We start from the raw sequence: 71,191 nt of genomic DNA on the forward strand, positions 1-71,191 counted from the left end.
CCGAGACCGATGGTATTCTGCGCTGATGGAATTGGGTGAATTTGGGAGGGTGCCTTGGCAAATATACCTGCAGAAGGCATGTAGATTATCTTCAAAAAGAGGTATTGAATATAGGCTAACATTACTGAGCTGTGAGACGGCCTGGCATTATCAGTGATTCGTGCAACAACTTAGCCGTGTTTGTGAGCAAGATGCTCCAGGTGTTTTCCTCTTGTTTCTCAAAATTCCTGGGCTGGGAAAGTTTCCGTAACCTGTCCCCTCTCTTGCTGTCTTCTTGGGTGTGCTGTCACTTCTCTCTCCCATACCCCCCCCCCAACTTATGACTGATTTTAAAAGGTGCTTTTGAACCCATGGCTTGGCTCGTTTGATATATTTTTCTTTGACCAGGCCCCAGGAGTCAGGAACTTGGACCCACCACAGACCACCCTAACGCTGTTTCCTCGGGGGTTGCATGTTTGCACGCTTATGGAGCTTGTATTTATTTTAACTGCGCATTCGTATGCTTTCTATTGCAGAGGCGACAGAGGACGTGGTCGTGGACGTTTTGGCGCAAGGGTGGCCCAGTTGGGGGGTACGTGCCACGAGAGACTCGTTTGTTTAGATTCTGTCTGTCACAGACCAGATTTTATTAATTTGAAACTTTATTTGTTCACACATACAGGTTCAGACCATTCGTCCCTCACATTCCGTTCGACTTTTACGTGGTAAGTAACAGTACATCCCTCTCTCTCTCTCTCGCCCTGTGTCCTCTCTCGCCCTGTGTCTCTCTCGCCCTGTGTCTCTCTCGCCCTGTGTCTCTCTCGCCCTGTGTCTCTCTCGCCCTGTGTCTCTCTCGCCCTGTGTCTCTCTCGCCCTGTGTCTCTCTCGCCCTGTGTCTCTCTCGCCCTGTGTCTCTCTCGCCCTGTGTCTCTCTCGCCCTGTCTCTCTCTCGCCCTGTCTCTCTCTCGCCCTGTCTCTCTCTCGCCCTGTCTCTCTCTCGCCCTGTCTCTCTCTCGCCCTGTCTCTCTCTCGCCCTGTCTCTCTCTCGCCCTGTCTCTCTCTCTCTCGCCCTGTCTCTCTCTCTCGCCCTGTCTCTCTCCCTCGCCCTGTCTCTCTCCCTCGCCCTGTCTCTCTCCCTCGCCCTGTCTCTCTCCCTCGCCCTGTCTCTCTCCCTCGCCCTGTCTCTCTCCCTCGCCCTGTCTCTCTCCCTCGCCCTGTCTCTCTCCCTCGCCCTGTCTCTCTCCTCGCCCTGTCTCTCTCCCTCGCCCTGTCTCTCTCCCTCGCCTGTCTCTCTCCCTCGCCCTGTCTCTCTCCCTCGCCCTGTCTCTCTCCCTCGCCCTGTCTCTCTCCCTCGCCCTGTCCTCTCTCCCTCGCCCTGTCTCTCTCCCTCGCCCTGTCTCTCTCCCTCGCCCTGTCTCTCTCCCTCGCCCTGTCTCTCTCCCTCGCCCTGTCTCTCTCCCTCGCCCTGTCTCTCTCCCTCGCCCTGTCTCTCTCCCTCGCCCTGTCTCTCTCCCTCGCCCTGTCTCTCTCCCTCGCCCTGTCTCTCTCCCTCGCCCTGTCTCTCTCCCTCGCCCTGTCTCTCTCCCTCGCCCTGTCTCTCTCCCTCGCCCTGTCTCTCTCCCTCGCCCTGTCTCTCTCCCTCGCCCTGTCTCTCTCCCTCGCCCTGTCTCTCTCCCTCGCCCTGTCTCTCGCTCTCGCCCTGTCCCTCTCTCGCCCCGGCCCTCGCCCGCTCTCGCCCCGGCCCTCGCCCGCTCTCGCCCGGCCCTCGCCCGGCTCTCGCCGGCCCTCGCCCGCCCTCGCCCGCTTCTCGCGCCCCGGCCCTCGCCCGCTCTCGCCCCGGCCCTCGCCCGCTCTCGCCCCGGCCCTCGCCCGCTCTCGCCCCGGCCCTCGCCCGCTCTCGCCCCGGCCCTCGCCCGCTCTCGCCCCGGCCCTCGCCCGCTCTCGCCCCGGCCCTCGCCCGCCTCCGCCTCGCCTCGCCCCGGCCCTCGCCCGCTCTCGCCCTCGCCCGCTCTCGCCCCGGCCCTCGCCCGCTCTCGCCCCGGCCCTCGCCCGCTCTCGCCCCGGCCCTCGCCGCTCTCGCCCCGGCCCTCGCCCGCTCTCGCCCCGGCCCTCGCCCGCTCTCGCCCCGGCCCTCGCCCGCTCTCGCCCCGGCCCTCGCCCGCTCTCGCCCCGGCCCTCGCCCGCTCTCGCCCCGGCCCTCGCCCGCTCTCGCCCCGGCCCTCGCCCGCTCTCGCCCCGGCCCTCGCCCGCTCTCGCCCCGGCCCTCGCCCGCTCTCGCCCCGGCCCTCGCCGCTCTCGCCCCGGCCCTCGCCCGCTCTCGCCTCGCTCGCCCCGGCCCGCTCTCGCCCCGGCCCTCGCCCGCTCTCGCCCCGGCCCTCGCCCGCTCTCGCCTCGCCCGCTCTCGCCCCGGCCCTCGCCCGCTCTCGCCTCGCCCGCCCTCGCCCTCGCCCGCTCTCGCCCCGGCCCTCGCCCGCTCTCGCCTCGCTCGCCCCGGCCCTCGCCAGCTCTCGCCCCGGCCCTCGCCCGCTCTCGCCCCGGCCCTCGCCCGCTCTCAGCCCCGGCCCTCGCCCGCTCTCGCCCCGGCCCTCGCTCGCCCGCGCTCTCCGCCTCGCCCGCTCTCGCCCCGGCCCTCGCCCGCTCTCGCCCCGGCCCTCGCCCGCTCTCGCCCCGGCCCTCGCCCGCTCTCGCCCCGGCCCTCGCCCGCTCTCGCCCCGGCCCTCGCCCGCTCTCGCCCCGGCCCTCGCCCGCTCTCGCCCCGGCCCTCGCCCGCTCTCGCCCCGGCCCTCGCCCCGGCCCTCGCCCGCTCTCGGCCCCGGCCCTCGCCGCTCTCGCCCCGGCCCTCGGCCCGCTCTCGCCCCGGCCCTCGCCCGCTCTCGCCTCGCCCGCTCTCGCCCCGGCCCTCGCCCGCTCTCGCCTCGCCCGCTCTCGCCCCGGCCCTCGCCCTCGCCCGCTCTCGCCCCGGCCCTCGCCCGCTCTCGCCTCGCTCGCCCCTCGCCAGCTCTCGCCCCGGCCCCTCGCCAGCTCTCGCCCCGGCCCTCGCCCCGGCCCTCGCCCCGGCCCTCGCCCGCTCTCGCCCCGGCCCTCGCCCGCTCTCCCGCCCCGGCCCTCGCTCGCCGCCGCTCTCACCCCGGCCCTCGCTCGCCCGCTCTCGCCCCGGCCCTCGCTCGCCCCGGCCCTCGCCCGCTCTCGCCCCGGCCCTCGCTCGCCCCGGCCTCGCGCTCGCCCCGGCCCCTCGCCCTCGCCCGCTCTCGCCCCGGCCCTCGCCCGCTCTCGCCCCGGCCCTCGCCCGCTCTCGCCCCGGCCCTCGCCCGCTCTCGCCCCGGCCCTCGCCCGCTCGCGCCCCGGCCCTCGCCGCTCGCGCCCCGGCCCTCGCCCGCTCTCGCCCGGGCCCTCGCCCGCTCTCGCCCGGGCCCTCGCCCGCTCTCGCCCGGCCCTCGCCCGCTCTCGCCCCGGCCCTCGCCCGCTCTCGCCCCGGCCCTCGCCCGCTCTCGCCCCGGCCCTCGCCCGCTCTCGCCCCGGCCCTCGCCCGCTCTCGCCCCGGCCCTCGCCCGCTCTCGCCCCGGCCCTCGCCCGCTCTCGCCCCGGCCCTCGCTCGCCCGCTCTCGCCCCGGCCCTCGCTCGCACCCGCTCTCGCCCCGGCCCTCGCTCGCCCGCTCTCGCCCCGGCCCTCGCTCGCCCCGGCCCTCGCCCGCTCTCGCCCCGGCCCTCGCTCGCCCCCGGCCCTCGCCCGCTCTCGCCCCGGCCCGCTCTCGCCCCGGCCCTCGCCCGCTCTCGCCCCGGCCCTCGCCCGCTCTCGCCCCGGCCCTCGCCCGCTCTCGCCCCGGCCCTCGCCCGCTCTCGCCCCGGCCCTCGCCCGCTCTCGCCCCGGCCCTCGCCCGCCTCTCGCCCCGGCCCTCGCCCGCTCTCGCCCCGGCCCTCGCCCGCTCTCGCCCCGGCCCTCGCCCGCTCTCGCGCCTCGCCCGGCCCGCGCCCGCTCTCGCCCCGGCCCTCGCCCGCTCTCGCCCCGGCCCTCGCCCGCTCTCGCCCCGGCCCTCGCCCGCTCTCGCCCCGGCCCTCGCCCGCTCTCGCCCCGGCCCTCGCCCGCTCTCGCCCCGGCCCTCGCCCGCTCTCGCCCCGGCCCTCGCCCGCTCTCGCCCCGGCCCTCGCCCGCTCTCGCCCCGGCCCTCGCCCGCTCTCGCCCCGGCCCTCGCCCGCCCTCGCCCGCTCTCGCCCCGGCCCTCGCCCGCTCTCGCCCCGGCCCTCGCCCGCTCTCGCCCCGGCCCTCGCCCGCCTCTCGCCCCGGCCCTCGCCCGCTCTCGCCCCCGGCCCTCGCCCGCTCTCGCCCCGGCCCTCGCCCGCTCTCGCCCCGGCCCTCGCCCGCTCTCGCCCCGGCCCTCGCCCGCTCTCGCCCCGGCCCTCGCCCGCTCTCGCCCCGGCCCTCGCCCGCTCTCGCCCCGGCCTCGCCCGCTCTCGCCCCGGCCCTCGCCCGCTCTCGCCCCGGCCCTCGCCCGCTCTCGCCCCGGCCCTCGCCCGCTCTCGCCCCGGCCCTCGCCCGCTCTCGCCCCGGCCCTCGCCCGCTCTCGCCCCCGGCCCTCGCCCGCTCTCGCCCCGGCCCTCGCCCGCTCTCGCCCCGGCCCTCGCCCGCTCTCGCCCCGGCCCTCGCCCGCTCTCGCCCCGGCCCTCGCCCGCTCTCGCCCGGCCCTCGCCCGCTCTCGCCCCGGCCCTCGCCCGCTCTCGCTCTCCGCCCCGGCCCTCGCCCGCTCTCGCCCCGGCCTCGCCCGCTCTCGCCCCGGCCCTCGCCCGCTCTCGCCCCGGCCCTCGCCCGCTCTCGCCCCGGCCCTCGCCCGCTCTCGCCCCGGCCCTCGCCCGCTCTCGCCCCGGCCCTCGCCCGCTCTCGCCCCGGCCCTCGCCCGCTCTCGCCCCGGCCCTCGCCCGCTCTCGCCCCGGCCCTCGCCCGCTCTCGCCCCGGCCCTCGCCCGCTCTCGCCCCGGCCCTCGCCCGCTCTCGCCCCGGCCCTCGCCCGCTCTCGCCCCGGCCCTCGCCCGCTCTCGCCCCGGCCCTCGCCCGGCCCTCGCCCCGGCCCTCGCCCCGGCCCTCGCCCGCTCTCGCCCCGGCCCTCGCCCGCTCTCGCCCCGGCCCTCGCCCGCTCTCGCCCCGGCCCTCGCCCGCTCTCGCCCCGGCCCTCGCCCGCTCTCCGCCCCGGCCCTCGCCCGCTCTCGCCCCGGCCCTCGCCCGCTCTCGCCCCGGCCCTCGCCCGCTCTCGCCCCGGCCCTCGCCCGCTCTCGCCCCGGCCCTCGCCCGCTCTCGCCCCGGCCCTCGCCCGCTCTCGCCCCCGGCCCTCGCCCGCCCTCGCCCGGCCCTCGCCCGCCCTCGCCCGCCCTCGCCCCGGCCCTCGCCCGCCCTCGCCCGCCCTCGCCCCGGCCCTCGCCCGCCCTCGCCCCGGCCCTCGCCCGCCCTCGCCCCGGCTCTCGCCCGGCCCTCGCCCGCTCTCGCCCCGGCCCTCGCCCGCTCTCGCCCCGGCCCTCGCCCGCTCTCGCCCCGGCCCTCGCCCGCTCTCGCCCCGGCCCTCGCCCGCTCTCGCCCCGGCCCTCGCCCGCTCTCGCCCCGGCCCTCGCCCGCTCTCGCCCCGGCCCTCGCCCGCTCTCGCCCCGGCCCTCGCCCGCTCTCGCCCCGGCCCTCGCCCGCTCTCGCCCCGGCCCTCGCCCGCTCTCGCCCCGGCCCTCGCCCGCTCTCGCCCCGGCCCTCGCCCGCTCTCGCCCCGGCCCTCGCCCGCTCTCGCCCCGGCCCTCGCCGGCCCTCGCCCGCTCTCGCCCCGGCCCTCGCCCGCTCTCGCCCCGGCCCTCGCCCGCTCTCGCCCCGGCCCTCGCCCGCTCTCGCCCCGGCCCTCGCCCGCCCTCGCCCCGGCCCTCGCCCGCCCTCGCCCCGGCCCTCGCCCGCCTCGCCCCGGCCCTCGCCCGCCCTCGCCCCGGCCCTCGCCCGCCTCTCGCCCCGGCCCTCGCCCGCTCTCGCCCCGGCCCTCGCCCGCTCTCGCCCCGGCCCTCGCCCGCTCTCGCCCCGGCCCTCGCCCGCTCTCGCCCCGGCCCTCGCCCGCTCTCGCCCCGGCCCTCGCCCGCTCTCGCCCCGGCCCTCGCCCGCTCTCGCCCCGGCCCTCGCCCGCTCTCGCCCCGGCCCTCGCCGCTCTCGCCCCGGCCCTCGCCCGCTCTCGCCCCGGCCCTCGCCCGCTCTCGCCCCGGCCCTCGCCCGCTCTCGCCCCGGCCCTCGCCCGCTCTCGCCCGGCCCTCGCCCGCTCTCGCCCCGGCCCTCGCCCGCTCTCGCCCCGGCCCTCGCCCGCTCTCGCCCCCGGCCCTCGCCCGCTCTCGCCCCGGCCCTCGCCCGCTCTCGCCCCGGCCCTCGCCCGCTCTCGCCCCGGCCCTCGCCCGCTCTCGCCCCGGCCCTCGCCCGCTCTCGCCCCGGCCCTCGCCCGCTCTCGCCCCGGCCCTCGCCCGCCCTCGCCCGCTCTCGCTCTCGCCCCGGCCCTCGCCCGCCCTCGCCCCCGGCCCTCGCCCGCCCTCGCCCGGCCCTCGCCCGCCCTCGCCCGCCCTCGCCCGGCCCTCGCCCGCCCTCGCCCCGGCCCTCGCCCCGGCCCTCGCCCGCCCTCGCCCCGGCCCTCGCCCGCCCTCGCCCCGGCCCTCGCCCGCCCTCGCCCCGGCCCTCGCCCGCCCTCGCCCCGGCCCTCGCCCGCTCTCGCCCCGGCCCTCGCCCGCTCTCGCCCCGGCCCTCGCCGCTCTCGCCCCGGCCCTCGCCCGCTCTCGCCCCGGCCCTCGCCCGCTCTCGCCCCGGCCCTCGCCCGCTCTCGCCCCGGCCCTCGCCCGCTCTCGCCCCGGCCCTCGCCCGCTCTCGCCCCGGCCCTCGCCCGCTCTCGCCCCGGCCCTCGCCCGCTCTCGCCCCGGCCCTCGCCCGCTCTCGCCCCGGCCCTCGCCCGCTCTCGCCCGGCCCTCGCCCGCTCTCGCCCCGGCCCTCGCCCGCTCTCGCCCCGGGCCCTCGCCCGCTCTCGCCCCGGCCCTCGCCCGCTCTCGCCCCGGCCCTCGCCCCGCTCTCGCCCCGGCCCTCGCCCGCTCTCGCCCCGGCCCTCGCCCGCTCTCGCCCCGGCCCTCGCCCGCTCTCGCCCCGGCCCTCGCCCGCTCTCGCCCGGCCCTCGCCCGCTCTCGCCCCGGCCCTCGCTCTCTTTCTCTCTCTCGCCCTCGCCCCGGCCCTCTTTCTCTTTCTCTCTCTCGCCCTCGCCCCGGCCCTCTTTCTCTTTCTCTCTCTCGCCCTCGCCCCGGCCCTCTTTCTCTTTCTCTCTCTCGCCCTCGCCCCGGCCCTCTTTCTCTTTCTCTCTCTCGCCCTCGCCCCGGCCCTCTTTCTCTTTCTCTCTCTCGCCCTCGCCCCGGCCCTCTTTCTCTTTCTCTCTCTCGCCCTCGCCCCGGCCCTCTTTCTCTTTCTCTCTCTCGCCCTCGCCCCGGCCCTCTTTCTCTTTCTCTCTCTCTCGCCCTCGCCCCGGCCCTCTTTCTCTTTCCCTCTCTCGCCCTCGCCCCGGCCCTCTTTCTCTTTCTCTCTCTCGCCCTCGCCCCGGCCCTCTTTCTCTTTCTCTCTCTCGCCCTCGCCCCGGCCCTCTTTCTCTTTCTCTCTCTCGCCCTCGCCCCGGCCCTCTTTCTCTTTCTCTCTCTCGCCCTCGCCCCGGCCCTCTTTCTCTTTCTCTCTCTCGCCCTCGCCCCGGCCCTCTTTCTCTTTCTCTCTCTCGCCCTCGCCCCGGCCCTCTTTCTCTTTCTCTCTCTCGCCCTCGCCCCGGCCCTCTTTCTCTTTCTCTCTCTCGCCCTCGCCCCGGCCCTCTTTCTCTCTCTCTCTCTCTCTCTCTCTCTCTCGCCCTCGCCCCGTCCCTCTTTCTCTCTCTCTCTCGCCCTCGCCCCGTCCCTCTTTCTCTCTCTCTCTCTCTCTCGCCCTCGCCCCGTCCCTCTTTCTCTCTCGCCCTCGCCCCTGTCCCTCTTTCTCTCTCTCTCGCCCTCGCCCCGTCCCTCTTTCTCTCTCTCTCGCCCTCGCCCCGTCCCTCTTTCTCTCTCTCTCTCTCTCTCTCTCTCTCTCGCCCTCGCCCCGTCCCTCTTTCTCTCTCTCTCGCCCTCGCCCCGTCCCTCTTTCTCTCTCTCTCGCCCCGTCCCTCTTTCTCTCTCTCGCCCCGTCCCTCTCTCGCCCTGTCTCTCTTTCTCTCTCGCCCTCGCCCCGTGTCTCTCTCTCGCCCTGTCTCTCTTTCTCTTTCTCTCGCCCTCGCCCTGTCTCTCTCTCTCTCTCTTTCTCGCCCTCGCCCTGTCTCTCTCTCGCCCTCGCCCTGTCTCTCTCTCGCCCTCGCCCTGTCTCTCTCTCTCGCTCTCGCCCTGTCTCTCTCTCTCTCTCTCTCGCCCTCGCCCTGTCTCTCTCTCTCTCTCTCTCTCGCTCGCCCTCGCCCTGTCTCTCTCTCGCCCTCGCCGTATCTCTCTCTCTCTCTCTCGCCCTGTGTCTCTCTCTCTCTCTCTCTCGCCCTCGCCCTGTCTCTCTCTCGCCCTCGCCCTGTCTCTCTCTCTCGCTCTCCGCCCTGTCTCTCTCTCTCTCGCCCTCGCCCCGTCCCTCTTTCTCTCTCTCTCTCGCCCTCGCCCCGTCCCTCTTTCTCTCTCTCTCGCCCTCGCCCCGTCCCTCTTTCTCTCTCTCTCGCCCTCGCCCCGTCCCTCTTTCTCTCTCTCTCGCCCTCGCCCCGTCCCTCTTTCTCTCTCTCTCGCCCTCGCCCCGTCCCTCTTTCTCTCTCTCTCGCCCTCGCCCCGTCCCTCTTTCTCTCTCTCTCGCCCTCGCCCCGTCCCTCTTTCTCTCTCTCGCCCCGTCCCTCTCTCGCCCTGTCTCTCTTTCTCTCTCGCCCTCGCCCCGTGTCTCTCTCTCGCCCTGTCTCTCTTTCTCTCTCTCTCGCCCTCGCCCTGTCTCTCTCTCTCTCTCTTTCTCGCCCTCGCCCTGTCTCTCTCTCTCGCTCGCCCTGTCTCTCTCTCGCCCTCGCCCTGTCTCTCTCTCTCGCTCTCGCCCTGTCTCTCTCTCTCTCTCTCTCTCTCGCCCTCGCCCTGTCTCTCTCTCTCTCTCTCTCTCGCTCGCCCTCGCCCTGTCTCTCTCTCGCCCTCGCCGTATCTCTCTCTCTCTCTCTCTCTCGCCCTGTGTCTCTCTCTCTCTCGCCCTGTGTCTCTCTCTCTCGCCCTCGCCCTGTCTCTCTCTCGCCCTCGCCCTGTCTCTCTCTCGCCCTCGCCCTGTCTCTCTCTCTCGCTCTCGCCCTGTCTCTCTCTCTCTCTCTCTCTGTCTCTCTCTTGCTCTGTCTCAGCTCAAACTAGAAATTTGAAGTTGTTTTACCCAGGAGAAGATTGTATTGATGTGACTTTACTGTGTGCTGCTGCTCTGAAGTGTCGGTCTGCCACTGTTGGGCAATGGCGGCTGTGAAAGTAGCCTTTTTTGCAAGCAGGCACGTGACGTTGAGTTGCCCACGCAGCCTCGGTACTAGGGCTCCGTTCCATAAGCCCGGCGAATTCCGTACTTCCTGTGGCCTCGGCACAGTGTAGTCCTGCTCGGGCAGCACCGAGATTGCAGCTAGGCTGCCCTTCAGACAAGGCAATAAAGTTTAAACCAAGGCAGCTCTTCCATTTGTTCAAAGGGACAACGTAAATGGAAGCTGTTAGAAAAGGTTTAAGGACTTATCTGGTCCTCGCCCCCGTGAATTAACACAAAAGATGGAGATTTTTTTTTTTTTTAATGTTTTTTTTGTTGTTGCGAGTTCTTGTTGACCATTGAGTTTCAAGAACCGTCGATTTAATGGGAAGCCCTTTGAAGCATTTTGATGTTTTGCAGTCTGAGAAATTTACGACGGGGAGTAAGGAAGTGCCGGCAAAATTGTACCTACTCTTATCATGTTAGAGTGCGAAACGGGCGTCAAGGGCACAAAGACAGTAGGGGAGGAACGAACGGGACTGAAAGCTGACCGATCCTCTGCAGCTCGGGCTTCTGTAAGTGCTGGCTGCAGTGGAAGAGGGTGCATTGGTTTTGATCATCTACATATCCCGGCGGCTGTTTCATAAAGGATGTTCTGAGAATGCAGAGGCCAGTTAGCCTGAGCATCAACTAAAATCCCACACGGATGTGGGCAGCACAGTGGCTGGCACTGTTGCTTCACAGCGCCGGGATCCCAGGTTCGATTCCCGGCTTGGGTCACTGTCTGTGCGGAGTCTGCACGTTCTCCCCCGTGTCTGCGTGGGTTTCCTCCGGGTGCTCCGGTTTCCTCCGTGCTCGTTAGGTGAATTGGACATTCTGAATTCTCCCTCCGTGTACCCGAACAGGCGCCGGAGTGTGGCGACTAGGGGCTTTTCACAGTAACTTCATTTGATGTACCGGCACGCGAGGTTACTGTACAAAATTGAGGCTCACCGGACTGGGGCTGATTTATTTGAACGGTTTGAGCTTCGGTTGGCAGACAGAAAGCTGGCAGTGGGAATCGAGCGTTTACAGACTGGCAAGTGGGCACTGCATTCACCGCACGAATCGATGCTGGGGCTCCGACTACTACCCACTGTCTGCATGGCGAGGGGACCAAACGTAACACGTCCAGGTTTGCTGACGAGGCAAAATTTAAGTGAAACGCAAGCTGTGAGGCAGACGCACAGAGGCTGGATAGAATTTACAGTGCAGAAGGAGGCCATTCAGCCCATCGAGTCTGCACCGGCTCTTGGAAAGAGCACCCTACCCAGGGTCAACACCTCCACCCTATCCCCATAACCCAGTAACCCCACCCAACACTAAGGGCAATTTTGGACACGAAGGGCAATTTAGCACGGCCAATCCACCCAACCTGCACATCTTTGGACTGCGGGAGGAAACCGGAAACCCGGAGGAAACCCACGCAGACGCGGGGAGGACGTGCAGACTCCGCACAGACAGTGACCCAAGCCGGGAATCAAACCTGGGACCCTGGAGCTGTGAAGCGTATGAGAAAATGTTGCTGACTCTCAAATCCTCCTGCATCAGGTTCTTGTATCATTCAGTTTGCAGGGGCTCTGTTGACCCCGAGCCAGCCAGCTTCTCTGGGAGTCTGTGCCACCTGCACTGACCTGCAAGTGTGTTCGGGGTCTGGTAATGCTGCACGGTGCAGTTTCTGCATCGACGCGGCGCTCGTGCTAGTCTCGAATCTTAACGCAAACAAAACGCTTAATTGCCTCTCTGCTCCCGAGTCTCTGCTTTTCCAAACGGGTGTGTTGTGTTGTTTCTTTCCCCCCCGCTGCAGTGCGAAATGGCCTTTCCCCGGGTGAAGCCTGTGCCTGATGAAACCACCCTGAGCGAGGCCTTGCTAAAACGGAACCAGGATCTGTCCCCGACCCAACCGGAGCAGGTAAGAGAGAGGGACGTGTACGGGCATGTTGATCGGACACCCCGCTTGGTCTTGCAGCTGCTGTGTCAGTGGTCGGTGTGCGCACCGTCTGTACCGCATCCATGTGCCTAACTGGTGTGCTGGTAGACTATTCACCTGCGTGCAGCATCACAGCTGATGTCATTCCGATTCCACCCTCTCCTGCTTGGGTCTTTTATGACCAGAACCCAGCGGTAATTTCAGGGCGGGGAGTTTGCCTGGCTGATAATATTATAATATGGTCCCATCCAGGGCTCGGGTAAAGTGCAGACAAGTGACACTTTACTAGTGTTCAAGGGTCCGTGCGGTGCCACTGCCTGGAGAACCCCTGCGCAGACCCTCTCGGGGCAAACTTTATCCTCTCCAACTTTGATAAACCCTGCCATGTCATTTATCCAGGCTTCCACACTGGGGGAGCTTCGCATCTTTCCACACTAACAGGATCCTCCGCTGGGCTACCAGGGACGCAAAGGCCAGGATACCGGCCTCTTTCGCCTCCTGCACTCCCAGCTCGTCCGTTACCCCAAATAATACCAGCCCCCAACTTGGCTTGACCTGGACTTTCACCACCTTAGATATAGTTCTCGCAAAACCCCTCCAGAACCCATCCAGTGCCGGGCACGACCAGAACATATGGGCATGGTTCGCCGGGCTTCCCGAGCACCTCCCACATCTGTCCTCCACCCCAAAGAACCTACTCGGCCTCGCCCCCGTCATATGCGCTCTGTGAATAACCTTAAACTGTATCAGGCTAAGCCTGGCACATGAGGAAGAAGAGTTAACCCTACTCAGGGCATCAACCCACAGACCCTCTTCAATCTCCTCCCCCTCTTTCATCTCCTGGTATATCGCCGACACCTTGCCCTCTCCGACCCATACACCCGAAATCACCCTGTCTTGAATCCCCGGGAGCAACGGAAATTCCCTCAGCTGTCGCCTTACAAACGCCCTCACTTGCATGTACCTGAACGCGTTTCCCGGGGGTAGCCCAAACTTCTCCTCCAGCGCCTCTAGGCTCGCAAACGTCTCATCAATGAACAGGTCCCCCCATTCTTCTAATCCCTGCCCGATGCCAGCTCTGAAACCCCCGTCCATCTTTCCTGGACAAACCGATGGTTACCCCTGATCGGGGACCACACCGAGGCTCCCATCGCACCCCTGTGTCGCCTCCACTGGTCCCAGTTCTTAAGTTCTTCATGCGCACCCCCCTCCCTCCAGGCGAAGACTGAGACATCCTCCCCCGTCCCCGTCTGCAACTCCGGCTGGTCTGACACCCCGAATATAGCTTCCAGGGGACCGGGTTCCACGTCCACGCCCCCGAAACGATGCTGAACACACCGTCCTCTAAAACCGTTCCAGCTTCAGGCAGGACCGAAACACATGGATATGGTTCGCAGGGCCCTTCCCACACTGCTCGCAGACATCCTCCACCCTCTCAAAACAACCAGCTCACCCTTGGCTTTGTCAGGTGCGCCCTGTACTCCCTCCGCCTTCAGCTGTATCAGCCCCAGCCTCGCACATAAAGTCGAGGCATTCACCCTCCGCAGTACCGCGCACCGCAATCCACCCTCCAAAGCCGCTCCCAGCTCTTCCTCCCACTTAGTCTTAACCCCCTCCATGGACACCCCAACCCCTCCCAAATCCTCCCATAAATCACTGAGACGGCACTCCCCTCAAACAACGACGGGGCAGGCCGCTCCACTGTGAGTAATGAGAACAGGCAGCAATGTTCCTGCGGGAGGGGGGGGGCGCACATTGCTGCCTGTTCTCTTACTGGTCTGGCCAGGAGGCTTGGCCCTGATAGTCAATTTTGTGCCGGAAATAAACCTGTGGTGCAAAGTTTGTGCTAACCGAGATACTGCTGCTTCTGTTTTCTAGGCCTCCATACTGTCCTTGGTCACCAAGATTAACAACGTGATCGACAATCTGATTGTCGCTCCCGGCACCTTTGAGGTGGTAAGTTGAGCGACGTTGAAATCCTCCGGAGAAGTGGTTGGTGCTGTGTTTTGAGGGCCAGCAACAACTTGTAGTTATGCAGCGCCCTTTTAATGTGACAGAACGGCCCGCGGCTCTTCCCAGGGTCATTCCGGGGGCAGAATGCAATACCGAGCCGCGTAAAGGAGACATTGGGGCAGCTGACCACAAAGCTCGGTCAAGGAGCTGTGTTTGTGGTTGTGTTTTAACGGTGGAAAGATTCGAGAGATGTAAGGAGGTGGGGCGGGGGGATTTAAATTTGTTTAAATCCAATTAAGGGGCAATTTAGCGGCGCCCATCCACCTACCCTGCACACCTTTGGGTCGTGGGGGTGAAACCCACGTAAACACAGGGAGAATGTGCAAACTCCACACGGACAGTGACCCAGAGCCGGGATCGAACCTGGGATCTTGGTGCCGTGAGGCAGCAGTGCTAACCACTGCGCCACTGTGCTGCCCTCTTGTGGGGCAACCTTTTTTTAAAAAGGTAGTGGAAAATTTTAATAAAAATAACATTAACAATGACATCAACATGGTATAATAAACATTTCTCCCCCCCCCCCCCCCATCCCAATCCCAATTTTCACACATCTCAACCATAAACCCCCCCCCCCCCCCCCCCCCCCCCCCCCCCCCCCCGCGCCCCTTGGAATACTGCATCCGCTGACATTTTAATTTTCCCCGAGAAAGTCGACGAACGACTGCCATCCGGGTGAACCCGACCATCGACCCTACTAAGGCGGACTTTATTTTCTCGAGACTGGGAAACCCAGCCATGTCGCTCACCCAGGTCTCTGCACTCGGGGGGGTAGGGGGGGGGCTTCGAGTCCCTCCACATTAACCAGATCCGTCTCCGGGCTACCAGGGAGGCAAAGGCCAGGACGTCGGCCTCTTTCGCTCCCTGAACCCCCGGCTCTTCCGACACTCCAAAGATCGCCACCTCCGGACTCAGCGCCACCGGTGTTTTTAGCACCGTGGACATTGCCCTAGCAAAACCCTCTAAGCTTCGGGCATGCCCAAAACATGTGGACATGATTTGCTGGGCTTCCCGCGCACCTCGCACACCTATCCTCAACCCCGAAAAACCTGCTCATCCTCGCCGCTGTCAGGTGTGCCCGGTGGACTACCTTACATTGTATCAGGCTAAGCCTGGCGCACGATGAGGAGGTATTAACCCTGCTTAGGGCATCCGCCCATAGACCCCGCCTCTATCTCTCCTCCTAGCTCGTCCTCCCACTTGCCCTTAAGCTCCTCCACCGGAGTTTCCTCCGCCTCCGAAAACTCCTGGTAAATATCCAATACCTTCCCTCTCCCACCCAGGTACCGGAGACGACTCCATCCCAATGTTCTTCAAACCTTTTTTCCGGGGACCCATATTTACCAACCGGCCGATCTTCGCGACCCACCATTTTCTTTTACCTTGTTTGCTGCTGACAAAAACGGAGGAAGTGGTTTGGGGTCCCTTTGGCCCTCGTACGCGCTCCTCCAATGGAACCTGTTGGATGAAGATGAAGCCTTCCGGTGTGGGAAAGTATGGAGTCTCCATCTGTCCAAAGTTCTGCATTCTCTCTCTCTCCTCCTCCTCCCGCCCCCCCCCCCCCCCCCCCCCCCCCCCCCCCCCCCCCGAACTTGTAAAAAAAATTAAAATAATATAAATGAAAAAAAATTAAATGAATTTAAAAAACCCGAAATTGTAAAACAAAAAGCTGCGACCGTTTCTGCCGCACTGTGCTTACGTGCCCGATCACGGCGCGCATGCGCAGTGCTGCCGCATTTTGTTTAGGTGTTCGCGGCCGTTTTGAAGGCCGCTTGCAGCCGGTGTTATTAACAGCCGACTGTTGCACGCAGATTTGCGCGATTGGGAGCGCCGTGCCGGGCGGCTCCGCCACTGTCCCGACACCCGCCCGCGGGTCGCGCCCCCGAGTTTGACAATGCCCTGCTATCCTGTATCCCCGTGGTGGCAGCAGCGGAAAGGCCGGCACCTGTTTCCTCAGGAAGTCTCGCACCTGCAAATACCTAAAACCATTCCCTGCCGGCAATTCAAATTTATCCTCCAAGGCTCTCAAGCTGGGGAAGCTCCGTCTATAAATAGATCCCCCATCCTCCTAATTCCTGTCCTTTGCCGTTTCCGGATCCCACCATCCAGCCTACCTGGTACAAACCGATGATTAAATAAATCGGGGTCCAAATCGATGCTCCCTCCACTCTCATATCTCCTTCACTGCCCCCAGATTCTCAGAGCCACCACCACCGGACCTGTGGAGTACCGGGCCGGCGAGAACGGCAGAGGTGCTGTTATCAGTGCTCCCAAACTGGTGTCTTTACATGACGCCGCCTCCATCCGCTCCCACGCCGACCCCTCCCCCACTACCCACTTCCTGATCATGGCTATATTAGCCGCCCAGTAGTAATTGCAGAAGTTTGGCAGCGCCAACCCACCCTCCCCCCGACTGCGCTCCAGCAACACGTTCTTCACTCGCGGGGTTTTACCCGCCCACACAAAGCCCGAAATAACCTTATTCCCCCGCTTGAAAAAGGGCCTTTGGGATGAAGATGGGGAGGCACGGAAAGACAAACAGGAATCTGGGGAGGACCGTCATTTTCACCGTCTGCCTGAACCAGCCCTTTCCAGTTCCTAGAGGCTCTTAACGCCATGGCCAATGGCTCTATGGCCAGAGCAAACAGTAACGGGGAGGGGGGGCACCCTTGCCTCGTCCCTCGGTGTAGTTTAAAGTACCCCGACCTCGGCATGGTTGTACGCACACTCGCTACTGGTGCCTGATAGAGCAACCGCACCCAGTCAATAAAGCCCTCACCAAACCCAAACCTTCCCAGCGCCTCCCACGGGTAATCCCACTCCACCCGATCAAAAGCCTTCTCTCCACCCGATCAAAAGCCTTCTCCCCATCCATCGCTACCTCCGCCTCCCCTCCTTCTGAGGGCATCATAATAACATTGAGCAGCTTTCCAACATTGGCCTGGAGTTGCCTGCCCTTTACAAATCCCGTCTGGTCTTCTATCACCCCCTGGATTTATGGGTCAACCCAGAACGAGAGGTCACAGATATAGGTTGAGAGGCGGTAGATTTAGAACTGAGCTGAGGAGGAACTACTCGCAGAGGGGTGGTGAGTTTGTGGAACTCGCTGCCCCATAGTGCGGTGGAGTCTGGAACATTAAATAGTTTCAAGAAGGAGATCGATACATTTCTGATTTTTAAAGACGGGTTAAAGGGTTATGGGGAACAGGTCGGGAGGTGGATTTGACACCAGGAAGAGAACAGCCATGGAGGAGCTGCCGTGTCGGCCCACCACTTGCCCACGTTTCCTGCTAAATGTGCCCTTGTTGTCTTTATCCTCCCTGAAGCAAATCGAGGAGGTGCGTCAAGTGGGCTCGTACAAGAAGGGAACAATGATGACCGGTCACAATGTCGCCGACCTGGTTGTCATCCTAAAGATCCTACCGACCCGTGAGTATTGTGAGCAAATCGAGGTGGGGGCGGGGAGGGGGGGTCTCATTCGCAGTTATTTTTGCAGCTGTGTTTAAATATGTGTTGAATCTCTGGAAGAAGAGATATGCCGAAGGAGCTCTTCCCCTAGTCGGAACCAATGCCAGAGTGCCAAATTTCAAAGGATTTATATTGCACGAGGAAAGGGGGTGCAGACTGGTTTATTCAAAAAAAGGTCTGATCGTGTTCCCTTTGCCTGCAGAGCTCTCGTGCAGCGTCAAGTCAAAATGTTGGATTTTATTCTGCCCCGCACCCGCGTGCCATTGTCGTACCATCTAACCCAGAAAGCTCACGCACTTCCGTGAAAAACTGGTTTGCTTCCTGACACAATTTCTGGCACCCAGCCCTTGGGATTGGGTGACCCATGTGAGCACCCATTGGCGAGACCAGTTAGAGGAGGAGTTGTTAAGCGAGCCAGTCGGAGGAGAGTGGTGGTGGCATTGGGGGGGGGGGGGGTTGCGCAGGCCTCCGATCGAGGAAGAGGTGGAGAGCCCTCGCGCACTCCCGGTGGGGGAATGGACGCACGGAGGGGTTGGCCATCCCCATTGGTCAAGAGGTGGTGGGTTAGGGCCGGGGAACTGGAAGTTGTTGACCGGACTTGGAGCAGCGGGGGTATAGGTGGGAAGGGACTGGGAAAGAGGAGAGAGGACGGAGTGACGATGGGCAAATATGAGCTCAGTGGGGCATGGACAAGCTGACACGATGGATCTGCTGTGGTTACTCATCTGGGTCCCAATTTTACCCATAGGTGGGTAATGTAGAACATTCCTTGTTCCAGCCCCTTCCCACAACTCTTTATTCGTCTACTGGCGGCTGTTTCGATGCTGCTGCATGTTCCCGTCAGGACCTGGAGAATTTGATCAAGTTTGCTTCCAATTTCCACCCCTCTCTCACCCTCACCTGGTCGACACTTCCCTTCCTTCCTTCCTTGACCTCTCTATCACCATTTGGGGACAGACTGTCTGCTAGTATCCATTACAAGTCCACCGACTTGCACGTCCACCTCGACCTCCCATCTTCACGTCCCACATCCTGTAGCCACTCCGTCCCATTCTCCCAATTCCTTCGCCTCCATCACAACTGTTCCTGTTCTGCCACTTTCTAAAACGGTGCTGCGGACGTGTCTTCCTTAAACGTGGTTTCCCACCCACCGCGGCTGACATGCCTCTCAACCGTGTCCGGCCCATCTCCCGCACCTCTGCTCTTACCCCTTCCCCTACCTCCCAGAACCAGGATGGGGTCCCCCTTGTCCTCCTGTTTCTTCCCTCTAGCCTCTGCATTCTTCATGGATCAAGGATTCAGTGCGGCAACTCCAGCATGATGCCACTGCCAAACACGTCCCGTCCCCCCATCCGTCAGCATTCCACAGGGACCATTCCCTCCGGGATACCCTGCTCCACCCCTCCATCACTCCCAACACCCTCTTCCCATGCAATCGCAGACGGTGTAACACCTGCCCCTTTACTTCCTCCCTGCTCACCATCCAAGAGCCTAAACGCTCGGGTGAGGCAGTGCTTCACGTGCGCCTCCTTCAATCTGGTCCTTTGCATTCGCTGCTCCCAGGGCAGCCTACTCCACATCAGAGAGACTAAACGGTGGGTGACCGCTTTGCAGAACACCTCCGCAAGCAGGGCCCAGACCTTCCTGTCGCTGCCGTTTCAACTCCCCTCACGCCCACATGTCCGTCCTTGGCCTGCTGCAATGTTCCAGTGAAGCCCGGCGCAAGCTGGAGGAGCAGCACCTCATCTTCCGGTCAGGCACGTGACAGCCTTCCGGGCTCAACATAGAGTTCGACAACTTCAGACTGTGAACTCTCTCCTCGCCCCGTTTTTTAAAATTTCAATTGTTGCTTCTATCGATTCATTCCCCCCCCCCCCCCCCACCCTCGCCTTTTCATCCCACTTTCCATCCTGTGTTTCCCTTACCAGATATCCCCCACCCGACTGGGGCCACCTGCTCCTTGTTTCAGGTTGTCCTTTGACAAACCTGCTCACCTTTGTTCTGTCATCAACACATTCTGATCTCAATGTGCCGCGACCCAACATCGCATCTTCACCACGATCACCGCCATTTACATTCTCTTTGTCTATCTGTTCACGACATCTTTGTCAATCCCCTCCTATCGCTGGCCCACAACCCAGCCGTTACTGCTCCAACCGCCCCTCCCAACCCAACAATAAATCGGATTCCAGCTCCCCGTCGCTCACCCAGACCCGGAATGTTGGCTCCGTTCTCTCCCGCGGAGGCTGTTGGACCTGCTGAGATTGTCCAGCGTTTTCTGTTATGTGTTTCCGATCCCAGCCTCCGCGGTGGTTTGCTTTCACTATAAATGTTTCGCCGTGCTTTGTCTGTCCTGGCCGAGGGTCTGAAACAGGTTCCACTTTTCAGAATCTGGGTTGTGCGTGCCGCCGTCCAGCGCGTACTCTCCGCTCCGAATATCGCCCTTGGGTAAAGTGTAATTGTGTTTTCTCTCTCTCCCTTCCCCTCTCCCCTGCTCTCTCAGTGGAAGCAGTTGCAGCTCTGGGTAACAAGGTGGTGGAGACCCTCCGGGCTCAGGAACCCTCTGAAGGTGAGTGCTTGCGATCTTTTTCCCCCCGCCATTTTGGAAGATCTCCTTTGTGTTTGGTTTTCGAGCTCTGATCGGGAGTGAGGGGTTGTGGGGGGGGGGGGGGGGGGGGGGGGGGGGGGGAAGGAGGAGGAAGGGGCATTGAAAGTAACGGTTCTCTGCTTGCTTCCAGTCCTCACCATGATCACCAGTGAGACCGGCTTCGAGGTCAGCTCACCTGATGCCACTGTCAAAATCCTCATCACCACTGTCCCGCCCAATCTGCGCAAGCTGGATCCAGAACTCCATTGTAAGTATTACTTTTTCCCTTCCCTGGACTACTTCAAAGCGGCGGCGCGGTGGTCAGGTGTGTGTGTGTGTGTGTCACAGCCTGCACTTTGTGCTCTGGACCCAGCCTTCCAGAGTGGCAGACCATTGAGCGGCTCGCCGATGTAAATCTCAGATCACTGCGGCCTGGGCGTCGAGTGTAGTCAGCCGACAGCTGCGCGGGGGTTGTATCCGTTGCCGTAGCCGTCCGCTGTTCTTGTGGAGGTTGTATCCGTAGCCGTTCGCTGTTCTTGTGGGGGTTGTATCCGTAGCCGTCCGCTGTTCTTGCGGGGGGTTGTATCCGTCGCCGTCCGCTGTTCTTGCGGGGGTTGTATCCGTAGCCGTTCGCTGTTCTTGCGGGGGTTGTATCCGTAGCCGTTCACTGTTCTTGCGGGGGGTTGTATCCGTCGCCGTCCGCTGTTCTTGCGGGGGTTGTATCCGTAGCCGTTCGCTGTTCTTGCGGGGGTTGTATCCGTCGCCGTCCGCTGTTCTTGTGGGGGTTGTATCCGTAGCCGTCCGCTATTCTTGCGGGGGTTGTATCCGTCGCCGTCCGCTGTTCTTGCGGGGGTTGTATCCGTAGCCGTCCGCTGTTCTTGTGGGGGTTGTATCCGTCGCCGTCCGCTGTTCTTGTGGGGGTTGTATCCGTCGCCGTAGCCGTTCGCTGTTCTTGCGGGGGTTGTATCCGTCGCCGTAGCCATCCGCTGTTCTTGTGGGGGTTGTATCCGTCGCCGTAGCCGTTCGCTGTTCTTGTGGGGGTTGTATCCGTAGCCGTCCGCTGTTCTTGTGGGGGTTGTATCCGTCGCCGTAGCCGTCCGCTGTTCTTGCGGGGGTTGTATCCATCGCCGTAGCCATCCGCTGTTCTTGTGGGGGTTGTATCCGTCGCCGTAGCCATCCGCTGTTCTTGTGGGGGTTGTATCCGTCGCCATAGCCGTTCGCTGTTCTTGTGGGGGTTGTATCCGTAGCCGTAGCCGTCCGCTGTTCTTGTGGGGGTTGTATCCGTCGCCGTAGCCATCCGCTGTTCTTGTGGGGGTTGTATCCGTCGCTGTAGCCGTCCGCTGTTCTTGTGGGGGTTGTATCCGTCGCCGTAGCCGTTCGCTGTTCTTGTGGGGGTTGTATCCGTCGCTGTAGCCGTTCGCTGTTCTTGTGGGGGTTGTATCCGTCGCCATAGCCGTCCGCTGTTCTTGTGGGGGTTGTATCCGTAGCCGTCCGCTGTTCTTGCGGGGGGTTGTATCCGTCGCCGTCCGCTGTTCTTGTGGGGGTTGTATCCGTAGCCGTTCGCTGTTCTTGTGGGGGTTGTATCTGTAGCCGTCCGCTGTTCTTGTGGGGGTTGTATCCGTAGCCGTCCGCTGTTCTTGCGGGGGGTTGTATCCGTAGCCGTCCGCTGTTCTTGTGGGGGTTGTATCCGTCGCCGTAGCCGTCCGCTGTTCTTGTGGGGGTTGTATCCGTCGCCGTCCGCTGTTCTTGTGGGGGTTGTATCCGTCGCCGTAGCCGTCCGCTGTTCTTGCGGGGGGTTGTATCCGTCGCCGTCCGCTGTTCTTGTGGGGGTTGTATCCGTCGCCGTAGCCGTCCGCTGTTCTTGTGGGGGTTGTATCCGTCGCCGTCCGCTGTTCTTGTGGGGGTTGTATCCGTCGCCGTCCGCTGTTCTTGTGGGGGTTGTATCCGTCGCCGTCCGCTGTTCTTGTGGGGGTTGTATCCGTAGCCGTCCGCTGTTCTTGTGTGGGTTGTATCCGTCGCCGTCCGCTGTTCTTGCGGGGGTTGTATCCGTCGTCGTAGCCGTCCGCTGTTCTTGTGGGGGTTGTATCCGTCGTCGTAGCCGTCCGCTGTTCTTGTGGGGGGTTGTATCCGTCGCCGTCCGCTGTTCTTGTGGGGGTTGTATCCGTCGCTGTAGCCGTTCGCTGTTCTTGTGGGGGTTGTATCCGTCGCCATAGCCGTCCGCTGTTCTTGTGGGGGTTGTATCCGTAGCCGTCCGCTGTTCTTGCGGGGGGTTGTATCCGTCGCCGTCCGCTGTTCTTGTGGGGGTTGTATCCGTAGCCGTTCGCTGTTCTTGTGGGGGTTGTATCTGTAGCCGTCCGCTGTTCTTGTGGGGGTTGTATCCGTAGCCGTCCGCTGTTCTTGCGGGGGGTTGTATCCGTAGCCGTCCGCTGTTCTTGTGGGGGTTGTATCCGTCGCCGTAGCCGTCCGCTGTTCTTGTGGGGGTTGTATCCGTCGCCGTCCGCTGTTCTTGTGGGGGTTGTATCCGTCGCCGTAGCCGTCCGCTGTTCTTGCGGGGGGTTGTATCCGTCGCCGTCCGCTGTTCTTGTGGGGGTTGTATCCGTCGCCGTAGCCGTCCGCTGTTCTTGTGGGGGTTGTATCCGTCGCCGTCCGCTGTTCTTGTGGGGGTTGTATCCGTCGCCGTCCGCTGTTCTTGTGGGGGTTGTATCCGTCGCCGTCCGCTGTTCTTGTGGGGGTTGTATCCGTAGCCGTCCGCTGTTCTTGTGTGGGTTGTATCCGTCGCCGTCCGCTGTTCTTGCGGGGGTTGTATCCGTCGTCGTAGCCGTCCGCTGTTCTTGTGGGGGTTGTATCCGTCGTCGTAGCCGTCCGCTGTTCTTGTGGGGGGTTGTATCCATCGCCGTCCGCTGTTCTTGTGGGGGTTGTATCCGTCGCCGTAGCCGTCCGCTGTTCTTGTGGGGGGTTGTATCCGTCGCCGTCCGCTGTTCATGTGGGGGTTGTATCCGTCGCTGTAGCCGTCCGCTGTTCTTGCGGGGGGTTGTATCCGTCGCCGTCCGCTGTTCTTGTGGGGGTTGTATCCGTCGCCGTCCGCTGTTATTGCGGGGGGTTGTATCCGTCGCCGTAGCCGTTCGCTGTTCTTGTGGGGGTTGTATCCGTCGCTGTAGCCGTTCGCTGTTCTTGTGGGGGTTGTATCCGTCGCCATAGCCGTCCGCTGTTCTTGTGGGGGTTGTATCCGTAGCCGTCCGCTGTTCTTGCGGGGGGTTGTATCCGTCGCCGTCCGCTGTTCTTGTGGGGGTTGTATCCGTAGCCGTTCGCTGTTCTTGTGGGGGTTGTATCTGTAGCCGTCCGCTGTTCTTGTGGGGGTTGTATCCGTAGCCGTCCGCTGTTCTTGCGGGGGGTTGTATCCGTAGCCGTCCGCTGTTCTTGTGGGGGTTGTATCCGTCGCCGTAGCCGTCCGCTGTTCTTGTGGGGGTTGTATCCGTCGCCGTCCGCTGTTCTTGTGGGGGTTGTATCCGTCGCCGTAGCCGTTCGCTGTTCTTGCGGGGGGTTGTATCCGTCGCCGTCCGCTGTTCTTGTGGGGGTTGTATCCGTCGCCGTAGCCGTCCGCTGTTCTTGTGGGGGTTGTATCCGTCGCCGTCCGCTGTTCTTGTGGGGGTTGTATCCGTCGCCGTCCGCTGTTCTTGTGGGGGTTGTATCCGTCGCCGTCCGCTGTTCTTGTGGGGGTTGTATCCGTCGCCGTAGCCGTCCGCTGTTCTTGTGTGGGTTGTATCCGTCGCCGTCCGCTGTTCTTGCGGGGGTTGTATCCGTCGTCGTAGCCGTCCGCTGTTCTTGTGGGGGTTGTATCCGTCGTCGTAGCCGTCCGCTGTTCTTGTGGGGGGTTGTATCCGTCGCCGTCCGCTGTTCTTGTGGGGGTTGTATCCGTCGCCGTAGCCGTCCGCTGTTCTTGTGGGGGGTTGTATCCGTCGCCGTCCGCTGTTCATGTGGGGGTTGTATCCGTCGCTGTAGCCGTCCGCTGTTCTTGCGGGGGGTTGTATCCGTCGCCGTCCGCTGTTCTTGCGGGGGTTGTATCCGTCGCTGTAGCCGTCCGCTGTTCTTGCGGGGGGTTGTATCCGTCGCCGTCCGCTGTTCTTGTGGGGGTTGTATCCGTCGCTGTAGCCGTCCGCTGTTCTTGCGGGGGGTTGTATCCGTCGCCGTCCGCTGTTATTGCGGGGGGTTGTATCCGTCGCCGTAGCCGTCCGCTGTTCTTGCGGGGGTTGTATCCGTCGCCGTCCGCTGTTCTTGCGGGGGTTGTATCCGTCGCCGTAGCCGTCCGCTGTTCTTGCGGGGGTTGTATCCGTCGCCGTCCGCTGTTCTTGTGGGGGTTGTATCCGTCGCCGTAGCCGTCCGCTGTTCTTGTGGGGGTTGTATCCGTCGCCGTTCGCTGTTCTTGCGGGGGTTGTATCCGTCGCCGTCCGCTGTTCTTGCGGGGGTTGTATCCGTCGCCGTCCGCTGTTCTTGTGGGGGTTGTATCCGTCGCCGTCCGCTGTTCTTGCGGGGGTTGTATCCGTCGTCGTAGCCGTCCGCTGTTCTTGTGGGGGTTGTATCCGTCGTCTTAGCCGTCCGCTGTTCTTGTGGGGGGTTGTATCCGTCGCCGTCCGCTGTTCATGTGGGGGTTATATCCGTCGCCGTAGCCGTCCGCTGTTCTTGCGGGGGGTTGTATCCGTCCGCTGTTCTTGTGGGGGTTGCATCCGTCGCCGTCCGCTGTTCTTGCGGGGGGTTGTATCCGTCGCCGTAGCCGTCCGCTGTTCTTGCGGGGGTTGTATCCGTCGCCGTCCGCTGTTCTTGTGGGGGTTGTATCCATCGCCGTAGCCGTCCGCTGTTCTTGCGGGGGTTGTATCCGTCGCCGTCCGCTGTTCTTGTGGGGGTTGTATCCGTCGCCGTCCGCTGTTCTTGTGGGGGTTGTATCCGTCGCCGTAGCCGTCCGCTGTTCTTGCGGGGGGTTGTATCCGTCGCCGTAGCCGTCCGCTGTTCTTGCACGGGGTTGTATCCGTAGCCGTTCGCTGTTCTTGCGGGGGGTTGTATCCGTAGCCGTCCGCTGTTCTTGTGGGGGTTGTATCCGTCGCCGTCCGCTGTTCTTGTGGGGGTTGTATCCGTCGCCGTCCGCTGTTCTTGTGGGGGTTGTATCCGTAGCCGTCCGCTGTTCTTGTGGGGGTTGTATCCGTCGCCGTCCGCTGTTCTTGTGGGGGTTGTATCCGTAGCCGTTCGCTGTTCTTGTGGGGGTTGTATCCGTCGCCGTCCGCTGTTCTTGTGGGGGTTGTATCCGTCGCCGTCCGCTGTTCTTGTGGGGGGTTGTATCCGTAGCCGTCGCCGTCCGCTGTTCTTGCGGGGGGTTGTATCCGTCGCCGTCCGCTGTTCTTGTGGGGGTTGTATCTGTCGCCGTAGCCGTCCGCTGTTCTTGTGGGGGTTGTATCCGTCGCCGTCCGCTGTTCTTGTGGGGGTTGTATCCGTCTCCGTAGCCGTCCGCTGTTCTTGCGGGGGGGTTGTATCCGTAGCCGTCCGCTGTTGTGGGGGTTGTATCCGTCGCCGTCCGCTGTTCTTGTGGGGGTTGTATCCGTCGCCGTAGCCGTCCGCTGTTCTTGCGGGGGGCTGTATCCGTAGCCGTCCGCTGTTCTTGTGGGGGTTGTATCCGTCGCCGTCCGCTGTTCTTGTGGGGATTGTATCCGTCGCCGTCCGCTGTTCTTGTGGGGGTTGTATCCGTAGCCGTCCGCTGTTCTTGTGGGGGTTGTATCCGTCGCCGTCCGCTGTTCTTGTGGGGGTTGTATCCGTTGCCGTAGCCGTCCGCTGTTCTTGTGGGGGTTGTATCCGTCGCCGTAGCTGTCCGCTGTTCTTGCACGGGGTTGTATCCGTAGCCGTCCGCTGTTCTTGCGGGGGGTTGTATCCGTAGCCGTCCGCTGTTCTTGTGGGGGTTGTATCCGTCGCCGTCCGCTGTTCTTGTGGGGGTTGTATCCGTCGCCGTCCGCTGTTCTTGCGGGGGTTGTATCCGTCGCCGTAGCCGTCCGCTGTTCTTGCGGGGGGCTGTATCCGTAGCCGTCCGCTGTTCTTGTGGGGGTTGTATCCGTCGCCGTCCGCTGTTCTTGTGGGGGTTGTATCCGTCGCCGTCCGCTGTTCTTGTGGGGGTTGTATCCGTAGCCGTCCGCTGTTCTTGTGGGGGTTGTATCCGTAGCCGTCCGCTGTTCTTGTGGGGGGTTGTATCCGTAGCCGTCCGCTGTTCTTGTGGGGGTTGTATTCGTCGCCGTCCGCTGTTCTTGCGGGGGGTTGTATCGTAGCCGTCCGCTGTTCTTGTGGGGTTGTATCCGTCGCCGTCCGCTGTTCTTGCGGGGGGTTGTATCCGTCGCCGTCCGCTGTTCTTGCGGGGGTTGTATCCGTCGCCGTAGCCGTCCGCTGTTCTTGCGGGGGTTGTATCCGTTGCCGTAGCCGTCCGCTGTTCTTGCGGGGGTTGTATCCGTTGCCGTAGCCGTCCGCTGTTCTTGTGGGGGTTGTATCCGTAGCCGTCCGCTGTTCTTGCGGGGGGTTGTATCCGTAGCCGTCCGCTGTTCTTGTGAGGGTTGTATCCGTAGCCGTCCGCTGTTCTTGTGGGGGTTGTATCCGTTGCCGTAGCCATCCGCTATTCTTGCGGGGGTGTCCCTGGTGGAAAATTGAAATAGGGACAATATGCAGGACATGATGATAGGGCAGAAATTGCAGGGTAGGTATAAGTGGGTTGACTAATCAGGTCTAGCTTGGCGCTAGTTCATCACCCAGCCATGAGCCACGTTAATCCCCATTACTTGCGCTTTCAAATACTGACAAGGCAATGGCAAAGCTAATTATATTGGTGTTATTTCTTGTGAATTAATTAATTCAGACGGTTAGAAGCCTGCGTATGAAAGTGTTAAAATTGGAATGGAGAGGATCTATCTGTCTCCCTCTGCCTGCCCTCGCCCCGTTCCCCCCTCGCTGTCTGTCTCTCGCCCTCCCTATCTGCCTCTCGTCATCGCCCACCCCTCCTCCCTCCTCTCTGCCTCGGTTGCCACTGTTACTAATGTTGTTTCTTTCCTTTACAGTGGACATTAAAGTCCTGCAGAGTGCTTTAGCAGCGATTCGTCACGCTCGCTGGTTTGAGGAGAATTCCTCTCAGTCCACGTAAGTCAACCTCTTTACCCCCCCCCCCCCCCCCCCCGGGGAAAGCCTACCCTGTGAAGCCACCATTCCACACTCCCCAGCCTTTCAAAGGTGCTATCGACCGCCTAGCCCCTTGACGTACACGCACCTTGACAACAGCAAGCCTGATATTGTCCAGCCACTTCTATAATATTCATCTAGTTTGCTTGTCTGAGTGTTCTGGTCATTGGAGGAGGGGGGGGGGAAATGTTAGGGGTACAGAATGCCGCCTATTCCCTTTCATGCATCCAGTATCCGTGTCAAGTGTCGCCAAGCGAGGTTAGAAATTGGATAAATTAAACTTCCCTGCACTGCCCCATCAAACAAGTACAGGGTGCTAGCTGCAGATTTGAAGTTCATTGGGCAGCACGGTTGGCGCAGTGGGTTAGCACTGCGGCCTCACGGCGCCGAGGTCCCAGGTTCGATCCCGGCTCTGGGTCACTGTCCGTATGGAGTTTGCACATTCTCCCCGTGTCTGCGTGGGTTTCGCCCCCACAACCCAAAGATGTGCAGGGTAGGTGGATTGGCCGCGCTAAATTGCCCCTTAATTGGGAAAAATGAATTGGGTACTCTCAATTTATATTTATTTTAAAAAAAAAAGATTTGAAGTTCATTACATCACGTTGTCATCGCAGATTAGATAGAGTAAAGCTCCCTCGACACTGTCCCCATCAAACACTCCCAGGACAGGTACTGCACGGGGTTAGATACAGAGTAAAGCTCCCTCTACACTCCCTACCAAACACTCCCAGGACAGGTACAGCACGGGGTTAGATACAGAGTAAAGCTCCCTCTACACTGTCCCCATCAAACACTCCCAGGACAGGAACAGCACGGGGTTAGATACAGAGTAAAGCTCCCTCTACACTCCCCACCAAACACTCCCAGGACAGGTGCAGCACGGGGTTAGATACAGAGTAAAGCTCCCTCTACACTGTCCTCATCAAACACTCCCAGGACAGGTACAGCACGGGGTTAGATACAGAGTAAAGCACCCTCTACATTGTCCCCATCAAACACTCCCAGGACAGGTACAGCACGGGGTTAGATACAGAGTAAAGCTCCCTCTACGCTGTCCCCATCAAACACTCCCAGGACAGGTACAGCACGGGGTTAGATACAGAGTAAAGCTCCCTCTACAGTGTCCCCATCAAACACTCCCGGGACAGGTACAGCACGGGGTTAGATACAGAGTAAAGTTCCCTCTACACTGTCCCCATCAAACACTCCCAGGACAGGTACAGCACGGGGTTAGATACAGAGTAAAGCTCCCTCTACACTGTCCCCATCAAACACTCCCAGGACAGGTACAGCACTGGGTTAGATACAGAATAAAGCTCCCTCTACACTGTCCCCATCAAACACTCCCAGGACAGGTACAGCACGGGGTTGGATACAGAGTAAAGCTCCCTCTACACTGTCCCCATCAAACACTCCCAGGACAGGTACAGCATGGGGTCAGATACAGAGTAAAGCTCCCTCTACACTGTCCCCATCAAACACTCCCAGGACAGGTACAGCACGGGGTTAGATACAGAGTAAAGCTCCCTATACACTGTCCCCATCAAACACTCCCAGGACAGGTACAGCACGGGGTTAGATACAGAGTAAAGCTCCCTCTACACTGTCCCCATCAAACACTCCCAGGACAGGTACTGCACGGGGTTAGTTCTACTCCGGAGTGCCGTGTTAGCTCAGTTGGCTGGGCAGCTGGTTTGTGATGCAGAGCGTGGCCAGCAGAGCTGCTTCAATTCCCGTACCGGCTGAGGTTATTCATTAAGGTGCCCCACCTTCTCCAACTTCCCCCTCGCCCGAGGCGTGGTGACGCTCTGGTTAAACCACCACCAGTCAGCTGTATGTTCCCCTGAGACAGGAAAGCAGCCTCTGGTCTTTTCAGACCACGGGCATCTTTATCTTTCCCTCTCCCCATTGTGCACCTCAATACTCGCTATTGCCACCTTCGCCTCTGAGGAGGAACTACTTCTCACAGAGGGTGGCGAATTGGTGGAACTCGCTGCCCCATAGTGCGGAGGAATCTGAGTCATTCAATGGTTTCAAGAAGGGGACCGATAGATTTCTGATTTTAAAACGGGTTAAAGGGATTTGGGGAACAGGCCGAGAGATGGATGTGAGACCAGGAAGAGATCAGCCAGGATCTGATTGAACGGCTGAGCTGAAGGGCTGAGTTGGCCGACTTCTCCTAATTCCTGTGTCCCTAGTTCTTCTCCCGTTTGTCGCTCCCCCGCTCCTGACTTGCTTACCGTTGGGTAATGCAGCTTGGACCAGGAGTGTACCTTCGGATGACGGGGGGGTGGCTGATGCTGGCATCGTTCCCGGAGGAATGGCCACCGGGACCGCAGCAAACTGTGTCTGATGTGGTTGGCCCTCTTCTGGCTGAACTGGGACAGCCCACCTACGTGGCAAACGTCCCCCGTCGCGGCCGATCGCTGGCATTGCACCAGGAGATGTGTTTTCAGTTGCTCTACCATCTTATCGGGAGCAGTGAAGCGTCGAACTCCACGGGTTTGCTTTTAAATCTAAAAACCAGTGGAGACGGGCTATCCTGTCACAGTTGCACAGCCGGTTTGTACATGGAATAAAACAGGGGTATGCAAGCTGCGCTTTTTGCCTGGGACCATGAATCCAATGCAGCACAGCTCACCACATTTCCCTCGGGTTGTCCACGGGTTTACAGAGAACAGTCCAGCACAGTACAGGCCCTTCGGCCCACGATGTTGTGCCGACCATTTATCCTAATCTAAGATCAACCTCACCTCCACCCCTTCAATTTACTGCTGTCCATGTGCCTGTCTCAGAGTCGCTTAAATGTCCCTAATGCCTCTGACTCCCCCACCTCTGCTGGCAGTGCATTCCACACACCCACCACTCTCTGTGTAAAGAACCTCTGACATCTCCCCTATACCTTCCTCCAATCACCTTCAAACTATGTCCCCTCGTGACAGCCATTTCCGCCCTGGGGAAAAGTCTCTGGCTATCCACTCTATCCATGCCCCTCATCGCCTTGTCCACCTCTATCAAGTCCCTTCTCTGCCTTCTTCGCTCCAGTGAGAAAAGCCCCAGCTCCCTCAACCGCTCTTCATAAGACATGCCCTCCAGTCCAGGCAGCATCCTGGTAAATCTCCTCTGTACCCTCTCCAAAGCATCCACATCCTTCCTATAATGAGGCGACCAGAACTGGACACAATATTCCAAGTGTGGTCTAACTCGGGTTGTATAAAGCTGCAGCAAAACCTCGCGGCTCTTAAACTCAATCCCCCTGGGTTTTTTTGGGTTTTAAAAAATATTTTAATTCAAATTTTTAACATATTTTCAACAAAATTACAGAACTTACAGAAATAAGAAAAGAACAAAGAACACATAAATAAACATCTTATAGCTATGTCACATATTCCCCCAATATACAAGCCCCACATTAAACAATAATAAACACAGTAGTAAACACAAAGTACCCCCCCAGCCCCGGGTTGCTGCTGCTCCTGACCACCTCTAAACGCTCCGCTAGAAAGTCTACGAACGGTTGCCACCGCCTGAAGAACCCTTGCACAGATCCTCTTGAGGCAAATTTTACCCCCTCCAATTTAATGAACCCTGCCATGTCGCTGATCCAGGCTTCCACGCTTGGGGGCCTCGCATCCTTCCACTGTAGCAGAATCCTCCGCCGGGCTACCAGGGACGCAAAGGCCAGAATACCGGCCTCTTTCACCCCTGCACTCCCGGCTCGTCCGATACCCCAAATAGTGTGAGCCCCCACCTCGGCTTAACTCGGGTGTTTACCACGTTCGACACAGTCCTCGCAACGCCCCTCCAGAACCCATCCAGCGCTGGGCACGCCCAGAACATGTGGGCATGATTTGCTGGGCTCCCCGAACACCTCACACACCTGTCCTCCACTCCAAAAAAACCGACTCAGCCTTGCCCCAGTCCTGTGCGCCCTGTGCAGAACCTTAAATTGTATCAGGCTAAGCCTGGCGCAAGAGGAGGAAGAATTTACCCTACCCAGGGCGTCCGCCCACGTACCCTCTTCTTTCTCCTCCCCCAGCTCCTCCCATCTACCTTTCTCCTCCTCCTCCTGCATCTCCTGGTAGGTCGCCAAGACCTTGCCTTCTCCAACCCACACCCCCGAGAGCACCCTATCCTGGATCCTACATGCTGGCAGCAGCGGAAATTCACTCACCTGCCGTCTAACAAACGCCTTTACCTGCATGTACCTGAAGGCATTTCCCGGGGAGCCTCCACTGCCCCCAAATTTGGTGTACCTTGTCGGCAGGAGCGGCAGTGATGCCGTCACCAGCGCTCCCAGGCTCGGGCCCACACAGGACACCATCTCCAGCCTCTTCAACGCCGCCCCCTCCCCCTCCATTACCCACTTGCGTATCATCGCCACACTGGCAGCCCAGTAGTACCCATACAGATTAGGCAACGCTAGCCCTCCTCTGTCATTGCTCTGTTCCAGAAATACCCTTCTCACCCTCGGGGTCTTTTTCGCCCATACAAACCCCATGATGCTCCTGCTGACCCGCTTAAAAAAAGGCCTTGGGGATCAGGATGGGGAGGCACTGGAATATAAAAAGGAACCTCGGGAGCACCGTCATCTTCACGGACTGTACCCTACCCGCCAGGGAGAATGACAGCATATCCCACCTTTTAAACTCCTCCATCTGCTCCACCAGCCTCGTCAAGTTGAGCTTGTGTAGGGCCCCCCAGCTCCTGGCCACCTGGATCCGTAGGTACCGAAAACTCCCTTCCGCCCTCTTCAGTGGAAGCTCGTCTATCCCCCTTCCCTGGTCCCCTGGGTGTATCTCAATCCCCCTGTTAATGAAAGCCAACACACCATACGCCTTCTTAACAACCCTATCAACCTGGGTGGCAACTTTGAGGGATCTATGTACGGGGACCCCAAGATCCCTCTGTTCCTCCACACTTCCAAGAATCCTGCCTTTAACCCGGTATTCAGCATTCAAATTCGACCTTCCAAAATGAATCACTTCACATTTATCAAGGTTGAACTCCATCTGCCACTTCTCAGCCCAGCTCTGCATCCTGTCAATGTCCTGTTGTAACCTGCAACAGCCCTCGACACTACCTACAACTCCCCCCAACCTTCGTGTCATCGGCAAGCTTACCAACAGGTTTATCCTGTTTGAGATAGACGTGTCGCTGAAGGTTTGGAATATCGCCTTCCTGCCACTCTCTGCCCATCATTGATGAGTGAATCCTAAATCTGAAACGGGGATTACTATTGTTTGAGCGGCACAAAGGTTCAAGGGGGTATTTGACTTCACTCTGCGGCCCGCAAAATAGTTCACAAAGGGCAACGGGCTCGGACCCTGACGGAATGACTGCTTTCGTGTTTTCTCAGAGTCAAAGTGCTGATACGGCTGATGAAGGATTTGAGGTGCCGCTTCCCTGGATTCGAGCCTTTGACGCCTTGGATCATCGACCTTCTGGTACGTGCGCGCCGATCGCAGCTCCAGGCCCCGTGCGTTTGTCCGGCCTCGGCAACTCCAGCGAGTTCACCCAGTGAGCCAGGCAGTTAGTCCTGGCTGTGTTCACCGCTGAGCTTGCCGATCGCAGCCACTATCGCCCGGGACTACAGTTGGCCTCAGTGTCCGGGGGCTAGTGAGGTGAGGCGAGCACTCCTCCCTCTGATCACCATGCGTTAAACCCCGCTGAAGGTCACGCGGCCACGTGCTACATGAGGGTAGGGCCTAACTGGATGAACAGCGTGTCAGAACCCCACTGTTTGGGCCCACATATTTATACATAAATAGGCAGTATCCCTATTAGCTGCAACCAAAATGATGAGCTCTCCGGGAGGGGAGGGAGTTCAAGGGGGCAGTGGAAAGAATATCGATAGTCACAAATATTTTGCTTCGAAATGGTGATGAGGTGATACGAAACCTGTATTCTGCTGTGACTGTCTCCCATAGCAACGCCATTTAACTCTCAGCTGTCCATCAAAACTAGCCTGTCGGCGCATCGAGGGCGAAATAATGGATTTCTTCTGCAGCACTTTGCGCGATCCCCTTTCCCCGGACACAAAACTGTTTTGTCGGGGCTTTTGTTTTCCTGCAGGCTGTGGGAGTGGAGAGTCACGCAGTCCGTGGGAGGAGGCACAATTGTTTTGTGTAGATCTTTCAGGAGAAGGAATTCTGGCCGACTCTCTCTCTCTCTACTTAAATAAAAGGAAGGACGGTCCCCCTTCCCACTGTCTCGGGGTGATATCCAGGGAATTCGGCCCATGGAGTTTGTGCTCTAACTGGAGCTGTCTACTCTGATCCAGTGGCCTTCCCCTTTCCATCTGCCTAACTCTTCAAATAGCCATCCCATCCTCCTTTAATTGATGTAGTAACCTCTTGTCTCAGTAGCTCTTTGTGCTGGATAATCCGCTCTGGGAGGGGTGGGGGCGGTTTGTGCAGCGCACACATGTTGTAAAGAGAGCGATGTTGTCAAAGCTTTTCGTTTGCCCCTCAATTAGGACAAAAGCAAGAATACCAAATTTCAAAGGCTTCGGTAACCTGTCCTTCAGCCACATTCAAGCTCCGTGCTACCAGGGACTGCATAGACTCTCTGGCCCCGCTAATGCCTATAAACCCCCTCCCCTTCGCTGTTTATGCATTCGTCCTCAAAATACAAAAAGCAATTTTCCTTTTTAAGACTTTTTTTTAAAATGCAGTCCACGTTTTCTTTGCCACGACGCCCCTGCCAGGCGGCCACGGTAGGACGGCGGTTAGCACTGCTGCTTCACAGCTCCAGCGTCCCGGGTTCGATTCCCGGCTTGGGTCACTGTCTGTGCGGAGTCTGCACGTTCTCCCCGTGTCTGCGTGGGTTTCCTCCGGGTGCTCCGGTTTCCTCCCACAAGTCCCGAAAGACTTGCTGTTAGGTGAATTGGACATTCTGAATTCTCCCTCCCGTGTACCCGAACAGGCCCCGGAATGTGGCGACTAGGGGCTTCTCACAGTAACTTCATTGTGATGTTAATGAAAGCCTGCTTGTGACACTAATAAAGATTATTATTATAGTTAGACTGTGCTAACTGGAGAACCCTCCTTCCCAAAGTGTGTTATTCTCTCAATTTTGTTTAATACATTTTATAACTTTCCTTTATAATGCTCCTGTGAAACAATGTTCCATTACGGAGATTGCCAAATACATATACGGATGAAAAGCATTACCCGTTTCACACAATCCCAGTTTCCTAAATCTTTTGGAGCTCTGCATTGTCGGTGCCTCCACTTCTCTTACCCAACGCTCTTTGGTATCCTGGTAACGCGAGGCTGGGAGGCCGGAGGCAGTCCCGCCCATTTGAGTGCAAATTCCGCCTCTCCCAGTGTATATGCTTCCTCCGAACTTGCCTCCTGCCCCTTTCACCTCCGGCTTCCCGTTAAAGGCACCTACAGGGCGCTGTTCCCCTTAACCGTGGTAGTGAGCTCCGCGCTGTCTGGGTAAAGATGTTTCTCCCGACCGGGTTTTATTAGTCGCTGTCTAATATCGATGGCCTCCCCGCTCACAGAAGTGTCTGACGTTGCCTTGTCATCTGCCCTGCCTAACCTGTGTTTGGTGAGTGTTTCCCATGGAAGGTTGGAGTGCCATGTTGTAACCCCCCCCCCCCCCATGGGGCTGGAGAGGGAACAGAAGCTCGCTGTCCGCACGTTGTTACGATATATATTTTTGCGTGCGCTGAGAATTGCGCCTGGAGTTGACTCTCGCCTTGAATCTCCCCCCTGCAGGGCCACTCGGCTGTGATGAACAACCCATCCAGGCAGCCGCTGGCGCTCAATGTTGGATTCAGGTACGTCCACGGGGGTGACGGGGCTGTGGCGAGAATCCCTGTCTACGGGTTTCTGTGGGATGAATTATGCTGGAATAGAATTCTTGGGAAGGAGATTGTGATGGGGTTGGGGGGGGGGGGGGTTTAAAGTACGCGGTGAAAGGTGGGTGGGGTGCAGGAGGAGTGAAGATGTTGGGCAGGGTGGGGGTGGAGATTGTGGCTCGATGGGTGGGGTGGGGGAGAATGGACGCTCGAGGGCAGTGGCTGGAATTGGTCCGGGTCTGACGAGTCTGAAATCTTTCTCCTCGAGGCAGGTTCATGTCAGTGTGGGGGTGAATTCGGGCCAGCGTTTTTGACATTTGCGTTTTTTTTTTGCTTGCAGACGCTGCCTCCAGCTCCTGGCCGCTGGGTTGTTCCTGCCAGGATCGGTGGGGATCACCGATCCCTGCGAAAGTGGGAACTTCCGCGTGCACACGGTAATGACGCTTGAACAGCAGGTGAGAGTCTTCCCTTGGTCTGAAGCTACTGGCCGGGGGGGGGTCGGCGCGTTCCCCGGGTTACGGGCCGGCTGAATCTTGGAGCCGGTTGGAATCGGGGGCCCGCGATTCCGCGGGCGGGTGAACGTTGTTCTGCTGGCGCTCGCTCGTCAGGGTCTGCGTTTGATAAGGTTCCCCACGGTAGGCTATTGCAAAAAATACGGAGGCTGGGGATTGAGGGTGATTTAGAGATGTGGATCAGAAATTGGCTCGCTGAAAGAAGACAGAGGGTGGTGGTTGATGGGAAATGTTCAGAATGGAGTTCAGTTACAAGTGGAGTACCACAAGGATCTGTTCTGGGGCCGTTGCTGTTTGTCATTTTTATCAATGACCTAGAGGAAGGCGCAGAAGGGTGGGTGAGTAAATTTGCAGACGATACTAAAGTCGGTGGTGTTGTCGATAGTGTGGAAGGATGTAGCAGGTTACAGAGGGATATAGATAAGCTGCAGAGCTGGGCTGAGAGGTGGCAAATGGAGTTTAATGTAGAGAAGTGTGAGGTGATTCACTTTGGAAGGAATAACAGGAATGTGGAATATTTGGCTAATGGTAAAGTTCTTGAAAGTGTGGCTGAGCAGAGGGATCTAGGTGTCCATGTACATAGATCCCTGAAAGTTGCCACCCAGGTTGATAGGGTTGTGAAGAAGGCCTATGGAGTGTTGGCCTTTATTGGTAGAGGGATTGAGTTCCGGAGTCGGGAGGTCATGTTGCAGCTGTACAGAACTCTGGTCCGGCCGCATTTGGAGTATTGCGTACAGTTCTGGTCACCGCATTATAGGAAGGACGTGGAGGCTTTGGAGCGGGTGCAGAGGAGATTTACCAGGATGTTGCCTGGTATGGAGGGGAAATCTTATGAGGAAAGGCTGACTGACTTGAGGTTGTTTTCGTTGGAGAGAAGAAGGTTAAGAGGAGACTTAATAGAGGCATACAAAATGATCAGGGGGTTGGATAGGGTGGACAGTGAGAGCCTTCTCCCGCGGATGGATATGGCTGGCACGAGGGGACATAACTTTAAACTGAGGGGTAATAGATATAGGACAGAGGTCAGAGGTAGGTTCTTTACGCAAAGAGTAGTGAGGCCGTGGAATGCCCTACCTGCTACAGTAGTGAACTCGCCAACATTGAGGGCATTTAAAAGTTTATTGGATAAACATATGGATGATAATGGCATAGTGTAGGTTAGATGGCTTTTGTTTCGGTGCAACATCGTGGGCCGAAGGGCCTGTACTGCGCTGTATTGTTCTATGTTCTATTAAGGTCGCCCCCTAGGAAATCGGCATTTGGTCTGTGCTGCCGTGGCCCGGTGTCTTCTGAAGTATCGGCAGGTGGTGAGAGAGGTGCGAAATGCCATTGCAGAGATAGAGGCCTTGTTGTTGCACGAGGGATGTCTCCAGCGAGGCCCAAACTTCCCAAAGAAACCAAATCAAGAGGCCCAGCACTTCTGAATATTCTCCTTCTAACTCTGAATCGAATAGAATCCCTACCGTGCCAACGGAGGCCATTCGGCCCATGGTAGAGCACCCTAACCCAGGCTTCCGTCCTATCCCTGCAAACCCGTAACCTCACCTAAGCCGCAAATACCTGAACATGAAGGGGCAATTTAGCACGGCCAATCCACCTAACCTGAGGCAGCAGTGCTAGCCACTGTGCTGCCCTTTTTTTTTTTTTTTTTTTTGCATTATTTATGGAAGTAACCTCGGGCACCTTTACCTGGTCGGTGGCTCCAGATCCGGCAACCCTCATCCCACCCCGCCCCCGACCCCTGTCAACAATTTAAAATCTGTGACCCCCCCCCACGGCAGAGAGAGTAGTTCTTTATCTTGTCTACTCTGTCAAAGCCTCTTATCCACGTACCGCATTGACGTTGGGCCGCTCCTGTTCCGAGGAGAACAGGCTTACCGTCTCCAACCTCCTCGTGTATCCTGGTCACCGTCCTCCACACCCGATCGAAAGGCTTTCACATCTTTCCTGTGGTGTGGTGCCCCAGAACTCTCCTCCATAAAATAGGAAACCTGGGTGTCCTTGGGCTGGCGTGGACCAAAAGGGCCGAATGACCTGTGTGTAATGATATGTATAATGTCGGGAGCGTAAAGGGTTAACAAGATGATGTTCGTGTATCTCAACACTAGATGGCACCACAGAGTAGTCATACTGTGACTCCTGGGATTCTAGGAGAAGGTGTTAGCGAAAGGTTGAGATTGTCTGTTCATTGTATTGGAGTTTAGACAGCATAGTTAGATGTTATAGATTACTGTAGCATATATTTAATACTGTTATTTTCTTAGCTATTACTTAGTACGGTGTGCAAATCATTTAAAGTTGTGTAAATAAACTAGCTTTGTTTCAAATACATAGTTTGATGTTCTTTGTTAGCACCACGACTTTTAACCCATCCTCGGGGATTACACGGGGAACATCACCATCTCGCGCGATCGTGAACCCGTACACGTCCACTTCAGGCGATGTTCCCCGTCACCTGCTCTTACTCCTCGCGTGCTCTCTTTCTAACTACGTGTCCCTTGAATTTTGAACCACCCTTGCTCGCGAAGCCCAGGTGTTGGCCTTGGCTAAGTGGCCGCTCCCTCTGCACCGAACCAAAAGGTCACGGGTCCCAGCCCCACCACCGCAGGGGCAGTCAGCAGGCTGGCACACTGGTGCAGTGCTACGGAAGTACCGTGCTGGCAGAGGCGTCATTGTTTCAGATGAGATGTCATGTTACATATAGCTCTTGGGCCGAAAGGGATCATCGGAAGGGGGGGAAGGGTGGGGGGGGGAGCAGGAACAGATTACTGAGTTGGGTGACCAGCCGTGGTGATGAATGGCGGAGCCGGCTGGAATGGCTGACTCCTATTGTCGATGACCTTGCTTTGCGCAAACAAGTGACCAAATTTTAACCCTGACTTTTGCACCTCCTGGGGACCCACGGGCCGTTGTGTCGATGCGCGGTCTTTGGTTTTCTGTTTTCCTTGAGCCCACTGAAAGTCTTGTTTCCTTGCTCTAGGACATGGTGTGTTTTACAGCGCAGACCCTGGTCCGCATCCTCTCGCATGGAGGCTACAGGAAAATCCTGGGATTAGAAGGAGACGCCAGCAGTAAGTCTGAAACGCGGTGCTATTCTTTTGCATCGTTCCTTGCTCATGCCCTGCCCCGCTTCCCCACAGGCGCACGCGGCTTTCCAATAACCTGGTGCATTTCTCTGCAAGGCTCTCTGCCGTTTGATAAGCCAGCAAGATTGACCGCTTGAGCAAAGGCAACTCTTGTTGTGGTAATGACAGAAGATGCCCCGTTCCTGCGATATCTCGGCTGGGGATGGGGTAACGGGCCTCGTACGCTTAGCTCAAGTGAGGTTGGGAAATCAGCTGGACTACCTACTCCTCCTTGTCCCACTGACCCCGTGTTGAAAGGTGCGCCTGCGTGCCTGGGCATCAAGAAGGGACCAGGCTGGTTTGTGACCTCCTCGTGGCTCTAGACGATGGCCACTGGGCTCCGGAGCGCAGTGGAGTACATAAAAGCCACAAAACTCTGCAGGGGAGGGAGGAGAGGAACATCTTGCGCGTCACCTGGCACCATCTCTCTTCCCCTCCATCCTAAACCTCAGCCGTTGTAATCCCAGATGTCAGCAGCGGAGCTGTGCAGGGGGTGAGCAGTGAGGCCAGGATCGAGCAGACTGTCGAGGGGTGAGAAACGCCTCAGAAACCTGTGCTCGGTGGGCTTCGCAGGGTCTGGGGTGCTTTATTGACCCTTTTAACCTCCCGTTTGGGTTTGATGTTTCCCATTTGCTCTTTAGTTTTGTTTAAGGTGAATTTGAGGGTCCAGGCACCTCTGAGGTGACGTGTGTGTGACTCTCCTTGCCCACCAGGTCTAGCTGTGGAAATGTCCACTTGGGAAGGAGTGATCGTGACGCCCTCGGAGAAAGCTTACGAAAAACCACCGGAGAAGAAGGAGGGCGAGGAGGAGGCCACAGAAGGAGCCGAGGAAGAGGAGGAAGTTATGGAGACGACGGAGTGAAGGACGTTACTTAGTGGTATGCGCTGTGCCGTCATCCCCTCTTCGCCCTCCGGTCCGCTCACTCTCCTGCCCAAGGTTATTTTATCCGGTGCTGCCATCGTGCTGAAAAATGCCATTGGTTTATCCTGTCAGGCTGCGCCCCTCCACCCCAACAACTGACAGCGCCCTCCAGGTACACCCCCAAGCTGAGAACTGCTGAAAGCGAATAATACGTCATGCACCCACTATAAAAAGGAAATGAAAGATGCCGACGACCACTGTGTTGACAAAGGATATTAATGGTTAAAACGGCCGCATTAATAGTTCGTGTTTTATGTCATGGGCCAGAGTTCAGAAAACTCCAAAGTATATGATGGAGTTATCCTGACCTACAACTATTTATCGATTGTGGTTACGATGAGAACAAGGCCCTGCCTTTCAGGTGTTGTTCAATAGAGGCCTTGGGTGCTTTTAATCAAAAAAAACAAGCTTTATTCTACGAATTTAGTTAACATTTGTATAAACACACACAGTAAGAATTATCAACCACAAACATAAATACCCCACACAGCTACAGTAATCCATGTATAACCCTTAATGAATTCCCCCTTAACTGTTCCAATTCAATAACAAAATCCAAGTCAAACCAGAAACCCCTTTTCGAAGGCGTGGCCCAGCACACTGCACTCTCACTGGTATAAGACTTGTTATTGATACTCTGTCCCCCTTCTCAAACAGCAGGTTTGAATTCCTCCCAGAAAGCAATTCTCTCTTTAAAGTTATCAAGCCGTCTGGAAGGAGCTTTTAAAAGGAAGGTAGAGAGACACTTCTTTCAACCTGTGCAGTTCAAACCAGCTCCAAACTCAAAGTGAAAATAAAACCCAGAGCCACAGCCCAGCTCCACCCACACAGTGACATCACTGAAGCCATGTGATACGACAAAAACATTTCTTAAAGGGGCACTCCCATGACAGTTATCAGAGTGTGAAATGGGATGAGAAGGGGGGGCTGTGCCAGTTGATCGAATTCAAACGGTGTCACTGCCACCTGGTCGGAATTGGTTTAAATATGGGCGCGTGGGGGTGGATCCACGAGATCATTTTGTCCGAGGTACCGTGAGCGCGCCCTGTGTTACGGCCGACACCACGTTGCAATGCCGAGGGTGTGCTGCATTGTCAGCGGTGCTGTGCTTCAGACGGGGGTAATTCTCTCGGGAGGGGGTTGGGGGGGGGCAATGGGACAGTGTTCCTCCCCGTCCCAGCGCCGACAAATTGGCTGGCCATTAAACCGCCCCGCCTTTGGTACCGTGTGGCGGAACCCCCCCCCCCCGTTTGCCTGTGTGAGCCTCCGCGCTCTGAATCCCTGTAGATGATGCGCTGTGTGTGATCTGAGATCTCTGTTAAAGTGCTGCACATGGGCGGTGCGGAGGCGGAGCCGTGGTTAGCGCCGCTGCCTCGCGGCACCGAGGATACCCGGTTCGATCCCGGCCCTGGGTCACTGTCTCGGGCTTCAGCCCTGTCCACCAACACAGACTCTGACTAAACTTTTTCTTGCGTTTTGCTCCCCCCCCCCCCCCCACCCCCCCCTCTTCTTTTTCAGGCCAGCCTCCTGTGACAGAGCAGCACCCTGACACGCGCGCGCTTCGGCCTTAACGCTGGACCAAGCAACCGTCTGTCGCCCTGAATGTTGTGTTTCATTTTGTAGTTGATTCCAAGTTGCAATAAAGTTTTATTTCCATTTCCTAATCCCGCGGGGAAGTGTAATGCCGGCTGATTTCTGTAATGGTTTGTCGACTTCCAATAGCAGGCGGGTGAAAAGCTTGGGATCGGTGCTTGAAAGTTCTTGCCCAGTTGACTTGCAGTTACACAGAGTATGGAAGTAAAGTGGCACTGCCCGCTTAAAAAAACTGCGGGGATAGATTGCTGCGTGTTCGTATTCCTGAGTATTGAACAGTTGGCAAGTCTGATAGCGTAGACATAGGAGAGAGTTACAGACTGGAATCTAATCGAGGGGTTCGGGGTGGTTTATATATAGAATAACAGATACCCGGGAGTGAGTTACAGACTGGAATCTAATCGAGGGGTTCGGGGTGGTTTATATATAGAATAACAGATACCCGGGAGTGAGTTACAGACTGGAATCTAATCGAGGGGTTCGGGGTGGTTTATATATAGAATAACAGATACCCGGGAGTGAGTTACAGACTGGAATCTAATCGACGGGTTCGGGGTGGTTTATATAGAGAATAACAGATACCCGGGAGTGAGTTACAGACTGGAATCTAATCGAGGGGTTCGGGGTGGTTTATATATAGAATAACAGATACCCGGGAGTGAGTTACAGACTGGAATCTAATCGAGGGGTTCGGGGTGGTTTATATAGAGAATAACAGATACCCGGGAGTGAGTTACAGACTGGAATCTAATCGAGGGGTTCGGGGTGGTTTATAGAAAGAATAACAGATACCCGGGAGTGAGTTACAGACTGGAATCTAATCGAGGGGTTCAGGGTGGTTTATATATAGAATAACAGATACCCGGGAGTGAGTTACAGACTGGAATCTAATCGAGGGGCTCAGGGTGGTTTATATATAGAATAACAGAAACCCGGGAGTGAGTTACAGACTGGAATCTAATCGAGGGGTTCGGGGTGGTTTATATATAGAATAACGGATACCCGGGAGTGAGTTACAGACTGGAATCTAGTCGAGGGGTTCGGGGTGGTTTATATATAGAATAACAGATACCCGGGAGTGAGTTACAGACTGGAATCTAATCGAGGGGTTCGGGGTGGTTTATATATAGAATAACAGATTCCCGGGAGTGAGTTACAGACTGGAATCTAACGAAGGGGTTCGGGGTGGTTTATATATAGAATAACAGATACCCGGGAGTGAGTTACAGACTGGAATCTAATCGAGGGGTTCAGGGTGGTTTATGTAGAGAATAACAGATACCCAGGAGTGAGTTACAGACTGGAATCTAATCGAGAGGTTCGGGGTGAATTATATATAGAATAACAGATACCCGGGAGTGAGTTACAGACTGGAATCTAATCGAGGGGTTCGGTGTGGTTTATATATAGAATAACAGATACCCGGGAGTGAGTTACATACTGAAATCTAATCGAGGTGTTCGGGGTGGTTTATATATAGAATAACAGATACCCGGGAGTGAGTTACAGACTGGAATCTAATCGAGGGGCTCACGGTGGTTTTATATAGAATAACAGATACCCGGGAGTGAGTTACAGACTGGAATCTAATCGAGGGGTTCGGTGTGGTTTATATATAGAATAACAGATACCCGGGAGTGAGTTACATACTGAAATCTAATCGAGGGGTTCGGGGTGGTTTATATATAGAATAACAGATACCCGGGAGTGAGTTACAGACTGGAATCTAATTGAGGGGTTCGGGGTGGTTCATATATAGAATAACAGATACCCGGGAGTGAGTTACAGACTGGAATCTAATCGAGGGGTTCGGGGTGGTTTATATATAGAATAACAGATACCCGGGAGTGAGTTACAGACTGGAATCTAATCGAGGGGTTCGGGGTGGTTTATATATAGAATAACAGATACCCGGGAGTGAGTTACAGACTGGAATCTAATCGAGGGGTTCAGGGTGGTTTATATATAGAATAGCAGATACCCGGGAGTGAGTTACAGACTGCAATCTAATCGAGGGGTTCAGGGTGGTTTATATATAGAATAACAGATACCCGGGAGTGAGTTACAGACTGGAATCTAATCGAGGGGTTCAGGGTGGTTTATATATAGAATAACAGATACCCGGGAGTGAGTTACAGACTGGAATCTAATCGAGGGGTTCAGGGTGGTTTATATATAGAATAACAGATACCCGGGAGTGAGTTACAGATTGGAATCTAATCGAGGGGTTCAGGGTGGTTTATATATAGAATAACCAAGGTCCACCACACTTAAGAAAACAAAAAGGGACGGTCTATAGAGAATTAAAGGTGCTATATTTAAATGCGCGCAGTGTATGGAACAAGGTAGATGAGCTTGTGGCCCAGATTGTGACTGGCAGGTATGATGTGGTAGGCATCACAGAGACGTGGTTGCAGGGGCTTCAGGACTGGCATTTAAACATCCAGGGATTCACAACCTATCGAAAAGACAGAGGGGGTGGGGTTGCCATGTTAATTAGGAATGAAATTAAATCAATAGCACTAAACGACATAGGGTCAGATGTGGAGTCTGTGTGGGTAGAGTTGAGGAACCACAAAGGCAAAAAAACCATAATGGGAGTTACGTACAGGCCTCCTAACAGTGGTCAGGACCGGGGGCACAAAATGCACCACAAAATAGAAAGTGCATGTCAGAAAGGCAAGGTCACAGTGATGATGGGGGACTTCAATATGCAGGTGGACTGGGTAAATAATGTTGCCAGTGGACCCAAGGAAAGGGAATTCATTGAATGTTTACAGGAGGGCTTTTTGGAACAGCTTGTGATGGAGCCCACGAGGGAACAGGCCATTCTGGACTTAGTATTATGTAATGAGCCAGACTTGATTAAAGATCTTAAAGTAAGGGAACACTTAGGAGGCAGTGATTATAATATGGTAGAATTCAATCTCCAATTTGAAAGAAAGAAGGTAGAATCAGATGTAAAGGTGTTACAGTTAAATAAAGGTAACTACAGGGACATGAGGGAGGAACCAATGAAAATCGACTGGGAGCAGAGCCTAGTGGGAAAGCCAGTAGAACAGCAATGGCAGGAGTTTCTGGGAGTAATTGAGGACACAGTACAGAGGTTCATCCCAAAGAAAAGAAAGGTTATCAGAGGGGGGATTAGGCAGCCGTGCCTGACAAAGGAAGTTAGGGAATGCATCAAAGCAAAAGAGAAAGCCTATAATGTGGCAAAGAGTAGTGGGAAGTCAGAAGATTGGGAAGGCTACAAAAACAAACGGGGCAACAAAGAAAGAAATAAGGAAAGAGAGGATCAAATATGAAGGTAGGCTAGCCAGTAACATTAGGAATGATAGTAAAAGTTTCTTTAAATATATTAAAAACAAACGGGAGGCAAAAGTAGACATTGGGCCGCTCCCCAATGATGCTGGTAATCTAGTGATGGGAGACAAGGAAATAGCTGAGGAACTAAATAAGTACTTTGTGTCAGTCTTCACAGTCGAAGACATGAGTAATATCCCACCAATTCCGGAGAGTCAGGGGGCAGAGTTGAATATGGTAGCCATCACAAAGGAGAAAGTGCTAGAGAAACTAAGGTCTAAAAATTGATAAATCTCCGGGCCCAGATGGGCTACATCCTAGAATTCTAAAGGAGATAGCTGAAGAGATAGCGGAGGCGTTAGTTATGATCTTTCAAAAGTCACTGGAGTCAGAGAAAGTCCCAGAGGATTGGAAAATCGCTGTTGTAACCCCCCTGTTCAAGAAGGAAAGAGGGAAAATTATAGGCCAATTAGCCATACCTCGGTTGTTGGCGAGATTCTAGAATCCATTGTTAAGGGTGAGATTTCTAAATTCTTGGAAGTGCAGGGTCGGATTAGGACAAGTCAGCATGGATTTAGTAAGGGGAGGTCGTGCCTGACAAACCTGTTCTTTGAAGAGATAGCAAATAGGTTAGACCAAGGAGAGCCAATGGATGTTATCTATCTTGACTTCCAAAAGGCCTTTGATAAGGTGCCTCACGGGAGACTGCTGAGTAAAATAAGGGCCCATGGTATTCGAGGCAAGGTACTAACATGGATTGACGATTGGCTGTCAGGCAGAAGGCAGAGAGTTGGGATAAAAGGTTCTTTTTCGGAATGGCAACCGGTGACGAGTGGTGTCCCGCAGGGTTCAGTGTTGGGGCCACAGCTGTTCTCTTTATATATTAACGATCTAGATGACGGGACTGGGGGCATTCTGGCTAAGTTTGTCGATGATACAAAGATAGATGGAGGGGCAGGTAGTATGGAGGAGGTGGGGAGGCTGCAGAAAGATTTAGACAGTTTAGGAGAGTGGTCCAAGAAATGGCTGATGAAATTCAACGTGGGCAAGTGCGAGGTCTTGCACTTTGGAAAAAAGAATAGAGGCATGGAGTATTTTCTAAACGGTGACAAAATTCATAATGCTGAAGTGCAAAGGGACTTGGGAGTCCTAGTCCAGGATTCTCTAAAGGTAAACTTGCAGGTTGAGTCCGTAATTAAGAAAGCAAATGCAATGTTGTCATTTATCCCAAGAGGCTTGGAATATAAAAGCAGGGATGTACTTCTGAAGCTTTATAAAGCACTAGTTAGGCCCCATTTAGAATACTGTGAGCAATTTTGGGTCCCACACACAGGAAGGACATACTGGCACTGGAGCGGGTCCAGCGGAGATTCACACGGATGATCCCAGGAATGGTAGGCCTAACATACGATGAACGTCTGAGGATCCTGGGATTATATTCATTGGAGTTTAGGAGGTTGAGGGGAGATCTAATAGAAACTTACAAGATAATGAATGGCTTCGATAGGGTGGACGTAGGGAAGTTGTTTCCATTAGCAGGGGAGACTAGGACCCGGGGGCACAGCCTTAGAATAAAAGGGAGTCAGTTAGAACAGAGATGAGAAATTTCTTCAGCCAGAGAGTGGTGAGTCTGTGGAATTCATTGCCACAGAGGGCGGTGGAGGCCGTTGAGTGTCTTTAAGAAAGAATTTGATAAATTCTTGATTTCTCGAGGAATTAAGGGCTATGGTGAGAGAGCAGGTAAATGGAGTTGAAATCAGCCATGATTGAATGGCGAAGTGGATTCGATGGGCCGAATGGCCTTCCGCTCCTATGTCTTATGGTCTTGTTTAGAATAACAGATACCCGGGAGAGTGTTACGGACTGGAATCTAATCGAGGGGTTCGGGGTGGATTATATATAGAATAACAGCTACCCGGTAGTGAGTTACAGACTGGAATCTAATCGAGGGGTTCGGGGTGGTTTATATATAGAATAACAGATACCCGAGAGTGAGTTACAGACTGGAATCTAATCGAGGGGTTTGGGGTGGTTTATATATAGAATAACAGATACCCGGGAGTGAGTTACAGACTGGAATCTAATCGAGGGGTTCAGGGTGGTTTATGTAGAGAATAACAGATACCCAGGAGTGAGTTACAGACTGGAATCTAATCGAGGGGTTCGGGGTGGATTATATATAGCATAACAGATACCCGGGAGTGAGTTACAGACTGGAATCTGATCGAGGGGTTCAGGGTGGTTTATATATAGAATAACAGATACCCGGGAGTGAGTTACAGACTGGAATCTAATCGAGGGGTTCGGGGTGGTTTATATATAGAATAACAGATACCCGGGAGTGAGTTACAGACTGGAATCTAATCGAGGGGTTCAGGGTGGTTTATATATAGAATAACAGATACCCGTGAGTGAGTTACAGACTGGAATCTGATCGAGGGGTTCAGAGTGGTTTATATATAGAATAATAGATACCCAGGAGTGAGTTACAGACTGGAATCTAATCGAGGGGTTCGGGGTGGATTATACATAGAATAACAGATACCCGGGAGTGAGTTACAGACTGGAATCTGATCGAGGGGTACGGAGTGGTTTATATATAGAATAACAGATACCCGGGAGTGAGTTACAGACTGGAATCTAGTCGAGGGGTTCGGGGTGGATTATATACAGAATAACAGATACCCGGGTGTGAGTTACAGACTGGAATCTAATCGAGGGGTTCAGGGTGGTTTATATATAGAATAACAGATACCCGTGAGTGAGTTACAGACTGGAATCTGATCGAGGGGTTCAGAGTGGTTTATATATAGAATAACAGATACCCGGGAGTGAGTTACAGACTGGAATCTAATCGAGGGGTTCGGGGTGGTTTATATATAGAATAATAGATACCCAGGAGTGAGTTACAGACTGGAATCTAATCGAGGGGTTCGGGGTGGTTTTATATAGAATAACAGATACCCAGGAGTGAGTTACAGACTGGAATCTAATCGAGGGGTTCGGGGTGGATTATACATAGAATAACAGATACCCGGGAGTGAGTTACAGACTGGAATCTGATCGAGGGGTACGGAGTGGTTTATATATAGAATAACAGATACCCGGGAGTGAGTTACAGACTGGAATCTAATCGAGGGGTTCAGGGTGGATTATATATAGAATAACAGATACCCGGGAGTGAGTTACAGACTGGAATCTAATCGAGGGGTTCGGGGTGGTTTATATATAGATTAACAGATACCCGGGAGTGAGTTACAGACTGGAATCTAATCGAGGGGTTCAGGGTGGATTATATATAGAATAACAGATACCCGGGAGTGAGTTACAGACTGGAATTTAATCAAGGGGTTCGGGGTGGTTTATATACAGAATAACAGATACCCAGGAGTGAGTTACAGACTGGAATCTAATCGAGGGGTTCGGGGTGGTTTATATACAGAATAACAGATACCCAGGAGTGAGTTACAGACTGGAATCTAATCAAGGGGTTCGGGGTGGTTTATATATAGAATAACAGATACCCGTGAGTGAGTTACAGACTGGAATCTGATCGAGGGGTTCAGAGTGGTTTATATATAGAATAACAGATACCCGGGAGTGAGTTACAGACTGGAATCTAATCGAGGGGTTCGGGGTGGTTTATATATAGAATAATAGATACCCAGGAGTGAGTTACAGACTGGAATCTAATCGAGGGGTTCGGGGTGGTTTTATATAGAATAACAGATACCCAGGAGTGAGTTACAGACTGGAATCTAATCGAGGGGTTCGGGGTGGATTATACATAGAATAACAGATACCCGGGAGTGAGTTACAGACTGGAATCTGATCGAGGGGTACGGAGTGGTTTATATATAGAATAACAGATACCCGGGAGTGAGTTACAGACTGGAATCTAATCGAGGGGTTCAGGGTGGATTATATATAGAATAACAGATACCCGGGAGTGAGTTACAGACTGGAATCTAATCGAGGGGTTCGGGGTGGTTTATATATAGATTAACAGATACCCGGGAGTGAGTTACAGACTGGAATCTAATCGAGGGGTTCAGGGTGGATTATATATAGAATAACAGATACCCGGGAGTGAGTTACAGACTGGAATTTAATCAAGGGGTTCGGGGTGGTTTATATACAGAATAACAGATACCCAGGAGTGAGTTACAGACTGGAATCTAATCGAGGGGTTCGGGGTGGTTTATATACAGAATAACAGATACCCAGGAGTGAGTTACAGACTGGAATCTAATCAAGGGGTTCGGGGTGGTTTATATACAGAATAACAGATACCCAGGAGTGAGTTACAGACTGGAATCTGATCGAGGGGTACGGAGTGGTTTATATATAGAATAACAGATACCCGGGAGTGAGTTACAGACTGGAATCTAATCGAGGGGTTCGGGGTGGTTTATATATAGAATAACAGATACCCGGGAGTGAGTTACAGACTGGAATCTAGTCGAGGGGTTCGGGGTGGATTATATACAGAATAACAGATACCCGGGTGTGAGTTACAGACTGGAATCTGATCGAGGGGTTCGGGGTGGTTTATATATAGAATAACAGATACCCGATAGTGAGTTACAGACTGGAATCTAATCGAGGGGTTCAGGGTGGTTTATATACAGAATAACAGATACCCGGGTGTGAGTTACAGACTGGAATCTAATCGAGGGGTTCGGGGTGGTTTATATATAGAATAACAGATACCCGGGTGTGAGTTACAGACTGGAATCTAATCGAGGAGTTCGGGGTGGATTATATATAGAATAACAGATACCCGGGAGTGAGTTACAGACTAGAATCTAATCGACGGGTTCAGGATGGTTTATATACAGAATAACAGATACCCGGGAGTGAGTTACAGACTTGAATCTATTCGAGCGGTTCGGGGTCGATTATACATAGAATAACAGATACCCGGGAGTGAGTTACAGACTGGAATCTATTCGAGCGGTTCGGGGTGCTTTATATATAGAATAACAGATACCCGGGAGTGAGTTACAGACTGGAATCTATTCGAGCGGTTCGGGGTGGTTTATATATAGAATAACAGATACCCGGCAGTGAGTTACAGACTGGAATCTAATCGAGGGGTTCGGGGTGGTGTATATATAGAATAACAGATACCCGGGAGTGAGTTACAGACTGGAATCTGATCGAGGGGTTCAGAGTGGTTTATATATAGAATAATAGATACCCAGGAGTGAGTTACAGACTGGAATCTAATCGAGGGGTTTGGGGTGGTTTATATATAGAATAACAGATACCCGGGAGTCAGTTACAGACTGGAATCTAATCAAGGGGTTCGGGGTGGTTTATATACAGAATAACAGATACCCGGGAGTGAGTTACAGACTGGAATCTAATACAGGGGTTCGGGGTGGTTTATATATAGAATAACAGATACCCAGGAGTGAGTTACAGACTGGAATCTAATCGAGGGGTTCGGGGTGGATTATATATAGAATAACAGATACCCGGGAGTGAGTTACAGACTGGAATCTAATCGAGGGGTTCTGTGTGGTTTATATATAGAATAACAGATATCCGGGAGTGAGTTACAGACTGGAATCTAATCGAGGGGTTCGGGGTGTTTTATATATATAATAACAGATACCCGGGAGTGAGTTACAGACTGGAATCTAATCGAGGGGTTCGGGGTGGTTTATATTGAGAATAACAGATACCCGGGAGTGAGTTACAGACTGGAATCTAATCGAGGGGTTCGGGGTGGTTTATATATAGAATAACAGATACCCGGGAGTGAGTTACAGACTGGAATCTAATCGGGGGTTCAGGGTGGTTTATATAGAGAATAACAGATACCCAGGAGTGAGTTACAGACTGGAATCTGATCGAGGGGTTCAGTGTGGTTTATATCTAGAATAACAGATACCCAGGAGTGAGTTACAGACGGGAATCTAATCGAGGGGTTCGGGGTGGATTATATATAGAATAACAGATTCCCGGGAGTGAGTTACAGACTGGAATCTAATCGAGGGGTTCGGGGTGGTTTATATATAGAATAACAGATACCCGGGAGTGAGTTACAGACTGGAATCTAATCGAGGGGTTCGGGGTGGTTTATATATAGAATAACAGATACCCGGGAGTGAGTTACAGACTGGAATCTAATCGAGGGGTTCGGGGTGGTTTATATATAGAATAACAGATACCCGGGAGTGAGTTACAGACTCGAATCTAGTCGAGGGGTTCGGGGTGGTTTATATATAGAATAACAGATACCCAGGAGTGAGTTAGAGACTTGAATCTAATCGAGGGGTTCGGGGTGGATTATATATAGAATAACAGCTACCCGGTAGTGAGTTACAGACTGGAATCTAATCGAGGGGTTTGGGGTGGTTTATATATAGAATAACAGATACCCGGGAGTGAGTTACAGACTGGAATCTAATCGAGGGGTTCAGGGTGGTTTATGTAGAGAATAACAGATACCCAGGAGTGAGTTACAGACTGGAATCTAATCGAGGGGTTTGGGGTGGTTTATATTTAGAATAACAGATACCCGGGAGTCAGTTACAGACTGGAATCTAATCAAGGGGTTCGGGGTGGTTTATATACAGAATAACAGATACCCGGGAGTGAGTTACAGACTGGAATCTAATACAGGGGTTCGGGGTGGTTTATATATAGAATAACAGATACCCAGGAGTGAGTTACAGACTGGAATCTAATCGAGGGGTTCGGGGTGGATTATATATAGAATAACAGATACCCGGGAGTGAGTTACAGACTGGAATCTAATCGAGGGGTTCTGTGTGGTTTATATATAGAATAACAGATATCCGGGAGTGAGTTACAGACTGGAATCTAATCGAGGGGTTCGGGGTGTTTTATATATATAATAACAGATACCCGGGAGTGAGTTACAGACTGGAATCTAATCGAGGGGTTCGGGGTGGTTTATATTGAGAATAACAGATACCCGGGAGTGAGTTACAGACTGGAATCTAATCGAGGGGTTCGGGGTGGTTTATATATAGAATAACAGATACCCGGGAGTGAGTTACAGACTGGAATCTAATCGGGGGTTCAGGGTGGTTTATATAGAGAATAACAGATACCCAGGAGTGAGTTACAGACTGGAATCTGATCGAGGGGTTCAGTGTGGTTTATATCTAGAATAACAGATACCCAGGAGTGAGTTACAGACGGGAATCTAATCGAGGGGTTCGGGGTGGATTATATATAGAATAACAGATTCCCGGGAGTGAGTTACAGACTGGAATCTAATCGAGGGGTTCGGGGTGGTTTATATATAGAATAACAGATACCCGGGAGTGAGTTACAGACTGGAATCTAATCGAGGGGTTCGGGGTGGTTTATATATAGAATAACAGATACCCGGGAGTGAGTTACAGACTGGAATCTAATCGAGGGGTTCGGGGTGGTTTATATATAGAATAACAGATACCCGGGAGTGAGTTACAGACTCGAATCTAGTCGAGGGGTTCGGGGTGGTTTACATATAGAATAACAGATACCCAGGAGTGAGTTAGAGACTTGAATCTAATCGAGGGGTTCGGGGTGGATTATATATAGAATAACAGCTACCCGGTAGTGAGTTACAGACTGGAATCTAATCGAGGGGTTCGGGGTGGTTTATATATAGAATAACAGATACCCGAGAGTGAGTTACAGACTGGAATCTAATCGAGGGGTTTGGGGTGGTTTATATATAGAATAACAGATACCCGGGAGTGAGTTACAGACTGGAATCTAATCGAGGGGTTCAGGGTGGTTTATGTAGAGAATAACAGATACCCAGGAGTGAGTTACAGACTGGAATCTAATCGAGGGGTTCGGGGTGGATTATATATCGCATAACAGATACCCGGGAGTGAGTTACAGACTGGAATCTGATCGAGGGGTTCAGGGTGGTTTATATATAGAATAACAGATACCCGGGAGTGAGTTACAGACTGGAATCTAATCGAGGGGTTCGGGGTGGTTTATATATAGAATAACAGATACCCGGGAGTGAGTTACAGACTGGAATCTAATCGAGGGGTTCAGGGTGGTTTATATATAGAATAACAGATACCCGTGAGTGAGTTACAGACTGGAATCTGATCGAGGGGTTCAGAGTGGTTTATATATAGAATAACAGATACCCGGGAGTGAGTTACAGACTGGAATCTAATCGAGGGGTTCGGGGTGGTTTATATATAGAATAATAGATACCCAGGAGTGAGTTACAGACTGGAATCTAATCGAGGGGTTCGGGGTGGTTTTATATAGAATAACAGATACCCAGGAGTGAGTTACAGACTGGAATCTAATCGAGGGGTTCGGGGTGGATTATACATAGAATAACAGATACCCGGGAGTGAGTTACAGACTGGAATCTGATCGAGGGGTACGGAGTGGTTTATATATAGAATAACAGATACCCGGGAGTGAGTTACAGACTGGAATCTAATCGAGGGGTTCAGGGTGGATTATATATAGAATAACAGATACCCGGGAGTGAGTTACAGACTGGAATTTAATCAAGGGGTTCGGGGTGGTTTATATACAGAATAACAGATACCCAGGAGTGAGTTACAGACTGGAATCTAATCGAGGGGTTCGGGGTGGTTTATATACAGAATAACAGATACCCAGGAGTGAGTTACAGACTGGAATCTAATCAAGGGGTTCGGGGTGGTTTATATACAGAATAACAGATACCCAGGAGTGAGTTACAGACTGGAATCTGATCGAGGGGTACGGAGTGGTTTATATATAGAATAACAGATACCCGGGAGTGAGTTACAGACTGGAATCTAATCGAGGGGTTCGGGGTGGTTTATATATAGAATAACAGATACCCGGGAGTGAGTTACAGACTGGAATCTAGTCGAGGGGTTCGGGGTGGATTATATACAGAATAACAGATACCCGGGTGTGAGTTACAGACTGGAATCTGATCGAGGGGTTCGCGGTGGTTTATATATAGAATAACAGATACCCGATAGTGAGTTACAGACTGGAATCTAATCGAGGGGTTCAGGGTGGTTTATATACAGAATAACAGATACCCGGGTGTGAGTTACAGACTGGAATCTAATCGAGGGGTTCGGGGTGGTTTATATATAGAATAACAGATACCCGGGTGTGAGTTACAGACTGGAATCTAATCGAGGAGTTCGGGGTGGATTATATATAGAATAACAGATACCCGGGAGTGAGTTACAGACTAGAATCTAATCGAGGGGTTCAGGGTGGTTTATATACAGAATAACAGATACCCGGGAGTGAGTTACAGACTTGAATCTATTCGAGCGGTTCGGGGTGGATTATACATAGAATAACAGATACCCGGGAGTGAGTTACAGACTGGAATCTATTCGAGCGGTTCGGGGTGCTTTATATATAGAATAACAGATACCCGGGAGTGAGTTACAGACTGGAATCTATTCGAGCGGTTCGGGGTGGTTTATATATAGAATAACAGATACCCGGCAGTGAGTTACAGACTGGAATCTAATCGAGGGGTGCGGGGTGGTGTATATATAGAATAACAGATACCCGGGAGTGAGTTACAGACTGGAATCTGATCGAGGGATTCGGGGTGGTTTATATATAGAATAACAGATACCCGGGAGTGAGTTACAGACTCGAATCTAGTCGAGGGGTTCGGGGTGGTTTACATATAGAATAACAGATACCCAGGAGTGAGTTAGAGACTTGAATCTAATCGAGGGGTTCGGGGTGGATTATATATAGAATAACAGCTACCCGGTAGTGAGTTACAGACTGGAATCTAATCGAGGGGTTCGGGGTGGTTTATATATAGAATAACAGATACCCGAGAGTGAGTTACAGACTGGAATCTAATCGAGGGGTTTGGGGTGGTTTATATATAGAATAACAGATACCCGGGAGTGAGTTACAGACTGGAATCTAATCGAGGGGTTCAGGGTGGTTTATGTAGAGAATAACAGATACCCAGGAGTGAGTTACAGACTGGAATCTAATCGAGGGGTTCGGGGTGGATTATATATCGCATAACAGATACCCGGGAGTGAGTTACAGACTGGAATCTGGTCGAGGGGTTCAGGGTGGTTTATATATAGAATAACAGATACCCGGGAGTGAGTTACAGACTGGAATCTAATCGAGGGGTTCGGGGTGGTTTATATATAGAATAACAGATACCCGGGAGTGAGTTACAGACTGGAATCTAATCGAGGGGTTCAGGGTGGTTTATATATAGAATAACAGATACCCGTGAGTGAGTTACAGACTGGAATCTGATCGAGGGGTTCAGAGTGGTTTATATATAGAATAACAGATACCCGGGAGTGAGTTACAGACTGGAATCTAATCGAGGGGTTCGGGGTGGTTTATATATAGAATAATAGATACCCAGGAGTGAGTTACAGACTGGAATCTAATCGAGGGGTTCGGGGTGGTTTTATATAGAATAACAGATACCCAGGAGTGAGTTACAGACTGGAATCTAATCGAGGGGTTCGGGGTGGATTATACATAGAATAACAGATACCCGGGAGTGAGTTACAGACTGGAATCTGATCGAGGGGTACGGAGTGGTTTATATATAGAATAACAGATACCCGGGAGTGAGTTACAGACTGGAATCTAATCGAGGGGTTCAGGGTGGATTATATATAGAATAACAGATACCCGGGAGTGAGTTACAGACTGGAATTTAATCAAGGGGTTCGGGGTGGTTTATATACAGAATAACAGATACCCAGGAGTGAGTTACAGACTGGAATCTAATCGAGGGGTTCGGGGTGGTTTATATACAGAATAACAGATACCCAGGAGTGAGTTACAGACTGGAATCTAATCAAGGGGTTCGGGGTGGTTTATATACAGAATAACAGATACCCAGGAGTGAGTTACAGACTGGAATCTGATCGAGGGGTACGGAGTGGTTTATATATAGAATAACAGATACCCGGGAGTGAGTTACAGACTGGAATCTAATCGAGGGGTTCGGGGTGGTTTATATATAGAATAACAGATACCCGGGAGTGAGTTACAGACTGGAATCTAGTCGAGGGGTTCGGGGTGGATTATATACAGAATAACAGATACCCGGGTGTGAGTTACAGACTGGAATCTGATCGAGGGGTTCGCGGTGGTTTATATATAGAATAACAGATACCCGATAGTGAGTTACAGACTGGAATCTAATCGAGGGGTTCAGGGTGGTTTATATACAGAATAACAGATACCCGGGTGTGAGTTACAGACTGGAATCTAATCGAGGGGTTCGGGGTGGTTTATATATAGAATAACAGATACCCGGGTGTGAGTTACAGACTGGAATCTAATCGAGGAGTTCGGGGTGGATTATATATAGAATAACAGATACCCGGGAGTGAGTTACAGACCAGAATCTAATCGAGGGGTTCAGGGTGGTTTATATACAGAATAACAGATACCCGGGAGTGAGTTACAGACTTGAATCTATTCGAGCGGTTCGGGGTGGATTATACATCGAATAACAGATACCCGGGAGTGAGTTACAGACTGGAATCTATTCGAGCGGTTCGGGGTGCTTTATATATAGAATAACAGATACCCGGGAGTGAGTTACAGACTGGAATCTATTCGAGCGGTTCGGGGTGGTTTATATATAGAATAACAGATACCCGGCAGTGAGTTACAGACTGGAATCTAATCGAGGGGTGCGGGGTGGTGTATATATAGAATAACAGATACCCGGGAGTGAGTTACAGACTGGAATCTGATCGAGGGGTTCAGAGTGGTTTATATATAGAATAATAGATACCCAGGAGTGAGTTACAGACTGGAATCTAATCGAGGGGTTTGGGGTGGTTTATATATAGAATAACAGATACCCGGGAGTCAGTTACAGACTGGAATCTAATCAAGGGGTTCGGGGTGGTTTATATACAGAATAACAGATACCCGGGAGTGAGTTACAGACTGGAATCTAATACAGGGGTTCGGGGTGGTTTATATAGAGAATAACAGATACCCAGGAGTGAGTTACAGACTGGAATCTAATCGAGGGGTTCGGGGTGGATTATATATAGAATAACAGATGCCCAGGAGTGAGTTAGAGACTGGAATCTAATCGAGGGGTTCGGGGTGGATTATATATAGAATAACAGATACCCGGGAGTGAGTTACAGACTGGAATCTAATCGAGGGGTTCGGTGTGGTTTATATATAGAATAACAGATATCCGGGAGTGAGTTACAGACTGGAATCTAATCGAGGGGTTCGGGGTGTTTTATATATATAATAACAGATACCCGGGAGTGAGTTACAGACTGGAATCTAATCGAGCGGTTCGGGGTGGTTTATATTGAGAATAACAGATACCCGGGAGTGAGTTACAGACTGGAATCTAATCGAGGGGTTCGGGGTGGTTTATATATAGAATAACAGATACCCGGGAGTGAGTTACAGACTGGAATCTAATCGGGGGTTCAGGGTGGTTTATATAGAGAATAACAGATACCCAGGAGTGAGTTACAGACTGGAATCTGATCGAGGGGTTCAGTGTGGTTTATATCTAGAATAACAGATACCCAGGAGTGCGTTACAGACGGGAATCTAATCGAGGGGTTCGGGGTGGATTATATATAGAATAACAGATTCCCGGGAGTGAGTTACAGACTGGAATCTAATCGAGGGGTTCGGGGTGGTTTATATATAGAATAACAGATACCCGGGAGTGAGTTACAGACTGGAATCTAATCGAGGGGTTCGGGGTGGTTTATATATAGAATAACAGATACCCGGGAGTGAGTTACAGACTGGAATCTAATCGAGGGGTTCGGGGTGGTTTATATATAGAATAACAGATTCCCGGGAGTGAGTTACAGACTGGAATCTAACGAAGGGGTTCGGGGTGGTTTATATATAGAATAACAGATACCCGGGAGTGAGTTACAGACTGGAATCTAATCGAGGGGTTCAGGGTGGTTTATGTAGAGAATAACAGATACCCGGGAGTGAGTTACAGACTGGAATCTAATCGAGGGGTTCGGGGTGGTTTATATACAGAATAACAGATACCCGGGAGTGAGTTACAGACTGGAATCTAATCGAGGGGTTTGGGATGGTTTATATATAGAATAACAGATACCCGGGAGTGAGTTACAGACTGGAATCTAATCGAGGGGTTCAGGGTGGTTTATATATAGAATAACAGATACCCGTGAGTGAGTTACAGACTGGAATCTGATCGAGGGGTTCAGAGTGGTTTATATATAGAATAACAGATACCCGTGAGTGAGTTACAGACTGGAATCTGATCGAGGGGTTCAGAGTGGTTTATATATAGAATAACAGATACCCGGGAGTGAGTTACAGACTGGAATCTAATCGAGGGGTTCCTGGTGGTTTATATATAGAATAATAGATACCCAGGAGTGAGTTACAGACTGGAATCTAATCGAGGGGTTCGGGGTGGTTTTATATAGAATAACAGATACCCAGGAGTGAGTTACAGACTGGAATCTAATCGAGGGGTTCGGGGTGGATTATACATAGAATAACAGATACCCGGGAGTGAGTTACAGACTGGAATCAGATCGAGGGGTTCGGAGTGGTTTATATATAGAATAACAGATACCCGGGAGTGAGTTGCAGACTGGAATCTAGTCGAGGGGTTCGGGGTGGATTATATATAGAATAACAGATACCCGGGAGTGAGTTACAGACTGGAATCTGATCGAGGGGTTCGGGGTGGTTTATATATAGAATAACAGATACCCGATAGTGAGTTACAGACTGGAATCTAATCGAGGGGTTCGGGGTGGTTTATATATAGAATAACAGATACCCGGGAGTGAGTTACAGACTGGAATCTAATCGAGGGGTTCGGGGTGGTTTATATATAGAATAACAGATACCCGGGAGTGAGTTACAGACTGGAATCTAATTGAGGGGTTTGGGTGGTTTATATATAGAATAACAGATACCCGGGAGTGAGTTACAGACTGGAATCTGATCGAGGGGTTCGGGGTGGTTTATATAGAATAACAGATACCCGGGAGTGAGTTACAGACTGGAATCTAACGAAGGGGTTCGGGGTGGTTTATATATAGAATAACAGATACCCGGGAGTGAGTTACAGACTGGAATCTAATCGAGGGGTTCAGGGTGGTTTATGTAGAGAATAACAGATACCCGAGAGTGAGTTACAGACTGGAATCTAATCGAGGGGTTCAGGGTGGTTTATATATAGAATAACAGATAATTGGGAGTGAGTTACAGGCTGGAATCTAATCGAGGGGTTCAGGGTGGTTTATATATAGAATAACAGATACCCGGTAGTGAGTTACAGACTGGAATCTAATCGAGGGGTTCGGGGTGGTTTATGTACAGAATAACAGATACCCGGGAGTGAGTTACAGACTGGAATCTGATCGAGGGGTTCGGGGTGGTTTATATGTAGAATAACAGATACCCGGGCGTGAGTTACAGACAGGAATCTAATCGAGGGGTTCGGGATGGTTTATATACAGAATAACAGATACCCGGGATTGAGTAACAGACTGGAATCTAATCGAGGGGTTCGGGGTGGTTTGTATATAGAATAACAGATACCCGGGAGTGAGTTACAGACTGGAATCTGATCGAGGAGTACGGAGTGGTTTATATATAGAATAACAGATACCCGGGAGTGAGTTACAGACTGGAATCTAACGAAGGGGTTTGGGGTGGTTTATATACAGAATAACAGATACCCGGGATTGAGTAACAGACTGGAATCTAATCGAGGGGTTCGGGGTGGTTTATATATAGAATAACAGATACCCGGGAGTGAGTTACAGACTGGAATCTAATCGAGGGGTTCGGGGTGGTTTATATAGAATAACAGATACCCGGGAGTGAGTTACAGACTGGAATCTGGTCGAGGGGTTCGGAGTGGTTTATATATAGAATAACAGATACCCGGGAGTGAGTTACAGACTGGAATCTAGTCGAGGGGTTCGGGGTGGATTATATACAGAATAACAGATACCCGGGTGTGAGTTACAGACTGGAATCTAATCGAGGAGTTCGGGGTGGATTATATATAGAATAACAGATACCCGGGAGTGGGTTACAGACTGGAATCTAATCGAGGGGTTCGGGGTGGTTTATATATAGAATAACAGATACCCGGGAGTGAGTTACAGACTGGAATCTAATCGAGGGGTTCAGGGTGGTTTTATATAGAATAACAGATACCCGGGAGTGAGTTACAGACTAGAATCTAATCGAGGGGTTCAGGGTGGTTTATATACAGAATAACAGATACGCGGGAGTGAGTTACAGACTTGAATCTATTCGAGCGGTTCGGGGTGCTTTATATATAGAATAACAGATACCCGGGAGTGAGTTACAGACTGGAATCTATTCGAGCGGTTCGGGGTGGTTTATATATAGAATAACAGATACCCGGCAGTGAGTTACAGACTGGAATCTAATCGAGGGGTTCGGGGTGGTGTATATATAGAATAACAGATACCCGGGAGTGAGTTACAGACTGGAATCTGATCGAGGGGTTCAGAGTGGTTTATATATAGAATAATAGATACCCAGGAGTGAGTTACAGACTGGAATCTAATCGAGGGGTTTGGGTTGGTTTATATATAGAATAACAGATACCCGGGAGTCAGTTACAGACTGGAATCTAATCAAGGGGTTCGGGGTGGTTTATATACAGAATAACAGATACCCGGGAGTGAGTTACAGACTGGAATCTAATACAGGGGTTCGGGGTGGTTTATATATAGAATAACAGATACCCAGGAGTGAGTTACAGACTGGAATCTAATCGAGGGGTTCGGGGTGGATTATATATAGAATAACAGATGCCCAGGAGTGAGTTAGAGACTGGAATCTAATTGAGGGGTTCGGGGTGGATTTTATATAGAATAACAGATACCTGGGAGTGAGTTACAGACTGGAATCTAATCGAGGGGTTCGGGGTGGTTTATATATAGAATAACAGATATCCGGTAGTGAGTTACAGACTGGAATCTAATCGAGGGGTTTGGGGTGGTTTATATATAGAATAACAGATACCCGGGAGTGAGTTACAGACTGGAATCTAATCGGGGGTTCAGGGTGGTTTATATAGAGAATAACAGATACCCAGGAGTGAGTTACAGACTGGAATCTAATCGAGGGGTTCGGGGTGGATTATATATAGAATAACAGATACCCGGGAGTGAGTTACAGACTGGAATCTGATCGAGGGGTTCAGTGTGGTTTATATCTAGAATAACAGATACCCAGGAGTGAGTTACAGACGGGAATCTAATCGAGGTGTTCGGGGTGGTTTATATAGAATAACAGATACCCGGGAGTGAGTTACAGACTGGAATCTAATCGAGGGGTTCGGGATGGTTTATATATAGAATAACAGATTCCCGGGAGTGAGTTACAGACTGGAATCTAACGAAGGGGTTCGGGGTGGTTTATATATAGAATAACAGATACCCGGGAGTGAGTTACAGACTGGAATCTAATCGAGGGGTTCAGGGTGGTTTATGTAGAGAATAACAGATACCCGGGAGTGAGTTACAGACTGGAATCTAATCGAGGGGTTTGGGATGGTTTATATATAGAATAACAGATACCCGGGAGTGAGTTACAGACTGGAATCTAATCGAGGGGTTCGGGGTGGTTTATATATAGAATAACAGATACCCGTGAGTGAGTTACAGACTGGAATCTGATCGAGGGGTTCAGAGTGGTTTATATATAGAATACCAGATACCCGTGAGTGAGTTACAGACTGGAATCTGATCGAGGGGTTCAGAGTGGTTTATATATAGAATAACAGATACCCGGGAGTGAGTTACAGACTGGAATCTAATCGAGGGGTTCCTGGTGGTTTATATATAGAATAATAGATACCCAGGAGTGAGTTACAGACTGGAATCTAATCGAGGGGTTCGGGGTGGTTTTATATAGAATAACAGATACCCAGGAGTGAGTTACAGACTGGAATCTAATCGAGGGGTTCGGGGTGGATTATACATAGAATAACAGATACCCGGGAGTGAGTTACAGACTGGAATCAGATTGAGGGGTTCGGAGTGGTTTATATATAGAATAACAGATACCCGGGAGTGAGTTGCAGACTGGAATCTAGTCGAGGGGTTCGGGGTGGATTATATATAGAATAACAGATACCCGGGAGTGAGTTACAGACTGGAATCTGATCGAGGGGTTCGGGGTGGTTTATATATAGAATAACAGATACCCGATAGTGAGTTACAGACTGGAATCTAATCGAGGGGTTCGGGGTGGTTTATATATAGAATAACAGATACCCGGGAGTGAGTTACAGACTGGAATCTAATCGAGGGGTTCAGGGTGGTTTATATATAGAATAACAGATACCCAGGAGTGAGTTACAGACTGGAATCTAATCGAGGGGTTCGGGGTGGATTATATATAGAATAACAGATACCCGGGAGTGAGTTACAGACTGGAATCTGATCGAGGGGTTCGGGGTGGTTTATATATAGAATAACAGATTCCCGGGAGTGAGTTACAGACTGGAATCTAACGAAGGGGTTTGGGGTGGTTTATATACAGAATAACAGATACCCGGGATTGAGTAACAGACTGGAATCTAATCGAGGGGTTCAGGGTGGTTTATATATAGAATAACAGATAATTGGGAGTGAGTTACAGGCTGGAATCTAATCGAGGGGTTCAGGGTGGTTTATATATAGAATAACAGATACCCGGGCGTGAGTTACAGACTGGAATCTAATCGAGGGGTTCGGGATGGTTTATATACAGAATAACAGATACCCGGGATTGAGTAACAGACTGGAATCTAATCGAGGGGTTCGGGGTGGTTTATATATAGAATAACAGATACCCGGGAGTGAGTTACAGACTGGAATCTAACGAAGGGGTTTGGGGTGGTTTATATACAGAATAACAGATACCCGGGATTGAGTAACAGACTGGAATCTAATCGAGGGGTTCGGGGTGGTTTATATATAGAATAACAGATACCCGGGAGTGAGTTACAGCCTGGAATCTAATCGAGGGGTTCAGGGTGGTTTATATATAGAATAACAGATAATTGGGAGTGAGTTACAGGCTGGAATCTAATCGAGGGGTTCAGGGTGGTTTATATATAGAATAACAGATACCCGGGAGTGAGTTACAGACTGGAATCTAATCGAGGGGTTCGGGGTGGTTTATGTACAGAATAACAGATACCCGGGAGTGAGTTACAGACTGGAATCTGATCGAGGGGTTCGGGGTGGTTTATATATAGAATAACAGATACCCGGGCGTGAGTTACAGACTGGAATCTAATCGAGGGGTTCGGGATGGTTTATATACAGAATAACAGATACCCGGGATTGAGTAACAGACTGGAATCTAATCGAGGGGTTCGGGGTGGTTTATATATAGAATAACAGATACCCGGGAGTGAGTTACAGACTGGAATCTAACGAAGGGGTTTGGGGTGGTTTATATACAGAATAACAGATACCCGGGATTGAGTAACAGACTGGAATCTAATCGAGGGGTTCGGGGTGGTTTATATATAGAATAACAGATACCCGGGAGTGAGTTACAGCCTGGAATCTAATCGAGGGGTTCGGGGTGGTTTATATAGAATAACAGATTCCCGGGAGTGAGTTACAGACTGGAATCTAACGAAGGGGTTCGGGGTGGTTTATATATAGAATAACAGATACCCGGGAGTGAGTAACAGACTGGAATCTAATCGAGGGGTTTGGGATGGTTTATATATAGAATAACAGATACCCGGGAGTGAGTTACAGACTGGAATCTGATCGAGGGGTTCAGGGTGGTTTATGTATAGAATAACAGATACCCGGGAGTGAGTTACAGACTGGAATCTAATCGAGGGGTTCGGGGTGGATTATATATAGAATAATAGATACCCAGGAGTGAGTTACAGACTGGAATCTAATCGAGGGGTTCGGGGTGGTTTATATAGAATAACAGATACCCGGGAGTGAGTTACAGACTGGAATCTAATCGAGGGGTTCGGGGTGGTTTATATAGAATAACAGATACCCGGGAGTGAGTTACGGACTGGAATCTAATCGAGGGGTTCGGGGTGGTTTATATAGAATAACAGATACCCGGGAGTGAGTTAAAGACTGGAATCTAATCGAGGGGTTCGGGGTGGTTTATATATAGAATAACAGATACCTGGGAGTGAGTTACAGACTGGAATCTAATCGAGGGTTTCGGGGTGGTTTATATATAGAATAACAGATGCCCGGGAGTGAGTTACAGACTGGAATCTAATCGAGGGGTTCAGGGTGGTTTATATATAGAATAACAGATACCTGGGAGTGAGTTACAGACTGGAATCTAATCGAGGGTTTCGGGGTGGTTTATATATAGAATAACAGATACCCGGGAGTGAGTTACAGACTGGAATCTATTCGAGGGGTTCGGGGTGGTTTATATATAGAATAACAGATACCCGGGAGTGAGTTACAGACTGGAATCTAATCGAGGGTTTCGGGGTGGTTTATATATAGAATAACAGATACCCGGGAGTGAGTTACAGACTGGAATCTAATCGAGGGGTTCAGGGTGGTTTATATATAGAATAACAGATACCCAGGAGTGAGTTACAGACTGGAATCTAATCGAGGGGTTCGGGGTGGATTATACATAGAATAACAGATACCCGGGAGTGAGTTACAGACTGGAATCTGGTCGAGGGGTTCGGAGTGGTTTATATATAGAATAACAGATACCCGGGAGTGAGTTACAGACTGGAATCTAGTCGAGGGGTTCGGGGTGGATTATATATAGAATAACAGATACCCGGGAGTGAGTTACAGACTGGAATCTGATCGAGGGGTTCGGGGTGGTTTATATATAGAATAACAGATGCCCGATAGTGAGTTACAGACTGGAATCTAATCGAAGGGGTTCGGGGTGGTTTATATAGAATAACAGATACCCGGGAGTGAGTTACAGACTGGAATCTAATCGAGGGGTTCGGGGTGGTTTATATAGAATAACAGATACCCGGGAGTGAGTTACGGACTGGAATCTAATCGAGGGGTTCGGGGTGGTTTATATAGAATAACAGATACCCGGGAGTGAGTTAAAGACTGGAATCTAATCGAGGGGTTCGGGGTGGTTTATATATAGAATAACAGATACCTGGGAGTGAGTTACAGACTGGAATCTAATCGAGGGTTTCGGGGTGGTTTATATATAGAATAACAGATACCCGGGAGTGAGTTACAGACTGGAATCTAATCGAGGGGTTCAGGGTGGTTTATATATAGAATAACAGATACCTGGGAGTGAGTTACAGACTGGAATCTAATCGAGGGTTTCGGGGTGGTTTATATATAGAATAACAGATACCCGGGAGTGAGTTACAGACTGGAATCTATTCGAGGGGTTCGGGGTGGTTTATATATAGAATAACAGATACCCGGGAGTGAGTTACAGACTGGAATCTAATCGAGGGTTTCGGGGTGGTTTATATATAGAATAACAGATACCCGGGAGTGAGTTACAGACTGGAATCTAATCGAGGGGTTCAGGGTGGTTTATATATAGAATAACAGATACCCAGGAGTCAGTTACAGACTGGAATCTAATCGAGGGGTTCGGGGTGGATTATACATAGAATAACAGATACCCGGGAGTGAGTTACAGACTGGAATCTGGTCGAGGGGTTCGGAGTGGTTTATATATAGAATAACAGATACCCGGGAGTGAGTTACAGACTGGAATCTAGTCGAGGGGTTCGGGGTGGATTATATATAGAATAACAGATACCCGGGAGTGAGTTACAGACTGGAATCTGATCGAGGGGTTCGGGGTGGTTTATATATAGAATAACAGATGCCCGATAGTGAGTTACAGACTGGAATCTAATCGAAGGGGTTCGGGGTGGTTTATATATAGAATAACAGATACCCGGGAGTGAGTTACAGACTGGAATCTAATCGAGGGGTTCAGGGTGGTTTATGTAGAGAATAACAGATACCCAGGAGTGAGTTACAGACCGGAATCTAATCGAGAGGTTCGGGGTGAATTATATATAGAATAACAGATACTCGGGAGTGAGTTACAGACTGGAATCTAATCGAGGGGTTCTGGGTGGTTTATATATAGAATAACAGATAATTGGGAGTGAGTTACAGGCTGGAATCTAATCGAGGGGTTCAGGGTGATTTATATATAGAATAACAGATACCCGGGATTGAGTTACAGACTGGAATCTAATCGAGGGGTTCGGGGTGGTTTATGTACAGAATAACAGATACCCAGGAGTGAGTTACAGACTGGAATCTAATCGAGGGGTTCGGGGTGGATTATATATAGAATAACAGATGCCCAGGAGTGAGTTAGAGACTGGAATCTAATTGAGGGGTTCGGGGTGGATTTTATATAGAATAACAGATACCTGGGAGTGAGTTACAGACTGGAATCTAATCGAGGGGTTCGGGGTGGTTTATATATAGAATAACAGATATCCGGGAGTGAGTTACAGACTGGAATCTAATCGAGGGGTTTGGGGTGGTTTATATATAGAATAACAGATACCCGGGAGTGAGTTACAGACTGGAATCTAATCGGGGGTTCAGGGTGGTTTATATAGAGAATAACAGATACCCAGGAGTGAGTTACAGACTGGAATCTAATCGAGGGGTTCGGGGTGGATTATATATAGAATAACAGATACCCGGGACTGAGTTACAGACTGGAATCTGATCGAGGGGTTCAGTGTGGTTTATATCTAGAATAACAGATACCCAGGAGTGAGTTACAGACGGGAATCTAGTCGAGGGGTTCGGGGTGGTTTATATAGAATAACAGATACCCGGGAGTGAGTTACAGACTGGAATCTAATCGAGGGGTTCGGGATGGTTTATATATAGAATAACAGATTCCCGGGAGTGAGTTACAGACTGGAATCTAACGAAGGGGTTCGGGGTGGTTTATATATAGAATAACAGATACCCGGGAGTGAGTTACAGACTGGAATCTAATCGAGGGGTTCAGGGTGGTTTATGTAGAGAATAACAGATACCCGGGAGTGAGTTACAGACTGGAATCTAATCGAGGGGTTTGGGATGGTTTATATATAGAATAACAGATACCCGGGAGTGAGTTACAGACTGGAATCTAATCGAGGGGTTCGGGGTGGTTTATATATAGAATAACAGATACCCGTGAGTGAGTTACAGACTGGAATCTGATCGAGGGGTTCAGAGTGGTTTATTTATAGAATAACAGATACCCGTGAGTGAGTTACAGACTGGAATCTGATCGAGGGGTTCAGAGTGGTTTATATATAGAATAACAGATACCCGGGAGTGAGTTACAGACTGGAATCTAATCGAGGGGTTCCTGGTGGTTTATATATAGAATAATAGATACCCAGGAGTGAGTTACAGACTGGAATCTAATCGAGGGGTTCGGGGTGGTTTTATATAGAATAACAGATACCCAGGAGTGAGTTACAGACTGGAATCTAATCGAGGGGTTCGGGGTGGATTATACATAGAATAACAGATACCCGGGAGTGAGTTACAGACTGGAATCAGATCGAGGGGTTCGGAGTGGTTTATATATAGAATAACAGATACCCGGGAGTGAGTTGCAGACTGGAATCTAGTCGAGGGGTTCGGGGTGGATTATATATAGAATAACAGATACCCGGGAGTGAGTTACAGACTGGAATCTGATCGAGGGGTTCGGGGTGGTTTATATATAGAATAACAGATACCCGATAGTGAGTTACAGACTGGAATCTAATCGAGGGGTTCGGGGTGGTTTATATATAGAATAACAGATACCCGGGAGTGAGTTACAGACTGGAATCTAATCGAGGGGTTCAGGGTGGTTTATATATAGAATAACAGATACCCAGGAGTGAGTTACAGACTGGAATCTAATCGAGGGGTTCGGGGTGGATTATATATAGAATAACAGATACCCGGGAGTGAGTTACAGACTGGAATCTGATCGAGGGGTTCGGGGTGGTTTATATATAGAATAACAGATTCCCGGGAGTGAGTTACAGACTGGAATCTAATCGAGGGGTTCGGGGTGGTTTATGTACAGAATAACAGATACCCGGGAGTGAGTTACAGACTGGAATCTAACGAAGGGGTTTGGGGTGGTTTATGTACAGAATAACAGATACCCGGGGGTGAGTTACAGACTGGAATCTAATCGAGGGGTTCAGGGTGGTTTATATATAGAATAACAGATACCCGGGAGTGAGTTACAGACTGGAATCTAATCGAAGGATTCAGGGTGGTTTATATATAGAATAACAGATAATTGGGAGTGAGTTACAGGCTGGAATCTAATCGAGGGGTTCAGGGTGGTTTATATATAGAATAACAGATACCCGGGAGTGAGTTACAGACTGGAATCTAATCGAGGGGTTCGGGGTGGTTTATGTACAGAATAACAGATACCCGGGAGTGAGTTACAGACTGGAATCTGATCGAGGGGTTCGGGGTGGTTTATATATAGAATAACAGATACCCGGGCGTGAGTTACAGACTGGAATCTAATCGAGCGGTTCGGGATGGTTTATATATAGAATAACAGATACCCGGGAGTGAGTTACAGACTGGAATCTAATCGAGGGGTTCGGGGTGGTTTATATATAGAATAACAGATACCCGGGATTGAGTAACAGACTGGAATCTAATCGAGGGGTTCGGGGTGGTTTATATATAGAATAACAGATACCCGGGAGTGAGTTACAGACTGGAATCTGATCGAGGGGTTCGGGGTGGTTTATATAAAGAATAACAGATACCCGGGAGTGAGTTACAGACTGGAATCTAATCGAGGGATTCGGGGTGGTTTATATACAGAATAACAGATACCCGGGAGTGAGTTACAGACTGGAATCTAATCGAGGGGTTCGGGGTGGTTTATATAGAATAACAGATACCCGGGAGTGAGTTACAGACTGGAATCTAACGAAGGGGTTTGGGGTGGTTTATATACAGAATAACAGATACCCGGGATTGAGTAACAGACTGGAATCTAATCGAGGGGTTCGGGGTGGTTTATATATAGAATAACAGATACCCGGGAGTGAGTTACAGACTGGAATCTGATCGAGGGGTTCGGGGTGGTTTATATATAGAATAACAGATACCCGGGCGTGAGTTACAGACTGGAATCTAATCGAGGGGTTCGGGGTGGTTTATATATAGAATAACAGATACCCGGGAGTGAGTTACAGACTGGAATCTAACGAAGGGGTTTGGGGTGGTTTATATACAGAATAACAGATACCCGGGATTGAGTAACAGACTGGAATCTAATCGAGGGGTTCGGGGTGGTTTATATATAGAATAACAGATACCCGGGAGTGAGTTACAGCCTGGAATCTAATCGAGGGGTTCGGGGTGGTTTATATAGAATAACAGATTCCCGGGAGTGAGTTACAGACTGGAATCTAACGAAGGGGTTCGGGGTGGTTTATATATAGAATAACAGATACCCGGGAGTGAGTAACAGACTGGAATCTAATCGAGGGGTTTGGGATGGTTTATATATAGAATAACAGATACCCGGGAGTGAGTTACAGACTGGAATCTGATCGAGGGGTTCAGGGTGGTTTATGTATAGAATAACAGATACCCGGGAGTGAGTTACAGACTGGAATCTAATCGAGGGGTTCGGGGTGGATTATATATAGAATAATAGATACCCAGGAGTGAGTTACAGACTGGAATCTAATCGAGGGGTTCGGGGTGGTTTATATAAAATAACAGATACCCGGGAGTGAGTTACAGACTGGAATCTAATCGAGGGGTTCGGGGTGGTTTATATAGAATAACAGATACCCGGGAGTGAGTTACAGACTGGAATCTAATCGAGGGGTTCGGGGTGGTTTATATAGAATAACAGATACCCGGGAGTGAGTTAAAGACTGGAATCTAATCGAGGGGTTCGGGGTGGTTTATATATAGAATAACAGATACCTGGGAGTGAGTTACAGACTGGAATCTAATCGAGGGTTTCGGGGTGGTTTATATATAGAATAACAGATACCCGGGAGTGAGTTACAGACTGGAATCTAATCGAGGGGTTCAGGGTGGTTTATATATAGAATAACAGATACCTGGGAGTGAGTTACAGACTGGAATCTAATCGAGGGTTTCGGGGTGGTTTATATATAGAATAACAGATACCCGGGAGTGAGTTACATACTGGAATCTATTCGAGGGGTTCGGGGTGGTTTATATATAGAATAACAGATACCCGGGAGTGAGTTACAGACTGGAATCTAATCGAGGGTTTCGGGGTGGTTTATATATAGAATAACAGATACCCGGGAGTGAGTTACAGACTGGAATCTAATCGAGGGGTTCAGGGTGGTTTATATATAGAATAACAGATACCCAGGAGTGAGTTACAGACTGGAATCTAATCGAGGGGTTCGGGGTGGATTATACATAGAATAACAGATACCCGGGAGTGAGTTACAGACTGGAATCTGGTGGAGGGGTTCGGAGTGGTTTATATATAGAATAACAGATACCCGGGAGTGAGTTACAGACTGGAATCTAGTCGAGGGGTTCGGGGTGGATTATATATAGAATAACAGATACCCGGGAGTGAGTTACAGACTGGAATCTGATCGAGGGGTTCGGGGTGGTTTATATATAGAATAACAGATGCCCGATAGTGAGTTACAGACTGGAATCTAATCGAGGGGTTCGGGGTGGTTTATATATAGAATAACAGATACCCGGGAGTGAGTTACAGACTGGAATCTAATCGAGGGGTTCAGGGTGGTTTATGTAGAGAATAACAGATACCCAGGAGTGAGTTACAGACCGGAATCTAATCGAGAGGTTCGGGGTGAATTATATATAGAATAACAGATACTCGGGAGTGAGTTACAGACTGGAATCTAATCGAGGGGTTCAGGGTGGTTTATATATAGAATAACAGATAATTGGGAGTGAGTTACAGGCTGGAATCTAATCGAGGGGTTCAGGGTGGTTTATATATAGAATAACAGATACCCGGGATTGAGTTACAGACTGGAATCTAATCGAGGGGTTCGGGGTGGTTTATGTACAGAATAACAGATACCCGGGAGTGACTTACAGACTGGAATCTGATCGAGGGGTTCGGGGTGGTTTATATATAGAATAACAGATACCCGGGCGTGAGTTACAGACTGGAATCTAATCGAGGGGTTCGGGATGGTTTATATACAGAATAACAGATACCCGGGATTGAGTAACAGACTGGAATCTAATCGAGCGGTTCGGGGTGGTTTATATATAGAATAACAGACACCCGGGAGTGAGGTACAGACTGGAATCTAATCGAGGGGTTCGGGGTGGTTTATATATAGAATAACAGATACCCGGGATTGAGTTACAGACTGGAATCTAATCGAGGGGTTCGGGGTGGTTTATATATAGAATAACAGATACCCGGGAGCGAGTTACAGACTGGAATCTAATCGAGGGGTTCGGGGTGGTTTATATATAGAATAACAGATACCCGGGAGTGAGTTACAGACTGGAATCTAATCGAGGGGTTCAGGGTGGTTTATGTATAGAATAACAGATACCCGGGAGTGAGTTACAGACTGGAATCTAACGAAGGGGTTCGGGGTGGTTTATATACAGAATAACAGATACCCGCGATTGAGTAACAGACTGGAATCTAATCGAGGGGTTCGGGATGGTTTATATAGAATAACAGATTCCCGGGAGTGAGTTACAGACTGGAATCTAACGAAGGGGTTCGGGGTGGTTTATATATAGAATAACAGATACCCGGGAGTGAGTTACAGACTGGAATCTAATCGAGGGGTTTGGGATGGTTTATATATAGAATAACAGATACCCGGGAGTGAGTTACAGACTGGAATCTAATCGAGGGGTTCAGGGTGGTTTATATATAGAATAACAGATACCCGTGAGTGAGTTACAGACTGGAATCTGATCGAGGGGTTCAGAGTGGTTTATATATAGAATAACAGACACCCGGGAGTGAGTTACAGACTGGAATCTCATCGAGGGGTTCGGGGTGGTTTATATATAGAATAATATATACCCAGGAGTGAGTTACAGACTGGAATCTAATCGAGGGGTTCGGGGTGGTTTATATATAGAATAACAGATACCCAGGAGTGAGTTACAGACTGGAATCTAATCGAGGGGTTCGGGGTGGATTATACATAGAATAACAGATAGCCGGGAGTGAGTTACAGACTGGAATCTGATCGAGGGGTTCGGAGTGGTTTATATATAGAATAACAGATACCCGGGAGTGAGTTACAG

At 52.9% G+C, this 71,191-nt stretch overlaps 1 protein-coding gene across 1 annotated transcript; it reads left to right on the forward strand.

Moving 5' to 3' along the window:
- The first annotated feature begins 485 nt into the window (after positions 1-485).
- ilf2 (interleukin enhancer binding factor 2) lies at positions 486-40,663 on the forward strand. The gene is made up of 14 exons (XM_072490627.1): positions 486-571; positions 662-704; positions 11,246-11,350; positions 13,247-13,324; positions 16,705-16,807; positions 19,350-19,415; positions 19,585-19,701; positions 26,510-26,588; positions 31,987-32,074; positions 34,358-34,419; positions 34,781-34,895; positions 37,933-38,023; positions 38,791-38,955; positions 40,518-40,663. The coding sequence occupies exons 3-13, from the start codon at positions 11,252-11,254 to the stop codon at positions 38,937-38,939; spliced, it is 1,047 nt and encodes a 348-aa protein (XP_072346728.1). The 5' UTR covers positions 486-571; positions 662-704; positions 11,246-11,251; the 3' UTR covers positions 38,940-38,955; positions 40,518-40,663.
- Positions 40,664-71,191: the final 30,528 nt, after the last annotated feature.

The sequence above is a fragment of the Scyliorhinus torazame genome, chromosome 26 (assembly GCF_047496885.1).
Source record: "Scyliorhinus torazame isolate Kashiwa2021f chromosome 26, sScyTor2.1, whole genome shotgun sequence".
NCBI lineage: Eukaryota > Metazoa > Chordata > Chondrichthyes > Carcharhiniformes > Scyliorhinidae > Scyliorhinus > Scyliorhinus torazame.

Bases quoted from the DNA above. Each gene is read 5' to 3' on its own strand.
- ilf2 (XM_072490627.1), top strand. From the start codon at position 11,252: ATGGCCTTTCCCCGGGTGAAGCCTGTGCCTGATGAAACCACCCTGAGC. The intron at 34,420-34,780 runs GTACGTCCACGG...TTTTGCTTGCAG, and splicing joins GCGCTCAATGTTGGATTCAG to ACGCTGCCTCCAGCTCCTGG. The intron at 38,024-38,790 runs GTAAGTCTGAAA...CTTGCCCACCAG, and splicing joins ATTAGAAGGAGACGCCAGCA to GTCTAGCTGTGGAAATGTCC.